At 35.7% G+C, this 72089-nt stretch overlaps 2 non-coding genes across 2 annotated transcripts; both read left to right on the top strand.

Annotated features, from left to right (window-relative positions):
• The first annotated feature begins 29426 nt into the window (after positions 1–29426).
• TRNAN-GUU (transfer RNA asparagine (anticodon GUU)) lies at positions 29427–29499 on the top strand. Its single transcript has one exon. It is a non-coding gene; the product is annotated as a tRNA-Asn (tRNA).
• Positions 29500–30272: 773 nt separating this feature from the next.
• Positions 30273–30345, top strand: TRNAK-UUU (transfer RNA lysine (anticodon UUU)). The gene has a single exon. It is a non-coding gene; the product is annotated as a tRNA-Lys (tRNA).
• The last annotated feature ends 41744 nt before the right edge of the window (positions 30346–72089 follow it).

Genomic DNA, 72089 nt, shown 5'->3' with positions numbered 1-72089 from the left:
GTGAACTCGAGTGACTGAGATAGAAGAACTGTGAACTGAGAACTGGTAGTTCTGATTTGTAAATAGTACTGTGTAAATATTAGTTAAGATTAACAGTTCATTGTTGTGCGTAATAGTCCAAGTAAATTGTCATTGTCGTCGGTGGAGTGCTATAACGAATACGGTGTTGAGTGAAGATCCAATTGTTGACGAGAGCGTTTAAGGTGAATTGTAGAAAGGAATTATTGTTGTGACGAATAAATTACATTGTTGTTACTAATAAAATTCACAATATATATATATATATATATATATATATATATATATATATATATATATATATAAACTCTACAGTCTATGCAGAGTGGATAAAACATAACTAAAAAGTATAATATCGTATTAGTTCCAAATGAACACTTTTCTTAGAAAAAATAATTTACCTCTAAATGTTAACACTGTTTTACTCGATAATTACCATCCACAACATTCTGATTTTTACTCTTATCATTATAGAAAGTTAAGGAATTATTTATTCCTTTGCAGTTTTTGAATAAAATGGACACTTTTCTTGCAATTTAAATAAACCGCTATTTCCTGCCGTTGGGAAGCATTGTACCCTACTACAGTGACTAAGAGACGGAATACTGCTATTCAGATCTGACTTCGTGTGTGCATTTGCAGGTGAGTTGGCGATGCGCTGTTGCCATACTTTGCAGATTTTCAACCTAATTTTGTAATTAATAATAATAATAATAATAATAATTTACTTAATCTGACAGGATTAAGGCCATAAGGCCTTCTCTTCCATCCTACCAGTAATTAGCCATACACTTAATTATAAACCGCATAATAGCTTTCCTTTTACTTATTTTAATGTATTCTATTTCCCTCTTCAATCTACACAGTTATATCTCTTCCACTCTACACAAAGATTCTACACATTTTCAGTTGCCTGCCAAATCGGATAAATCGCAATAAAGAGAACGCCAGTAGGGGAAGTTATCCTCACACACAGGAAATGTGCATTCGACACAACAGTCGCCTATCACGTGTCGTAGAGTGTCTCGTGAGCTAGAAGGGGAAAAGTGGAATGGGTGATGGGCGGAGCTTCTATGTTCTGCTTTTTGCGAATTTCCCAAAGATCGCACTGTATTTTTAACATGTGGAAACTTTTATACAATATGAATCAGAACGGTTTCATATTAATAAGCAAGTTTTCGCCCGCCATTCACTATACACGATGAACCGTAAGCAATGACATTAATTTCAAGGGGTTATTCTTCGAGATATTTCAAACAAAAAAAGTTTAATACAATTTTTCTCGTTTTTTCTTCCTTTTCGAGTAAAAAAATATTTTATATTAAACATTTCATAGCGTATTTCGGAAAGTCATTGCCTGTATTTCCTAATATGTTCAGTCAATTTATGAGAGCAGTGCATTGTGATAATAAATTATTAAAAAAAATTAGTTTTGTCTTTTAAGTATGCAGAAATTTGAGCCGGACAAAATATGTAACTTTTCGTTCTGAAGATAAATTTTAAAATGTTACATTTGTCTGGATCAAATTTGATTTATCTAGAGAAAATCAAAACTCGAGTGGGATTTAATTGATTATTACACGATTAGAAGAAAGTATATAAAGATTATAAGTAACAAAGTACAGCAATACAATTTGACTTACGAAAATACAACTGTCTTCAAATGTATTATTGTACCATCTCAACATTACGCTAGATGGCAGTAGTGTTTTATGATTATTTTTTCTTGTTATCAGTTGTGCCAACTATGGAATCTTCATTGAACTCTGTGGACGGTTACTGGTCAAGAAGGCTTAGTTGCTTCAATTTCAATTTTATTAAAACATTTGCATTCCACTTCAATCATCCGGATCCCAGTAATCAACGTCACTTGACAGATGATTTTCAATAAATCTTAGTATTAAACAATCTCTGTTACGTGACTATCCATAATATCATATAGCAGAAGCTATAACAAACATAACCTAAATAATATAAATAAGTGTTAGAAAAGTTTTAATTAGGGATGATGAAATAAACAAGAAACGTTTTAATTAACGATGATGAAATAAAAAATAAACATGAATAGGCCTAATTTTTTAAATAAACAATTATTGAAAGTACAATTTTAAAATTTGAATGTTTTAGTGGTTGGTGGTTGAGTTGATGTTATATTGGACGTGTGCGTAAAAGAAGTGAACTCGTTGATGTACATGGTGTATCCCTCAACTTATTCAGGATTTCCGAATGGTGCTCTACATATATGACCAGAGATCTTTATTAATTCTTCTTCTTGAATGCCAATGCGAGTCATATTTGAAAGTGCTGTGCATCGACTGGAGTGGTTTGTAATTTTCTGTTTTTTGACGTCCAGACCAGTGCAGTTTGAAATGTTGGCAAACAAAGAAATAAATGCTAGGGTAGTGATAAAAATAAACAAATGCTAGGGGCGCGATAAAATTAAACAAATGCTAGGGACGCGATAAAATTGTGCGATAAGCAGCCACGATTGGTTGAAAGACGTGCTTTCGTACCGTTTTATTGGTCAAAAGTAGTGTGACGTAGTAAAAGTGTAATAGTCATAATAAACTGCTCTCTTAAACTGAGTGAACACATTCGGAATTAAATCAATGGATTTCTCAAAACACGCTATGAAATAATTTCAAGGGAAAAATTGTTCCGGGGCCGGGTATCGATCCCGGGACCTCTGGTTGAACGTACCAGCGCTCTGCCAACTGAGCTACCCGGGAATTCCACCCGACACTGTCTCAACTTTTCCCTTTATATCCACACAACTCGCTTGGGCTGACGAAACGCCAGAGACCCACATCGAGTGCACACAAACTCTGTGTGACTTGAAATTGTGGTCTTCTGTTAACGTAAACAGGAACGTATATATTATGCAAATCTAATCTTTCAGGTAAAGCTTCCTGTAAAGTAGATTTGAATAATTTCAAGGGAAAAATTGTTCCGGGGCCGGGTATTGATCCCGGGACCTCTGGTTGAACGTACCAGCGCTCTGCCAACTGAGCTACCCCGGAACTCCACCCGACACCGTCTCAACTTTTCCCTTTATATCCACACAACTCGCGTGGGCTGACGAAACGCCAGAGACCCACATCGAGTGCACACAAACTCTGTGTGACTTGAAATTGTGGTCTTCTGTTAACGTACACAGGAACGTATATATTATGCAAATCTAATCTTTCAGGTAAAGCTTCCTGAAAAGCAGATTTGAATAATTTCAAGGGAAAAATTGTTCCGGGGCCGGGTATCGATCCCGGGACCTCTGGTTGAACGTACCAGCGCTCTGCCAACTGAGCTACCCGGGAACTCCACCCGACACCGTCTCAACTTTTCCCTTTATAGCCACACAACTCGCGTGGGCTGACGAAAAGCCAGAGACCCACATCGAGTGCACACAAACTCTGTGTGACTTGAAATTGTGGTTTTCTGTTAACGTACACAGGAACGTATATATTATGCAAATCTAATCTCTCAGGTAAAGCTTCCTGTAAAGCAGATTTGAATAATTTCAAGGGAAAAATTGTTCCGGGTCTCTGGCGTTTCGTCAGCCCACGCGAGTTGTGTGGACATAAAGGGAAAAGTTGAGACGGTGTCGGGTGGAGTTCCCGGGTAGCTCAGTTGGCAGAGCGCTGGTAATTTCAACCAGAGGTCCCGGGATCGATACCCGGCCCCGGAACAATTTTTCCCTTGAAATTATTCAAATCTGCTTTACAGGAAGCTTTACCTGAAAGATTAATTTTGCATAACTCTATGAAATGTTTCATATAAAACAATTTTTATCTCGAAAAGGAAGGAAAAACGAGCAAAACTGTAGTAAACTCTTTTGTTTGAAATATCTCAAAGAATAATTCCCTGAAATTAATTACATTCCTTACAGTTCACCCTGTATATGAAATCCAATTGCAAGTTCAGAACAATGTACCCTACAAAGTATCACATCGTGTGTACTGAGCTCTGAGGCTCTCAGCTAATGGGAAAACGACCAGTTATCTCCGACCGGTTGGAAATTGTATTGACTCACTGAACGCTCTGTGAATGAACTATGGATCAGTAGTGACGTTATTCAGTCATGAATACATGCAGTATTAAATAGTTTGCTTTCAGTGTCATCTAATTATGTTGTCATTCGGCTCCTGTATTCAGACTCTTTTTAATTGATTTGGTCTGTTTTTTTTTTTTATTTTTGTGATCTCACTTCTTTCAATATTTTATCATTTGTTTAAAAATAAAATTGAATTGCATGTTCAATATTTCTAAATCAGGATTAAATTATCGTTCGAACTGACGATGTGTCAGCTTATTTTCTTTTTTTACAGAATTGATAGCATAGAGTACAAAATAATAAAAGTAAACTATGTTCGACTGACATTAAATTTGAGATAGACTTAAAACACATTTGATTCGATGGCTATTTAAAAAAAATAACCGGTCGTCCGGTTATTGAGGAAAATAACCGCTTATTAGGTTAAACCGGCAAGCAAAAATAACCGGTATTTAACCGGTTAACCGTAAGGAAATAACCGGTTATTTTTGCCCATCCCTAGTCAATTAATGAAGCAGAACTTCTTAAAGTAATTAACAATTTCTTAAGAAGGTGTCAACAGTGTGTAGCATTTGGTGGGGAACATTTTCAACACCTACTTTGAGCTTGGTAAGTACAAATTCCTATACTAAATGTTTCAGTGCCGGCAGACCAGGTGGACGCTTGGCCGCAGATAAGCTCCTAGCGGCGAGCGACGGAAAAATGAAAACCTCGCGGTTAAACAAAACAGTGTCACTTAGAGATGGCCGATATTCCACAAACCGATATTTTGTCACAGGTATTTTTTGTCACAGATAAACCTGTGACTGATGACGAGAAATATCTGTGACAAAATATCGCCATCGAAATCTGCTCCGTATTCAGTACTCTGTGACTGATATTTTCTCCTCTACGTCGTAGGTTTGCGCGTGCGCATGATACAATAATATCAATCGGGCGGTAGTTTCTCCATCTTATTATAAATTATGTAGTTATTACACGATTTAAATAATAACACCATTGGTTACCAGTACTTAATCTTGTGTAAAATCCTGTCTGAACAACTGTTTTGTTTTGTAATTATTTTCCAATGTTTTTCCGAATATTTATGTTTCATTAATTTTTATTCTCTGACTCAATATTATAATGTTAATGCACGACTTAAAATAATTTATCCATTATATTATATGCAATAAAAAGGATCAATTTTTAAAACGATTAGGATAATCATATAACCTCAGTTTCTCCATACCCAACTACATTTAAAAATGATCAACTGGTTCAATATCTATAATATAACCTCTTGGTACATGAAGTTAATATTTGACATGTTACTGTTCAGTTAGGTAAGTATTTATTTATTAATGGAACATGTACATAATTTCTTTGTTGGATTTTCTCATATAAATCACTGATGAGTGGCGTGTATAGAGAAATCGTATTCATATTTCACTGCTCTTCAATATTTCCTGCTAATTTTGATCGGTGTGACAAAATATCGGTGTAATTCATGCTACGTATCGATATAAAATATCGGTGTGACAAAATCACCGATAAAAGTCACAGATATTTAATTGTCACAGTCACAGTTGTCACAGATACTTGAAAATATCGTTTAAGCTCATCTCTAGTGTCACTGTAATTACAGACGTGGACAAATTATTAGCAAAATTGAAGATTTGTATTGCATATTTTTAGAAAATTTAACTCTTCAATTTGGACTACATTTGATATTTTTGCATATTTCCAAATTATTAGCAAAATTGAAGATTTGTATTGTATATTTTTAGAAAATTTAACTCTTCAATTTGGACTACATTTGATATTTTTGCATATTTCCAAATTATTAGCAAAATTGAAGATTTGTATTGTATATTTTTAGAAAATTTAACTCTTCAATTTGGACTACATTTGATATTTTTGCATATTTCCAAATTATTAGCAAAATTGAAGATTTGTATTGTATATTTTTAGAAAATTTAACTCTTCAATTTGGACTACATTTGATATTTTTGCATATTTACACATTATTAGCAACACTGAAGGTTTTTATTATATATTTTTACAAAATTCGATTCTTCAATTTCGAATACAGTTGGCATTTTGGATATTTCCAAATTATTAGTAAAACTGAAAGTTTTTATTATATATTTTTACAAAATTCGATTCTTCAATTTCGAATACAGTTGGCATTTTGGATATTTCCAAATTATTAGTAAAACTGAAAGTTTTTATTATATATTTTTACAAAATTCGATTCTTCAATTTGGAATAGAGTTGAGATTTCGGATATTTCCAAATTGTTAGCAAAACTGAAGGTTTTTATTATGTATTTTTACAAAATTCTATTCTTCAATTTGGAATACAGTTGACATTTTGGATATTTCCAAATTATTAGCAAAACTGAAGGGTTTTATTATATATTTTTTAAAAATTCGATTCTTCAATTTGGAATACAGTTGATATTTTGGATATTTCCGAATTATTAGCGAAACTGAAGGTTTTTATTATATATTTTTATACAAAATTCGATTCTCCAATTTGGAATACAGTTGACATTTTGGATATTTCCAAATTATTAGCGAAACTGAAGATTTTTATTATATATTTTTATACAAAATTCGATTCTCCAATTTGGAATACAGTTGATATTTTGGATTTTTCCGAATTATTAGCGAAACTGAAGGTTTTTATTATATATTTTTATACAAAATTCGATTCTCCAATTTGGAATACAGTTGATATTTTGGATATTTCCGAATTATTAGCGAAACTGAAGGTTTTTATTATATATTTTTATACAAAATTCGATTCTCCAATTTGGAATACAGTTGACATTTTGGATATTTCCAAATTATTAGCGAAACTGAAGGTTTTTATTATATATTTTTATACAAAATTCGATTCTCCAATTTGGAATACAGTTGATATTTTGGATATTTCCGAATTATTAGCGAAACTGAAGGTTTTTATTATATATTTTTATACAAAATTCGATTCTCCAATTTGGAATACAGTTGACATTTTGGATATTTCCAAATTTTATTTTATAGTTTTACAAAATTCGACTCTTCAATTTAGACTGTAGTTGACATTTTTGCTAATTTACAAATTATTAACAAAATTGAAGATTTTTATTATATATTTTTAGAAAATTTAACTTTTCAATTTAAACTACAGTTGAATTTTTTGCATATTTCTGTCTATTGTAATGATAGAAATATGCAAAATTGTCAACTGTAGTCTAAATTGAAAAATCAAATTTTGTAAACAGAATTATCATAAAAATCGTCAATTTTGTTAATAATTTGTCCACGTCTGTATATGTAATCTTTGTTTTGATGTTCTGTGGCTACAAGACAACTGTCATAAAATAACAATCAGCTGTTAGAGAGGCAGCCATTTGTTTCTCTATATAACAAGTTCAAAGCAATCCCATGTATACATACACGCTGCTTATACACCCATCTATATGCATGGTTTATTAGTTAGCATACGTCTCCTATAAAAATTATAAGCGGTTTATTAGTACAGGGACATAATTTTATTTTTACTTCAATTTTTATTGTAACTGAGTTTTTTAATGTACTTCACTCCCACCCCTTCTACTAATGAAGTTCCAACTGTCCTCCTCACAGACCTAAGGCCGCATGTAGTAAGCAGTACTGAGTTAGTGAGTATAGTACGTTCCAGAAAAATGTTCGCGTTTTCCAGTGACGAAAGAGCTTTCAATATTGAATCATATCTTCGCACAGGTACTGTCGTCCGTTTGCCTTCGTTGCATCCCAATTTTCCCCACCTGCTTCTGCTCGCCCCTCTGTAAAGACTAGTAATATTATACAACTATTACGTACGTAATATTTTACAACTATTTAAAATAATTTAAATAAAAGGGCCTCGTTAAGTAATTAACTGTCACGTGATTTCCCCCCTTTCTACGATCCTGTGACATAACCACTTGGACGAACAGTACGTAGCATGTTTGAGCAATTTTATCTGTGGGGGTCGGGCAGAAATGAAGATTCAATTTACAGTACGTAAGGTACTCTTTTATAGAGTAGGTACAGAATTATTTCAACATAGGTTACTAGTACGAAGGACGAAACTTGTAATTGGAATTAGATGCAATAGTCTGTAGTGCGATAATATGCACAAAAGAACTGTATCGAAATGAACGGTCACCATTAAAAAAAAAATTGTTTAAATATCCATATTATGATTATTTGGCGGCCGGGTAGCTCAGTTGGTAGAGCAGCTGGCTACGGACTGAAAGGTCCGGGGTTCGATCTCAGGTGGTGACAGGATTTTTTCTCGTTGCCAAACTTTCAGAACGCCCCCGAGGTTCACTCAGCCTCCTATAAAATTGAGTACCGGGTCTTTCCCGAGGGTAAAAGGCGGTCAGAGCGTGGTGCCGACCACACCACCTCATTCTAGTGCCGAGGTCATGGAAAGCATGGGGCTCTACCTCCATGCCCCCCAAGTGCCTTCATGGCATGTTACGGGAATACCTTTTATTATGATTATTTTTCAATTCAACTTCATTCTCTATATTGTACGCTAATGTGCTGTAGACAGTATAATATACACTGCTTAATGAAACGTTCGCATGGATAACTCAGTTCGTGAGTAAAAACACTTATTGTTAATACTGTACTGTATTTTGATTAAATAAAAACCTAATGAAAATTATCAAACTCAAAATTGTGATATTTCCTAGTTTACGTAAATGGCTGAACTATTTTTCTTACACCCTACACCTAGTAAAGTGGTTTGTTTGTATTTTACGCCAGTATCATTGAACTCCAGTCGTGGAAGGGGATAGCAAACTTCATTTCCGGTTCTCAAACGTTAATCCAAAGGTATAGCCGGGTTAATATTAAAAATGTTAGTAAAAATAAAATGATGTCCCTGTATATATCATATACAGAATTGGTAATAACGAAATTCTTAAGTCCCTCCGGGGTATATAACTCATAATTTGAGAAAAATTTGTTCCGGCACCGGGAATCGAGCCCGGGACTTCTCAGCTCTGCGCGCTGAGCGCTCTTTTCAACTGAGCTATGCCGGAAGAGCCTGATCGATTGAATTTAAAGTTTACTTTTAGAACATTGTTCACTTTATACTTGTTTAATATCTGTGAGAATTGGTCTATAACAACTGAAGAACAGGCCATTCGTTATCTTGTGAAACCAAATGCATGCCTGCGCCATAGAGCATAGTAAGAACCCTACGGTGGGGTTAGGCGGGTGCACACAGAATCAGACGCGGTGCGACAGTCGCGAGTAGACACGAGAGACACGGAAAGACAACATTGAAGTTCGTCGCGAAGAGACTGATAGCTGCAGTGCACTGCGCATGCGTTAGTAGTGGCTTTGATTGCACGCTTTCCCTATCTACGAATATTATTGTTGCGTAGTGCACATTATTCATAATGGAGCTCGATGCGGATAAATTAGTTATTTAGTACAGGAAAGATACGTTCTGTACAATCTTTAAAACATATCACGACAATAATGTGGTTTCTAAAAAATGTGTGAGAAATTGCAAATGAGATTAAAGCACCACGTGAATAACAATAATAATAATAATAAAATAATAATAATAATAATAATAGCAAATATAATAATAATAATAGTAAATATAATAATAATAATAAATATAATAATAATAAATATATTAATAATAAATATAATAATAATAATAATAATAATAATAATAATAATAATAATAATAATTTGTAATAAGCCTAATTCTCTGCTCTATACTATCACTCATTATTGATTTAATATACTATTTTTCTTTATTGTGAATCCTGAAGTAGTCATAAACATTCAAAATGACGTTTGTGCACTACATTAGTAGTATTTAATTTTAAGAATCTTTCAATCGTGTAGATTTTTAGGCGTATTAAGGGTCCTTACGAAATTATAATCAAATACAATAGAATTTTTCATATAGACAGTCCTCTTTCATTGACGTCATTTTCTAGCCTAGGCCAGTTTTCCGAACCCACGCAGCCAGCAAATCAGTTGTTGCGAGCAGACAGTTTTAAGCTCTCGCTAGACGTTGTAAAGTAAAACGTAGCATCGCGTCGCGTCTGATTCTGTGTGCACCCAGCCTTAGTTTGCTAGCTAGCTACAACTGAAAGATCAAGTTTGGTTTCAGGAGATAACGAATGGCCTGTAGGTAACGTGATTCATACAAGGGAAAGAATGAACACCTCTAACAAACATAATATCAGTAGGCATTATTCATTATAAAGTTAATTTTACTGGGTTATATTTGGTCAAGGATTATGCTAAGAAAGTGGCACTAGTTTTCTGTTTCCATGGTACCTACCACGAGTAACGTGACAATTACGGGAAATCCTTTCATGTCAAATCTTTATAACACTAATGTATGACTATAATAATAATAATAATAATAATAATAATAATAATAATAATAATAATAATAATAATAATAATAATATATTTATTTGTTTATCCTGGCAGAGTTAAGGCCATAGGGCCTTCTCTTACATTCTACCAGGTCACAAAGTATACAAGCAATGAAATTTAACAAAAAGTTAAATAACAGGATACTAATACATTACAAAAAATAATAGCATAACAAAATCGACACTAAACACTATGAAAATACAGTGAAACCTCTCCTTACGGACACCCCCAAGATACGGACACTCCTCACATACGGACCGATTTTTATGTTCCAACTGAAATAATATAGAAATAATGATAAATTTAACTCTCGTTTACGGACACCCTCAGACACGGACACGGACAGCTGTTTCACAGTCCTGAAGCTTGCTTTATCTCCTGACTGCGGACAGAGCTTGGATTTCAAGACATAATGTGATACAAAAATGTAAAATTTAGTTTTGGAAACTGTACAGAAATTCCTTAACATGAAAGAAGACAGTAAGGATCTCATAGGCTACTCCTTGTTAGCTGGAAGCAGGTGGATAAACAGAGTCTTAAAATTTAACCTGTCTGATGGTTCCAAGGTTTCCGCGGTCGTGAAATTGTATTCGACACATGATGGGGTTAGTAGGATTATTCTCTTCACTTCAATCAGTTGTACTTTATCGAGAGACATGGCACCTGAACATAAAGGTTAATTTGAAAACTGTAAATTACAGTACTGCATAACTGTAGACGTAGAATAAAATTACCTTGCACAGTACCGTATTTTCCTTTTTCGGTCTTATCTACTGTAGTTCAAAGTTGCAAAAAATTTACTGTAGTACAGTAGACTGTATTTAGAATTAAGCTACAGTAATACATTTCATTTAAAGCGTGAAGGGATACATAACGCATATTATAAATTTACTGTTAGATTGGGGAGCCTCCCTCCTAATTAAGGACACCTCCCAGATGCGGGCAGATTGTTACGTCCCTTCGATGTCCGTAAATGAGAGGTTTCACTGTAATATCATAATAGAAAAAAATAAAATACAGATCTAAAGATTTGAATACAATAAAAACAACTCTGTTAGTACAAATAGTTAACGGGGAAAACGTATCGTAGAATAAAACAAATGCTATGTAATAAAAATTTTTCTCCCCTTGTAAGTCAAGTATAGATGATTCACATCAAAATCTAGAGTTATATGGAGATATGTGATCACGTGCAAGGAATAAGCTATATTTCTCACCAGATGTCTCAGCGATACATTTGCTGTGCGCAAATTGCATGTCTAAACGAGTTTGCATGACCGTGTAAACGGTACTTTAAAGCGAAATAATGAACTAACAAATTTAAATTTCTCTCTCTTCCACTTCCCATATGGAGAAGTCATTAAAACTCTTGTTACACGATCATAGATTTATCGGTAGATTTTTAATTCGCATACTACATTTCGAAATATTTCTGCATGTTTGTATTTTGTGTAAGTGTGAAAGAAAACATAGAAGGGGAGAAGGGAAAGAAAGAACGACAGAAAGACAGGCAGAGAGATGGGGGGGGGGGAACGTGGTAAAGAACAGCCCTAAGTCGCAGAACTTTGGCACGACATAACATTTCCCTACCTCCATATTCAACTATTTACTACAACACACATTCACTCATGCAGTTTTCACATTAAGTTCGCTTCGTGGGTGATAATTTTTACGATCAAGATTTTATCTCTGGACATGCAGTCAGATTAGAGAGAATAAAAGAAAAACAATCTCACCTCACGAATGCCCCAGTCACATAACCGCAGCGGTCCACGTCGGTGCAAAGAATCGATTGCTGTCTAATAAATATGCAAATCTAAACTGTGTGATCCAGTTTTACCAGCACACGTCTGATAGAAAGAGTACAATGAAATTAACACCCAAGCTATATCTAATAAGAGTACATCCAACAGAATTGGCTTCATTAATCAAATATTCTCTTTTCAAAAATAGTTTCTGCCATTGCAACAAAAATTGAAACGAAAAAAAAAAAAAACAGTGCTTGTAAATAGCACACTGCAGCTGAACTAGCAGAGTTCACACCTGAAATTCAGAGGAATTGAGATTGATTTCCTGCAGAAGAGTGAAATTTGAGACATTTGAAAATGAACAATTTCTCAAATTCTATAAAAAAAAAAAAAGAAAATAGGACAGTCCCATTGCTCACATATGTATGTATGTATTTATTCACACTGCAATGGGTATATACCCGGTGGCAGTGGTAACTAATTACACTCAATAATGACAATAATAAACTTATTAATTAAAAATACAATTAATGATAATACTAATAATTAATAATAATAATAATAATAACAACAACAGGGAATATACTAAATTAAATGAAACGATCACTTAAAATAACATTTGAAATTTTCTAATTTGTATCTTAAAACTAAGATCGAACTAAAACCCACGAGTATATGTTCATATCTGCACAAGTACCTTTCAACATTACACTCATTTCGCTGTCAACTCACTCACTGCACTGGAACTACGACACATTTCATAGATTCTATCCTGATTTCACTAACACTTCAAAAACATTTCACTGTTCAAATTCTTTGCACTGCCACTATAAACTATAAAGCTTCACTGACAGGAACACGTTTCACTTACACAGCACACTTCACTGACACGACATACTTCTTCACTGATACAACACACTTCACTGACACAACATACTTCTTCACTGATACAACACTTCAATAACAACATATCATTTACACCCTTTAAGTACTGTGTATAATTACCGTCTATTAGTAAGGTCCTTAAGCCTATTTTTAAATACATTTTTGGTTGTTGGTAAAGCAGTTCAGAAATATAGAAAATGACTATACTTCGTTCCGTAATGTTTTACATGAGATGTAAACATTGCCGGCAGAAGGGGACAACACACAAAACTATACTAAATTTCTAGGACTTTTTATAGACTCCAGTTTAACATGGGAAAAACATATCGAATATATATGCACAAAATTATCAAGAATTGTATATTTATTAAATAAATTATTGACTTGCGTTTCTCAAAATTATTTAAGATGTGCCTACTTTTCGTTCTTTCAGTCGATAATTTTTTATTTATTTTATTTATTTATTTATTTATTTATTTATTTATTTATTTAACCTGGTAGAGATAAAGCCATCAGGCCTTCTCTTCCCCTCTATCAGGGGATTACAACTACAATATTAAGAATACAATTACAATTAATATTAAATTTACAGATAGAATAAAAATCAAAGTACTAAAAGATTAACTGATTAATAAAAGCTAGACAGTTTATTGTAAAACTTAAGAGGAGAGAAGCATTTCTTTTATTTATTAAGTACAAATTAAACCTACTCTACGCAGTAAGAAAATGCTTAATAAGTTTGCTTTTGAACGCTACTAAATTACGACAGTCTCTGATGTCACTGGGTAGGGTATTCCACAAGCGCGAGAGCGAGATTGTGTATGATGATGAATACGATGATGTCTTATGTGTTGGTATGGCTAGTATGCGGCTATTTTGCGTGCGTGTGAAAAGATTATGATACGATGACAGGTAACTGAAACGGGAGGCAAGGTAGGTAGGTATAGAAGTGTGAAGGACTTGGAAAAGGAGAACAAGAGAATGAAAATTTCTACGTTCGTTAAGCCGTAGCCAGTTTAGAGTTTGGAAGGATGGGGTAATGTGGTCAGCGCGACGGACATCGCAGACGAAGCGAACACAAGAATTATGAACACGTTGTAATTTTTGCGACTGGTTGACATTGAGGTCAGTCAGTAGAAAATCACAATAATTAGGTATGCCTTAATTTTTTGGGGAAATGGTAGCAAAATTGGGAGTGTCTTGATTTTGCAAAAGAAAGCCATGTCAATCAAACTATCTTTAACATTGTCGACCTCTTTTCAAACAAATGACAGATATTGACTGTCATAAATTTATATAATACGACCTAGTCCTTTACACTCGACAAAATATAGACAATTACTCATTAATAGCCAATATACGTGATCATGAAATTATAAATAGTGAACAAATTAATATTCTATACTGTAGATTACATAAAACTAGTACAAACTTTTCTGTCATGGGGATGAAATTATACAATAAGCTTCCCAGTCAATATTATAAGTCACCAATCAATAGTATCAAAGCTACATTTTGTAATTGGCTTTTAATTAATTCTTTCTACTCTGTAGATGAGTTTCTTAACATAAATTCATACGAAATTGTTTTTAATAAATAAAGTTATTTACATTAGTTACAAATATTACATTGAGAGTGAAGTCTTTTCATCAATTTTAGAGTTTCAAAATGTTTTGTGTTTTCATTCTAATTAAACTTTACTGTTTTCAATTATATGTGTATTTCCAAATGTATGTTTTTTTCTTCCCTTCTGTATTATGACGAAACCTATCACTGTATGTTTAATGGCTTAATAAATTGAATTGAATTGCATTGCTATTCAACCAATGGCAGAAGTCTTATTCCACGCACAATGGGCCCAACCATGCCTAAGTGTAAAAACGCAAACTAAGATAATAACTAGGAATGCGCACAAATGTGCAGATTGTATAGTTATTGTGCGGTTATTCTTTGCTGTAGTCTTTCAGAGACCTTGTACTGTTGGAACATACAGAGAAATGATAGCGGTTACAATGCTTCTCACATAGATAAGATAGAGAACCTATTAAAGTTGCTGATGCTCGTCTGAGAACCTGGTAATGTTCATGGTTGTCATATTTTCGCTGACTGTACTACTAAACAAACACCATCTAACTTATTATGTAATTCGTGTCATTATGATAATAACAATATACAATAACCAGACCAATGTTTGCAGTCATAGTAGTTCAATAATTTATAACACAAATAATGTCACGTTTTGTTGAACTTAGAGAGTTAACTCCACACAGTGCAATCGACGATGGCTATAGAATATTTGAATTGAATCAAAAGGTTCGTAATAATTTTATTGGTTATTATTCTTACTTACTTACTGGCTTTTGAGGAACCCGGAGGTTCATTGCCGCCCTCACACAAGCCCACCATCGGTCCCTATCCTGAGCAAGATTAATCCAGCCTCTACCATCATATCCCACCTCCCTCAAATCCATTTTAATATTATCCTCCCATCTACGTCTCGGTCTCCCTAAAGGTCTTTTTTCCTCCGGCCTCCCAACTAACACTCTATTGCATTTCTGGATTCTCTCATACGTGCTACATGCCCTGCCCATCTCAAACGTCTGGATTTAATGTTCCTAATTATGTCAGGTGAAGAATACAATGCGTGCAGTTCTGTGTTGTGCAACTTTCTCCATTCTCCTGTAACTTCATCCCTCTTTTTTTTATTTTTTTTTGTTGGTTATTTAACGACGCTGTATCAACTACTAGGTTATTTAGCGTCGATGAGATTGGTGATAGCGAGATGATATTTGGCGAGATGAGGCCGAGGATTCGCCAGAGATTACCTTGTATTCACATTACGGTTGGGGAAAACCTCGGAAAAAACCCAACCAGGTAATCAGCCCAAGCGGGGATCGAACCCGCGTCCGAACTCAACTTCAGACCGGCAGGCAAGCGCCTTAACCGACTGAGCCACGCCGGTGGCTTTCATCCCTCTTAGCCCCAAATATTTTCCTAAGCACCTTGTTCTCAAACACCCTTAACCTATGTTCCTCTCTCAAAGTGAGAGTCCAAGTTTCACTACTATAAAGAACAACCGGTAATATAACTGTTTTATAAATTCTAACTTTCAGATTTTTTGACAGCAGACTGGATGATAAAAGCTTCTCAACCGAATAATAACAGGCATTTCCCCATTCCTAGGCTTATTTGAAGGATTCGTAACAAGCTGCTTTTTACGGTGATGGGTTGTTAGCCCTTTGCCCAACACCCAAGCTGGAGGACCACCCCTCATCGGCTGTCCGCGACTGCTTATTCAATATATTCACAGCTACCCTCCATATCTGGAGGCCGTCTCAGTTTAGATAATAGGATCCTGACAATTTTCTGCTGACAATGAGGGCATTCTTTCGACACGAGAGGTTCTTTCTTTCTTTCTTTCTTTCTTTCTTTCTTTCTTTCTTTCTTTCTTTCTTCCTTCCTCTCTCTGTCTCCACGTAGTTTCTACAGTTTATTTACCTTTCTTCGTTTTTCTTCTGTCTTCTTAATATCTACCTATTCGTCCATTATGTATTCGATTTTAATTTATTTCTTCTTTGTCTTCTTTTTTTCTTGCTATCCTTTTCCCTTTCCTCAAATTTTCTGTTCTGCTTTGGGTCTCTTCATTGTTAATTAATATTTGAGGTTAAAAATTCGCTCCGGCGCCGGGGATCGAACCCGGGTCCTTGGTTCTACGTACCAAGCGCTCTGACCACTGAGCTAATTCAATCCACAGCACCGGACCGAAATCTCCTCCTTCAGTGTTTCGCTTAGTGGCCTGACTCCGAGTTAGGCATATATGTTGACGTTTCTCCTCAAATATTAATTGTCAATATAACAGATGTTATTCTGTAGGACAAATTAATAAAACATATATTTAATACTCTTCACTGTTGCTCAGTAATTTGCTCACTCTCCTCATTTAAATATTATATTCCTTGTATTCTTTACTACCTTCTTTCTTGTTTTTTAAACTAGCCTTTCTTTCGCTCTTATTCTTTTCCTTTCGTCTCTTCTTAACCACCTCGTTTCTTTTTACTCTTCGTGCCTCAACCTTTCATTATTCTTCTCAAGAGGTACGTGGGACTGCCTGTATATCGGACCTTAGCGCAGACGGCCGCTATGGTTGGTACTAGGCAGACATCCATGCGAGAGCAGAAGATTCATCTCCATATTAGAAATAAAAAATCTACATGTGAATAGTTTTGCTACGCTACATATCTTTACGTATTAGTTCCCTTATTCTCCTCGTATTCCCCTTCTTCTCATTGTATTTCCCTTATTCCCCATGTGTTTCCCTTATTCTTCTTGTATTTCTCTTATTCACTTTCTACTCCCCTTGCTCTCCACCTACTCCCATTCATCTCCTTGTTTTCCCGTTGTTCCCATTGTATTTCACTTGTTCCCCTTGTACTCGTCTTATTCTTCTGGTATTTCTCTTAGTCTCCCGTTGCTCTCCTTGTATTCCCGTCATTATTCTTTATTCCTTTTCACTCCCCTTCTATTTCCATTGTTCCTCTATAATATTGTCCCTATTTGTCTTATAATTCTTTCCTTTACCTTGTATTTCCCTCATTCTCCTTATCTCTTCCTTGCTCCCCTTATACTCTTTTTGTTTTCATCGTATTGCCCTTGTTCTCCTTGCATTCCCATTCTTCTCCTTATCTTCCTCTTATTCATTTTGTGTTTCACTTATTCTCCTTGAATTCGCATTGTTTTTATTCTGTTCTCCTCGATATTCTTTCATTTTCCTCGTTCTCCTTGTTTCCCTTCTTCTTGAATTCCTCTGTTCTCCTTGTATTCCCTTCATTCTCCTTGTCTTCCTTTCTTTCTACTTTTCTTTCGATCATTCTACTTGTCTTCCTCTTGTTCCCCTTACCTTTTCCTTGTTTTCCTTTGTTCTACTTTACTATGTTGTTCTTCTTGTCTTCCCCTTGTTCTCCTTATCTTCCCTTCTTTCTATTTGTTTTCCTCTCGTTCTTTGTCTTCCCCTCGTTCTCCTTATCTTCCCCTCATTCTCTTTGTCTTCCCCTCGTTCTTTGTCTTCCCCTCACTCTCTTTGTCTTCCCCTCGTTCTCCTTATCTTCCCTTCTTTCTATTTGTCTTCCCCTCGTTCGCTTTGTCTCCCCCTCGTTCTCCTTATCTTCCCTTCTTTCTATTTGTCTCCCCCTCGTTTTCCTTATCTTCCCTTCTTTCTAATTGTCTTCCCCTCGTTCGCTTTGTCTTCCCCTAGTTCTCCTTATCTTCCCTTCTTTCTATTTGCCTTCCCCTCGTTCGCTTTGTCTTCCCCTAGTTCTCCTTATCTTCCCTTCTTTCTATTTGCCTTCCCCTCGTTCGCTTTGTCTCCTCCTCATTCTCCTTATCTTCCCTTCTTTCTATTTGCCTTCCCCTCGTTCTCTTTGACTTCCCCTCATTCTCTTTGTCTTCCCCTCATTCTCTTTGTTTTCCTCTCGTTCTTTGTCTTCCCCTCGTTCTCCTCATCTTTCCTTTGTTCTACTTGTATTCCCTTGTTTTCCTTGTACTCCCATTGTTCTCCTTGTCTTCCTTTTGTCCTCCTTGACTTTTCCTTTTCTTCTTCCCTTTCCATTGTTCTCTTTTTATTTTCTTGTTCTCCTTTATTCTCCGTTTTCCTCCTTGCAACCCCCTTGTTCTCCATGTCTTCATCTTGTTCTCCTTGCATTACCTGTACCCTTTTTCTCAAATTATTGCCCTTCCTCTCCTTGTATTTTCCTTTCTGCTTGTAGTGCTACTCTTCATCTTGTATGTTCATTCGCTAAAATTAGTGGCTAGAAAAGCTTGCATTTTTGTATAACTCTCAATTCCCTAGTTACTCCGACTCCACTTACTGAGGAGATAGACGCAGTTCTAAGCCAAAAAAAATCCCTTATTTAGGCTTCAAGAACCCAGCATTATGCAGTCTCACGCTCGATTTCTCGTAACGTGGCAGCAACACGTCTTCCGACAATCACCTAATAGAATACGGCGCATCTGACAACGAATATATATTCATGACCCGAGCTGGCCTGCAATTTTCCTTCCTTCGGCAATCTGAAACATTAACTACATGGTGTGACTGTGTGGCCGTACGAATATTTACATGGTCCAACTGAATTACATTTGAACGCATTGGCGTGCAAAATTTCGGTTCACAGCAACGGGATACTCGACAGATGCAGGCGTTGCAAGTTACAATATGTGTATGTGCACATAATAGTTTGGCGAAGGCCCCCTCTGCCCTCCGGGCCTCTTGCCGTTACGTAACTTGTTTCAAAATTAGCTGCTGAATCCGCCTTTTGCAGCTGCTCTCACGTCAAATTAATGTTATCACGCCGCCATTTCAAAACAAGCTCGCAACGCTTTTGGCATTGCATTCTTTTTCCTTTTTTTACAACAATACTAGATAAACAAGTGACGGGCTACGAAACGCAATACGAAGTTTCATTAGACATTCTGTACATTTCCTGGCCGGTCGTAAAAACTCGTGAAGCAATAAACCAGTGGAAAAGTAAATCACTTTTTCTTTGCATAAATATTCAGAAAGAAAATAAATGTTATGTATTGAAGGAGTTTTGTGTAGGACTCATAAAAGCGATGGCTTTTGAGGAAAAAGGATATGGACGAGCCAATAAAATTATAAATGACGTAACCATTGAAAAAGTTGGTATTTTCCGTTATCTGAGCTACAATACATCTTACCACAATACTGCAGATGCGTCACGGAAAGTACGCAAATTCTAATACAGTATATTACAATAGACGACACCATAGAAAGGACTTTTAAAACATTAGGCCGATAAGTAATGCGGCATTACCTCGGATTTTTAGGCTCGAATAGGATAGACTGCAATAATTTTATGTAAAAATCCCAAAATGTATGCAACACGAGTAACTCTCGAGCGATAATATTGCCTAAAACGAGGTGCATTAAAGAACGTATGTTTCAGCCTATGCTGAACGAGCCTAAAAGTCCGAAGTCTAAATTTATTTATAATTTTGACAGTTTATATCGTTTACATTCTACTAGTGGCTTGTGCAGCAAATGCTACAAACTAAGTTCATTAGACGTTGAAATACAAATTTTTCAGATTTATTTTCAATGAAGAATACCAGATATTTTGAAAGTTATTTGCTTCTATAATAATGAAACATACTCCCTTTGAATGTTTTTATGCCAAATACTTTTTCTTGAACTTATCCACCTACGTTTTTGAGTTTCAACACGAAAACGCAAGTAACAATGTCAGGATGATCAGTGGGTTTTTAATGTGGGAGTAAAGCAACAGTTATTTCAGGTCATTGTGGATTGTAGGTAAAAGTTAAAAAAATAGCCAGGTTTGCTATGCTTTCGAACAATAGGCATAGCATCTTGGTATCGCTTGAAATGTAGAGGGTAAAATCATTTTATCCTGGTAAGAGATCTTGCTGAAATGACCGGAAGACTAAAAAATTTTGTAGGCCTCTTATTTTATCAGTAAGTAATACCTTTTGATCTTTCCTTAGGAACTGTATTTTTGCGCTCTCTCGAGCCAATACTGAAGAGAATGATGCATATAAATATCTACATCATACCACCATTAAGTATATGAAAAAGACCCAACCCCACTTGATTAATAACTATGAAAATTTTCATTTTTAATAACAATATTATTTTACGTAAGTTTTGTAGTTATATACTACGTAGCCGTCACTCAGTGAATTATAAAAATTAAGATCTAATTTCATATATTCTCTACATCTACTTATATAACCCACAACGTTTCACTTTCATATCATCAATATAGCATTAATATGTATAATTAATGAAAAATAGTCGCATCATGGCATTAACTATAACAATATTTCATTTCTGATGGTAATAATGTCATCAAACCACCTCAAGTTTTGTAGATTTTAATATCCAATACACGGCTATACTCAGAAAATTACACACCGCAGAATCAAACTTGTAAATTATTTTTTAGCAAGTCTTGAAGATTTTAATAACCAATTGAATTTAAACTCTAATATGTCATCAATCGTGCAGGCCATGGCCTTCGTGTAATAGTCTATTGTTTATTGTAGTGTGTGTTTTGTTTTACTCTGAAATGCAATTAATTAGTTCTCAAAACTGACGAAAGATGGATTTTGGAAAATAGGAAAATGATGTAGGAAAATTGACATTTCACTGAAAACTACAGTACTATTTTTCTGAAAAACTTTGGGTTCCAAGTTTCAAAATGAGAGGTCATTCATTAAAATCCATTCAGCCGTTTTCTCGTAATTCCCATTACCAGTTAAAATTATATATATAGATGTATGTAGCCTATGTAATTAAAACGATTTTACTCGTTCCATAATATCATCTATGGTTACAATTTAGTTCTTGTATGATATTTTTTCTCTAAGGAAAGTGTATTACAAAACAAAATCTCGAGACTCTGCAATGCTAGACGAAGTCGAGTTCGAGATAGGGGTACATAACCTTATGACTCAGAAATTGTGCTCAGGATCTCTGTATTGCTGCTGGACCACATGTTGGCACCTGTTGCCAAGGTTACCGTGCGCTATATGGTTTAATTGTGTGGACAGCAAGGGTCATTATGCGGTGCTTATTGGTGTTACAGTGGTATAGGATTTATCTAGCGTAAGGACAACCCACAGAGAAGCTTATTTAGGAGATTGGGGGTTTGACTCCTGAGGAAAGCTAACCCAACCTAGCACGTTGGTAAAATAACGACTTTACAACAATAGGAACCGCGGTTCGATCACGAGGAATCTAAGGATCGCAGATGTTTTTGTTATGACAGTTCAGTTCTGCACACCATCAGTAGACTATGTTTTTTTAGTAGATTATTCTACGACGCTGTATCAACATCTCGCGTTATTTCGCGTCTGAATGAAAGGAAGGTGATAATGCCGCTGAAATGAATCCGGGGTCCAGCACCGATAGTTACCCAGCATTTGTTCATATTGAGTTGAGGAAAACCCCGGAAAAAACCTCAACGAGGTAACTTGCCCCGACCGGGAATCGAACCCTGGTTTTGCGGCCAGACGCGCTAGCCGTTACTCCACAGGTGTGGACACTAGACTATGTTTCGCAAGACTTAAATAATAAAGCTACGAATTATGACATATATATATATATATATAAGGATTAAATTTCAACAAGACGAAGACCATGCTCATAGGAAGAAGAGTAAAGAAGGTAAACACGCGAATTCTAAGCTTCAAATACTTGGGGTGTATTGTAAGCACATGAGCTGCTGCCAGGAATTCAAAAGACGGACAGCAATGCCCAACGAAGCTTTTAATAGAAAAAAGAGCATCTTCTGCGGACCTCTGGAAAAAGATTAAGGAAGAGACTAGTAAAGTGCTTTGCGTGGAGTGTAGAGAAGTGAAGAATTTATTTTAGTAGCTTGTTTTACGACGCTTTATCAACATCTCAGGTTATTTAGCGTCTGAATGAGATGAAGGTGATAATGCCGGTGAAATGAGTCCGGGGTCCAGCACCGAAAGTTGCCCAGCATAGAAGTGAAGAAAGGCGACTAGAAGCATTTGAAATGTGGATATGGAGAAGAATGGAGTGTATGAAATGGACAAACAGATTAAGAAATGAAGCTGTGTTGGAAAGAGTAGGGTGAATGGAATGGAATGGAATTTAACTGAGGTGGGCACGGATGCCCAGCACTGCGACATATTGAGATCTATTGCACTAACCCTCGATATGGAATGAGTTTGCATGCCACAGATCCCCTACGCGCACCGCCCTAACCACATGACTCCCTTAACGACCGGTCCTTACAGCCGACAGAATCCATATACCATTCCTGCTTCGGCAACGTCCACCAAGACCTCCCCTGTCGGTCCGAGGCAAAACTCCTCCCCCGAGTAGGTGCCATTGCAGAAGCCATCCAACATCTCTGAACTACATTCCACGGAGGCTGGTCGAGAGAGTCAGCAGCTTCGGGAGGCCGCCGGTAGAGTGATCTGAAAAACCAGAAACTGAATGATACGGAAAGGATGATGAGGGAGGAAAGGAAGTGGCGAAGATGAGTGGGGTTCCAATCTCCTGAGAAAGTTACCTGATATTCATCCATAGGAAAAACCCCGAAAAAACCTCACCCAGGCAACTCGTCCTGACCGGGAATCGAACCCGGGAAAGAGTAGGGTGAAGAAAGAATAATGTTGAAACTGATCAGGAAGAGAAAAAGGAATTGACTGGGTCACTGCCTACTGAAAGATGCACTGGAAGAAATGATGAACGGGAGAAGAGTTCGAGGCAGAAGAAGATATCAGATGATAGACTACATTAAGATATACCTATGGATCATACGCGGAGACTAAGAGGAAGGCAGAAAATAGGAAAGACTGGAGAATGCTGTGTTTGCAGTGAAAGACCTGCCCTTCGGCGGAACACTATGAATGAATGAGTATAGACTATCATATAAGGATAATTTTCAAGCTTACCACCATATGTCGGAAGCTTTTGGTGTAAAAGGTCTTATATATCGGAGTCAGATTTCCGCATTACTCACCGTCCGTGGTGTCAGATTTGTTTTTTCACATTGCTCCGCTCCTAATTCGACTATAGCAGTGAATAATATATACAGAGTGATTTATATAGAACTGACACATTTCTTTCATTAATTGTTTCAAAACGAATTGTGCTAGAGACAACTTATTATACCTAAAATGAAGAGGAATTTTGGGAGATTATTTACCTCTATAGCAAATGTTGAAAATGTCCTCCATCCTGCATAAGGCACAAGTCAACACGTCGTTCCATGTTACTGGCCACTCGTTGGAGGACTCTGTTGTTAGCTTGAATCTCCTGTGTGATGTTGTGCTTCAGATCGTCCAATGTCTGGAGACGTGTGACGTAAACCCTGTCTTTTAAGTAACCCCATAGAAAGAAGTCCGGCGTTGTCAAATCCGGAGATCTCGGTGGCCACAGGTTCCTGGAAATTATTCGGTCGTCACATAACCGGATAAATGGAACCATGCTTCATCTGTGAACCATGTGATGGATAATATGGCAGGATTTTGCACAATGAACGGCTGAAACCAACGACAATAATTCAATCTTTTTTCCTTATCTGGTTTCTGTAGCTGATGAACAACCGTAACCCTATATATGGCTTTAGGCTCTCTGACACATTGAGTAGGTGTACCCTGTCTCCTGCGACAAACGTCTTAATGATTTTTTGGGTGACTGCTCCAGTCGTGCTCTTACGTCAACAACAACCGTAGGAAGCCTAGATGAACGATGCTTGCCCTTTTCACTCACCAGAGATCCAGTTGTTTCCAATTTGTTTACCAGTCCCAGTATTGTGTTTCTTTTGGGAGGATTGCGAACACCAAATTCTCTCTGGTATGCCCTTTGAGTAGCTGTGGCCACCGAAATCTCCGGATTTGACAACGCCGGACTTCTTTCTATGGGGTTACTTAAAAGACAGGGTTTACGTCACACGTCCCCAGACATTGGACGATCTGAAGCACAACATCACACAGGAGATTCAAGCTAACAACAGAGTCCTCCAACGAGTGGCCAGTAACATGGAACGACTTGTTGAGTTGTGCCTTATGCAGGATGGAGGACATTTTCAACATTTGCTATAGAGGTAAATAATCTCCCAAAATTCCTCTTCATTTTAGGTATAATAAGTTGTCGCTAGCACAATTCTTTTTGAAACAATTAATGAAAGAAATGTGTCAGTTCTATATAAATCACTCTGTATTTTGAGAGGTAAGAGTATTCGTACATGCTAGAAAACAATCGTTCAAAAATCTTGAAGATTGCCAAAATGGCAATCATATCAAAATCATCTATGATTTTCGCACTGTCATCATCTAAAACATTTAATACCTCGTAAACTACTCAACATACGTTTACGAACAAGTACTTTTGAAGAAGCTCTAACGATGTCTAACAACATTCAAAAATGAAATTTATTAAGCTATAAAAACAGTAATTAAAAAATTCATAAAAGATTGTCTCATGGTTTTACAATGACGAGTCCACACCTGTGGAGTAACGGTCAGCGCGTCTGGCTGCGAAACCAGGTGGCCCGGGTTCGAATCCCGGTCGGGGCAAGTTATCTGGTTGAGGTTTTTTCCGGGGTTTTCCCTCAACCCAATACCAGCAAATGCTGGGTAACTTTCGGTGCTGGACCCCGGACTCATTTCACCGGCATTATCACCTTCATATCATTCAGACGCTAAATAACCTAGATGTTGATACAGCGTCGTAAAATAACCCAATGAAAAAAAAAATACAATGACGAGACTAAATGCCACACAAAAAGTAAGAAAACTACCGAAAACAGAATATGGAGGCATAGACCGAATACCGTACATTATGTGCTGAAAGGAACGAAGATTAAAATAAAAAAAATATTTTGACCTCACTGAAAAATTCCCCCTAAACAACGGTCGTATTAGTTCTCCTTTCTTTAAAGAAAATTTTCCTCTTTGTGGCCAACCGCAACGACGTCAAGATGAATACAGATAATAGAGGCACGGCCCAGGATGAGCACACGTGGTCAATTTCACGGTTCGGTCAACTTACTTATAGGTAGGGGGATCCCAGAGATCGTTATACACGAGATTATGTGGCCAGAAGGCTTGTTAAAATCCTGGTGAGATCTTTAACCGCAAAATAGCTTAATAATTAGTTTTAATGCAGCAAAACCCTCTGGTGTGACGGTTGTCAATAAACCAGACAGTCTTGCAGAGCAGCTAAGAAATTATTTACGCCCGATTGTATAAACCATTTAATCTTAGATCAGAGGTTAAATTGATCCTTGTTTCAGCTGAACTTGGAATTTTGTGTTGTAAAAAGTCTAATCTGAGATTAATTTGTCTCAAACTAAAGTCAACTTTGACTGAAGAAATTTCTCCGATTAAGTTAGATGATCCAAGTTCAGTTATTTCTTTTCTGTTTGAAATATACGAGTGACAGATTGTGCAAATAAAATATATTATTATTAATATTAATAGATATGTTAGGTACATTTACATATATTTCTTTCAATTTCTTGCCTTAATACACAAACATTCTTATATTTTATAAGGCTCTATCTGTTCAGCAGTATCAAATAACATAACCTATAATTATATTATGTTTATAACAACCATTAATAATTAATGGATATGATAGGTACATTCATAAATGTTCAATTAACTGTATTACTAAATGAAAATTGTCGTTTTATACAGCTTTATTATGTTTAGCAGTATCAAACACCATAACATGATAACAACTTGGAGAACAGTCAACCTTCTTCTTATTGTCCGCCATTATTTACATCGCACAAAAAAAAAACCAATGTCTCCAACAGAGTGTAATACGGAAAGTCGCCAAAAAGTAGTTGTAAAGTCGCTAGATTTCTCATTATCAACAAAGAAAGATTAAATTTTGTCACTATGGGGTGCTAAAAAGGTCACTAAATCCCTATTTAAGCAATATAAAAGTTAAAAGAAATTGTTGTTGAAAAAGAGTTAAAATCGCTAGATTGGCAACACTGAACAAACCTGTAGAACATGGTCCGCGCATCACGTATTTCACCTGTTTATGCGATGTTGCCATATCCTTTTCACGTGAACTTAGATTGCATTTGAACCAAGGTAATTTGATCGCAGAAAAGTTTTATACAATAGAAAAAGTGTCTGAACTCGGTTTACTTTTCGATCTTCGATCAAAGTTGATCTTTAGTCAGGGAGTTTTATACAATTGGGCCTTAATCTCCCAGTCAGTTAACTATGGTCTGTCCCGGGCATCTGTGAAGTAGAAAGTGGTATGTGGGAGGACTAGGGCCAATGACTGCTCTGGGGGGAGGTATTGCTTGAACGAAGCGACCAATCGCTTGCAGGGAGGGGATAATTTCTGAATTCTACTCTATAGTCCCGTCGCTCTAATTTCCCGCAGCCAATCACGTTGTAGGTCAGCTACATTTAAACGTGTGCGTCTTGTGATTCGCTGATGAAGATGTCATGCATTTCCTAATGCTGGATAAATACTTAATATAATCACCCGCTATTTTGGCTCTTTCGTTGGCGATCGCAGAAAGCACACGAGGACGTTATTTGCCGATCAATTATTTGCTGAATTACAGTGCGTTTGATTTATTATCATAGGAGCTACGACATGATAATGTTTAACGGTGTGGCAAATAGATTCCTCGTCTGGTAGCTCGGCAACGAAAGAACAAAAATGGCGAACGATACTACCTACCTAGACTTTATAGAGCCTTCACTTCCTAAGACGTAATCAAAGAGGAGGAGTCACGCCGGGAATAACAGCGTCGCGACTACTGTGTTCCAACCACGAGAAAGCCTTTCCGGACTGAAACACAGGGAGGTGATGCTGTGAATGAATCTTGATGTCATAAGATGTCATAAGGTCACACACGTGGGTACTCGTTTCTCTATTGGCTAGCTCTCACAGCACAAACAATAACATTGACACACACATATTGATACTACCCTAGTTACAAAATTAGATCACTGTTAATCTCCTGGTCTTTTAATCTCTCCATACATATGCAGGAGAGCGCATGGTTTTTAAACTGACATAACGATAATATTGTCTATCTACTTCGCTCCAATAGATGACGCAATAGTAAGCACATTCCTTTCACGGTTGATCTCCTGGTTGGAGAACAGCAGGCTATACCTTCTACCATGAGCATCTTACTCCTTAGAGGATTCAAGCTGATGCTGCCCGCAATACACAGATAGACTCTGCCCCCATAGGCCTATATGGGTGAAGTTACTCTACAGATGCCTGGGACGGACAATCAATCATCCAGTTAGCCAGTCAGTCTCTATTTACTTGAGGTAAAGTCAACGCCATTGCAGGCAAAATAGGTCCAGAGGACAGGAGGAGATTAAAATCCCTACTTTTATATACAATCGACATTAATTGCAGTAAGCATGTAAGCTTAAGTTCTTCGTGCTCACCGCCTTAGCCCCCAAGGAAATTCCCCGAATACTAGATGATTGGATGACTGCTCACTGACTGTTTGGCTGAGCTAGATACCTTAGTCAGTGATCAGTCATCCAATCATCAAGTTTCCAAGTCAATGAGACATACTCCCTCTCTTCCAAAATATGGTATAGAAAGATGTCCTTTATTCGTTCCAAAATATGGTATAGATACATTTTAAAGTCCTCAATAATATAATGTAACTTTAATACATCTTCTAGATACTTATTTGTTTGATAAATTAACAAAAGAAAAACTAATAAATAAGACATATTTCATTCTGTGTGATGTCAAATTAATAAAAGAAAAAAAATCATTGTTTTGAGAGAGGCAAATTAATATAAAACTGCAATAAATTAGAACCCGTTTTTATATTATTCTTGTGCCTTAGATGTTCTATTCAACATTGACTGGGTTGGTGTTACATTTTCTGCAACACCACAGAAGGTGCCCATTTGATTTCTGTTCATAATGAACTATTTAAATTTTTATAGTTTGATGCACTACAGAAGACTAGAAACATTCACAACTGCACTGTCTGATAGCCCCTTCACTACTGAACAGAATAACACACCGCGAAACATTTCTTGCGCTCATACGCAATAATCAAACTTGTTTTGTTTGTTACTGTACCATATTTTGGAACGGAGGGAGTATAATATGTAAAGAAGACCAACTACTCATCACTCGAAATACTTGAGTGGTTACTGGACTTGAATAATGAATAAAAAGAAATTATTCTTTGCTCTGATATAAGCCATTCGTTATTTTGCGAAACCTACCTGCGCTTGAGGGGAAGCAGAAAGGGGACTGAGAAGCTTCCCTTCCTCCCTACGCTTCAGCTTGCAGCTAGCTCTCATATCCTCACCATAAGGTTCTTACTTTAAGCTACAGCGTACACATGCATTTCGTTTCATGAGATAACAAATGACCTATAAAAGCAAATTCTCAACAAGAGAATAGTTGAATAATTTCGAGGGAAAAATTGTTCTGGGGCCAGGTATCGAACCCGGGACCTTTGGTTTAACGTACCAACGCTCTACCAACTGAGCTACCCGGGAACTCTACCCGACACCGATCCAATTTTTCCCTCTATATCCACAGACCTCAAAGTAGGCTGACAACCGTCAAGCAATCAACTTCGAGTGCACACTAACTCCGTGTGACTTAAATTGTGGTTTTCTGTTAACGAACAGTGACGTGTATTATGCAAATCAAGATTTCAGGTATAACTCCCTGTAAAGTTGATTTGAATAATTTCGAGGGAAAAATTGTTCCGGGCCGGGTATCGAACCCGGATCCAATGGATCGGTGTCGGGTAGAGTTCCCGGGTAGCTCAGTTGGTAGAGCGTTGGTACGTTAAACCAAAGGTCCCGGGTTCGATACCCGGCCCCGGAACAATTTTTCCCTCGAAATTATTCAAATCAACTTTACAGGGAGTTATACCTGAAATCTTGATTTGCAAGAGAATAGTTATTCTCGTTGGAGAAGTTACTTAAAATTTCTTATGTATAACGAGTCAAGTAATTACTCCATAATTTTTAAGTAATCTTAGTAGATGATTGATATCTGAAGATTAAAATGACAGATTTTGTCGGAGCATTACGACGTATGAAAGTATTTCAATCAAGGCGGTACTCCTTCAGATGTTACTGTACATTGCTGTAACGTAAAGAACGAAACTGCAGACATAGAAAAGTAGTCTATATAAAGCAAGGTGGGAATCCTTCACATCTGTAATTCATCAGCCAATCAATAAGTGAGTCAGTGAGATGAGTCAGCTGATAAGTTAATTATCTAATTAATCAGTCAATCTGTTTTCATTCAACCAGTCAGGCAATTATGATGGTAGTCATTCAGACAGTCAATTTAACCAGTAGAGCAGTCAGTTAATATGCATATCAGTTAATTAATCACAAAATCAGGCAATCAAACGGAAAGTCAAAACATCGTAATTAGTCAATTTCCTATTCAGTGAGTTGTCAGGAACTCTAGTGTTTTTCTTTCTTTCTTTCTTTCTTAACAGACTTTAAATTGGATAGCCACAACAAGCATAAATTTCTCCTGCAGTATCGACATAGTTCACTCAAATGTTGGTTGCTTGACGGTTGTCAGCCCACTTTGAGGTCTGTGGATATAGAGGGAAAAATTGGATCAGTGTCGGGTAGAGTTCCCGGGTAGCTCAGTTGGGAGAGCGTTTGTACGTTTAATCAAAGGTCCCGGGTTCGATACCCGGCCCCGGAACAATTTTTCCCTCGAAATTATTAAAATTATCTTTACAGGGAGTTATTTCTGAAAGCTTGATTTGCATAATACACGTCACTGTACGTAACAGAAAACCACAATTTAAAGTCACACAGAGTTAGTGTGCACTCAAATGTTGGTTGCTTGACGGTTGTCAGCCCACTTTGAGGTCTGTGGATATAGAGGGAAAAATTGGATCAGTGTCGGGTAGAGTTCCCGGGTAGCTCAGTTGGGAGAGCGTTGGTACGTTTAACCAAAGGTCCCGGGTTCGATACCCGGCCCCGGAACAATTTTTCCCTCGAAATTATTCAAATTAACTTTAAAGGGAGTTATACCTGAAAGCTTAATTTGCATAATACACGTCACTGTACGTAACAGAAAACCACAATTTAAAGTCACACAGAGTTAGTGTGCACTCAAATGTTGGTTGCTTGACGGTTGTCAGCCCACTTTGAGGTCTGTGGATATAGAGGGAAAATTGGATCAGTGTCGGGTAGAGTTCCCGGGTAGCTCAGTTGGGAGAGCGTTGGTACGTTTAACCATAGGTCCCGGGTTCGATACCCGGCCCCGGAACAATTTTTCCCTCGAAATTATTCAAATTATTCATAGTTCACTCATTTAGATCAAGGTCACCATCTGGTTATACTCTTGAGCGGGTTTTGATAAAGCTTCTGGAGATTCCCTCTGTGAGTGTGTAAGTCAGAAGTATGTATAATAAAATCTTTCAGAGATATATAACTATTTATTTTGAATAACTTATGTTTTCATCCGGACAACACTGTAATGCTACATAAGAAGCCGTGAGGCAGGATTCGTTCCAGTGCGTCGCTTCCCCTGCCATTCTCACCCCATCACCCCTTCGCAATGTCGTCTCGTCAACACTGTAACTTCAAAGGTTCGTTAAATAATGAATTAGCACTACCGTCAGGTTACTCTGAAAGCGGACACACCTTGAAAAGAGTCGAGAAGGTCTGTGGAGGGACGTGAAACTGTATCGTAATCTATCAGGCCACTCAGCCGTGCAAATGTTCTGTTCAACTTTTGCCGATACTTTGAATATTTAACATAAAGCAAACATGGATTCACCATCGCTCCTTTCTTTGAGAATTATCGCCTACAAATGATCGCCATTACCTCGTTAGGCAAACAAAGATCACTAAGAAAAAACTTCATATTCTGAGAAGCAAATTTAAAATATCATGTGTTTGATCAACAGTAGAGCATTAAAGAAAAGCTCAGTTTTTCGGAAAAAAAATGGAGCCATGATGAATGTACGCTACATTTTTTTATCTTTTTAATAGATTTATGATCCTGAATTATCCCGCGCCTTAGCTACGTGGTCTAAGGAGTTGGGTTTGTTTTCTTCTTCTTTTTTTCTTCTTCTTCTATTTCTAGATCGTGTCTTCTTTCAAGGGTCTAGTTTTTATTATAAGGTCTCCGATTTTCTCTGTTCTTGCAAGTTGAGTTCCAACTGTTTCATACCATTCTTCTCCTCTTCTTTCGACGTCCATTTTAACCTGGTCTAGCCATTTGCGTCTTGGTTTTCATCTTGGTCACTTTCCTCTTTCTATCGATTCCAGCGCTTTTCTGGATAATCTGTCATCTCAGTCGTGTTCTTCTAATCATATCTGTAAATTTTCAACACTACTTCTCTATTTTTTCTTTCATTTTATACTTCATCAATTCTTGTCTTAAACACGATTCGTTTTTGTTTATGTTTCATGTCTCAGTAGGAACTTCTTTCTTCTTTGTTATTTAGTCAACTGTCCGAAGACAGGTTTGAATCTCATAAGTAACACCAATAAGGTATCACTCATGAGGCAACTAGGCCAGGAGATAATGGGGTACGGTGGCCAATTCCTTATCTTTCATTAGGAGAAAAATTACACAGATTTTCAAATATCTCCTTGTTGCTCAAAACAATTAATTTTAATTCTTATTTGTATGAGGTAATTGAAGATATACAGGGTGTTTAAAAAATACGGGGCATAATTTCAGGTATGTATTTCCCACATGTAGACAATCAAAATAGTTCATTACAACATGTGTCCGGAAATGCTTTGTTTCCGAGTTATGGCCTTCACAACATTTAAATTCACCGGAACGTTTTTCTTTCCGCAGGTCGTTGCCGTCAAAGGAGACATTAAGAGGGCACTCTGACAGTTCATTCCGAGGCGAAGGTTACATTCAGTGTTGTGTAGGCGTTAGACTGTGCGACACGTATTCAAATCAAGAGCTGGCAGAGATACACTTCATGTACGGTAAGGCGGACGGCAATGCTGCGCTGGCTCGTCGTTTGTACCAGGAGAGGTACCCACAGCGACAAAGTCCAGATAGGAAGACATTTGTACGTCTCCATTACCGTCTGTGCGATTATGGAAAATTTAATTTATGGTTTGGGAAGGGGACGACCAAGATCTACAACTCCAGAAGTACAGGAGGAGATTCTGGAGGCTGTGAACATGACTCCTTCTATCAGCACACAAAGGGTAGCGTTGCAAGTCAATGTTCCTCATACGACTGTCTGGAGACTGTTGAAAGAGTATCAATTGTATCCTTATCATTTGCAACGTGTACAGGCCCTGTCACCAGCAGATTACCCTGCACGAGTTAGGTTCTGTCAGTGGTTCTTGCAGCAGTGTGGTGTAAATCCGAACTTTCCTGCCTTAGTATTATTTACAGATAAAGCACAGTTCACACGAGATGGCATAACAAAATTCCACAATCAGCATGTATGGGCGTATGAAAACCCACGTGCAACTGTTCCATCTCATCACCAGGTGCGGTTCTCCCTCAACATGTGGGCCGGTATCATTGGTGATCGATTAGTTGGACTCCATGTACTTGTAAACAGACTTACGGGGCAGGCGTACACAAACGTCCTGGAAAACACCATACCTCATGTTTTAGAAGACCCTCCACTGATCAATCGTCAACACATTCACTTCTTGCATGATGGCGCTCCTGCACACTTCAGTCGTACGGCTCGCCGGTACATGGATCGAAGGTTTCCTGATCGATCGATGGATAGGTAGAGGTGGCCCAATTGCTTGGCCTCCACGCTCACCTAATCTGAACCCTCTCGATTTCTATTTGTGGGGCCATTTAAAATCATTGGTCTATTCGTCTCGGTGCCTGATTTGGAATCCCTTCGGAATCGAATTGTGGCATGTTCTGAGGACATGCGCAATACTCCTGGAGTTTGGGATCGTGTTCGCAGGTCAATGAGACATCGATGTGAGGTCTGTATTCAAGCAGGAGGTGGACATTTTGAACATCTTGTGTAATGACAACGACCTGCGGAAAGAAAAACGTTCCGGTGAATTTCAATATTGTGAAGGTCATAACTCGGAAATGAAGCATTTCCGGACACATGTTGTAATGAACTATTTTGATTGTCTACATACCTGAAATTATGCCCCATATTTTTAAACACCCTGTATATATGCACTCATATTTGCGATAATATTCAATAAAGATAATCGTACTTGGCGCCATTTTCAGTTTAAAATGTGCACCATCACCAAACAAAAGAATTGTCAGTTTTTTCACGGTCGCCTAAAACATCAGCTGCTAGCTACATGCTACTGTTGAACGAAACACACACAAGATACCCACTGGCGATGGGTAGCTTTCAATAGTCGTATGCACTCTCATTTTTAGTAAAAAAAAAGCATGTACAATTGAATGTACTTCGTTCACTCTTGCATGCATTGCTTGAATGCTTAAACTTGAAAGGAAAGTTGAACCGTATAGATGCATTTTATGCATAGTCTTGATTTCAGCAGCATTGCCACCTACAATTCTTTCGTATCGATGCCGCAAAAACATAGGTCTTAAATAAGTTTTGCCATGTTTTACGAAGCCGAGATATTTATGAAATAAAGAGAGATAGACCCCGAGAAAATCACTTACAACCTTGAGTTTGTCCATCACAAATAAGACTCCACCTTCGCCGAGATTTCAACTCTGGTCCACAGTCGTACTAAGTCAGAGCTCTTGCATCTCAGCTATAAAGGCGATAAGTATTTCGACTTATTGTACATATACAGAGAGTACCAATAAAATATGAACGATTTTAATATTTAATAAACTTGAACTAATTTTATATAGTTCAATAAATTACTGCACATGTTCACGCACGATGAATAACATTTTCAAAATGGCCACCGCGAATGGCAATACAATGACTTAAACTTTCTTTAAAATTGTCAACTCCCTGGCATATGTCGTCAGCTATAGACTCAATGAAGTTCTCCACGTTTCTCTTCAGCTCACAGACGGTTCTAGAATTGTTAAAACCATTTCAATATAAACTCTCAAGTTCACATTTTGTTCTCCAACAATACCATGAACAAAAGAGTAATAGCTTCTTCATATTAACAAAATAAAATCGTTCATATTTTATTGACGCTCTCTGTATATTAGCCAATAAGGGAAGAGTCAGTAAGTTACAAATAGAAGTAACGACCTCCATTTTAATGAGGCTCCTGAAGCTATCACTGCTAGACGGCAATGTTATCAATGTTAGCACAAGCGAAGCAAAGAAGCAGCAGTTTGAAAAAGGCGGCACCTCTGCACGAATGTATCACTGACGAATTGATTCGAGCATTGACGCACGCTTTGTCTTAGGCTGGTACCCAAGACTATCTGAACTGTGACTATCCGGGCTAGCAAATCGTCCCCTTCATCCTGCCTGTTCAGATCAAGTCGCTAAACGATTGTATCATGACAATCTCTACTGGCCGACCGACTCGGTGTTCGATACTTGCCCAACTTTCAGAGAACTTCTGCACCCAATTATAGACTGCTTGGCATGACAGGCAATGCTAGCACGGGCAGCATTTTTTTTCTTTTATGAATATCCTTTACTTGCAGACCTTCTTCCAGAAAAATCGCACAACAAAGCGCTGCTAGACAATGGTGTACATGTGCAGAAATGCCTTCATCTTGCAAAACGTTCTGCTTTGTTTCGCTTCTGTGCAAATCGATCACCTTGAAATCTTGATAGCATTTCCATCTAGCGGTGATGGCTTCAGACGACTCATTCAAATTATGTAGATCGCTATTTAGATTTATAATTTAGTGCCTCGTCTTGTACAATAGTGGCAAAAAAAACCGGACCGACCCTTGTAGCTGATTTCAGAGCCTTGTTCACTCCAGAGCCACGATGGATTGGTAACTAAGACTTTCGTGGTTCGAATCCTGCCTGGGAAGAAAACTATTTTTTGTTCCTTATTCAAACTTATTCCCAATACATTTCGATTACAGCGAATTTTGCTACTTAATTAACTTACAGTATTATTCCAAGAACATGAATTTTACCAGCTTATTTTCTAATGGCTTTCGAAATGAGCTACGTCAGCAGTCGAAACTACAATTTCAATAGATTACTCGCTATCTTGTGAATGTGGGCGTGGCATACGCAGTGGCTCATTTCGGGGACTTTGATTATTCCGTCGATCCGTTTTTTTTTTTGCCACTACTGTACATTATTTCTTTGTCTGCTAGACGCCTATAGTGTCTCGGGATACTTTTCTTACAGACGTATCTACAGTCTTATGAAGACGTCTTCCTATAGAATCATCTCTCCTTACAATCTTGAACTTGATAAGCTGGTAATATTTTCTGAGCCTTCTCAGTCGGTGACTCCACATTTTAAAAATCAGGTGAGTTTCAACGCCCGAACTTCAGATCCCATGGCAATCGCGGTAAGCACCAGACCATAGAGGACGGCGTAATACGATAAGGCAAGCTTTATTTTCACAAATCTGGTAGCAGCACCTAAGTAAAATGTGTCTGTCTTTCCCATTTCACAGCAGTATCTGAGTTCAGATACAATTTGCGTTGACAAACATTGCAGCTGGCAGATGCATCAGTCAAATCTGCCCCGCTCCGGTGACAGCCACTGGTTAAAGACTATCACCGCGTTGTGACCGGGCATTGAAGAGGCTGTTCCGATGCATGCAGCCTTCCTGGTCGGCATAAGGCAGACCACAATGTAAGTAGTACCACCCTTTCTCTCTCCACCTCTCCCCCAGTTTGTTTTTTGTTTGATATCAATAATTATTGATTCTATATTTTGTATCATCTTTTTATAATTCACTGCCTGAATCTTTCCGTTTTATTTCTTTTTCTACACTGTCTAACCTATTTGTTCCTCTTTTTTCTCTGGTATTACTTTCTTCGCCTTCAGGCGTACTTTCTTCGTTCCTTCCATTTTACTGACTTTTAACACTATTGTTGCACTTTTCTTTTTTTTTTCCTCCTTTTCTCCTACTCTTTGTCATTAATTTGTGTTGTTTTTCTCTTTTTTGTTCTTTCTGTATTTGTCTGAATTCTTTTTATGTTTCTTTTCAATTCATTCACTCATTCATTCATTCTTTAAATCCACTTATTAATTCACTCTTCAATTCAATCATTCACGCATCCACTTATTCATTCACTCTTCAATTAATTAATCCATTCTTACTCACATCTATTCATTCATCCATCCATTTGCTCATTTTCTCTTCAATTCGATCATCTAACCATTAATTTCTTCACTTACATTTCAATTCCATCGTTAGTCTATTCAATTATTCATTGACTCTTCAATTAATTAATTGATTAATTCTTTCGTGTATCCATTTGTTCATTCACTCATCAATTAAAATGATTAATCAATTAATTCACTCAGGTATTCATTCACTCGATCTATAATTTATTCATTCATTCATTCACTGAATCTCCAATTTATTCATTAATTCATTCACTCACTCTACAATTTATTTACTTATGCCTTAATTCATTATTCTCCAATTTATTCACTCAGCCATTCATTCACTCACCCTAAAATCATTCATTCATCCATTCATTTACTATACAATTTATTCATTCATTCACTCACTTTCCAATTTATTCATTAATCCATTCATTCACTCACTGTACAATTTATTATTTAATCCATTCATTATTTGCTATATAATTTATTCACTCATCTATTAATTCAGTCACTCTCGAATTTATTCATTTATCCAGTCATTCACTCATTCTTCAATTTATTCACTCAACCATTCATTCGATCACTTCACAATTACTCATTCATCCATTCATTCACTCACTCTCCTATTCATTCATTCACCCATTTAATCATTCACCCTTCAATTCAATCATTATATCATCCCTTTTACCATTCATTCTTGAATTCATTAATCTTTTCATCTATTTTTTCATTCGTTCTTCAATTCGCTCATTCATTCATCCACTTACTCATTTACTCTTCAGTGTCTGTATGCATATATGTATGATGACCGAGAGTGATAAATGTCGAGGATATATGCGTGAAACTTCCATAGAAGTTAATGCTGTAGCGGTTTCTAACGTGTGCGGTCCCCCTTGAAGTGTGACGGAGGCCGCCGTCAGGAACGTTAGTATTAGCAGGAAGAAAACTTGCCTCTCTGGCACATCCCATTCAAGGGATTGAATTGCAAAAGTCCTGTCTCGTCTTCTCCTCACATTACTGGCATCGGAGATTCTTTCTGGAATGTCAATCCTCCATAAATTTTTGGCAGCTTAAGTAGCACTTATGATGAGTCGTGTCCATTCGTCATTTCTCAAAGTTTATTTCTAAATTTTTCACGAATGCATAATAAACGTGTAATAATAATAATAATAATAATAATAATAATAATAATAATAATAGTAATAATAATAGCCATTGGCACCAAATCATAATTTGTCTTTCACAAATCCAAGTTGCTTATTCTCTGATCTCATGCAATAAAACGGGATTTCTTCCGCTACCTAGTGCAGGGTTACAGAACTGGCGAGAGAGGGGTGGAAAGCATGGGGAAAGCGCGTTGGTTCCCCGTCCACAGTCCACCGGAGTTGAATGACGTATCTGTGGCCCGTACGCAATCACAGAAGACATACACTGAATACAAATCCCCTCCTCTACCAAGTCAATGACGCAGAAGGAAGGGATGCGTGACGTTTCCGATGAGTGACGCAACGCCACAATTGTCGCCCTGTTCTGCAAGCCTGACATAGTATCACGATGCTGAACTACGCTATTTCCCACACAGTGTCGGAGTGATTAGCCTCTGCCTTTCACCGTGGCGATCCGGGTTCGATCTTCGTCTAAGACTAAGTCATAAAGGAATTTGTAGTGGACAAACGGGCGTTTTTCTCACCAATATCATCGTCATTCCATCGTACTTCACAATCACTCTCATTTTGCGAGGTCTTGATTCAGGTCTCCACAATAAATAAAAAATGGCTGAAATTTGTACATATTTGATTAAATTTAATAATAGTACATTATGCAACGAGCCTATAATGGTAGTAATTAAGACGCGAGTATGTTTGTTTATGAAACGAGCGCAAGCGAGTTTCATAATTTCCATACGAGCGTCTTAATTACCATTATAGGCAAGTTCCATACGACTTTTTATGCTCGACCATATTTCTAACTTGAAATTATTCAGAAGTATACATGTTATGGTTATGTAAGTGAGGAGTGGAACTGACCTGAATTGTGAGATGTGCGCAGACGCGAAAGTATTGATTTTTTCCGAAACACGAATGTCATTGATCTTGATATAATCTAGAGAATAACATGAAGATTAGGCTTGATATAACCTGGAAATTGGCGTAGAAAAACGAGATGACAAATTGAATTTATTTGAATATTATTTACAATTAACGCTAATTATTATAGTAACATAACATAACCTTCTGCGACAGTATTGGATTTCCAGCCTCCGTGACTTTTCGCTAATTGTCTTTCGATTGCATATCCGAGAATAATCGATACTTGCGGTTTTATAATGGTACAATCAGTACAAAGGTGATTTCTCATTGGCTTAACAACTGAATTATAATGAATAGGTGTACTTTAATGAGGTGCATTAAAGGGCTACTACCAGGTGTATAATTACTACATTTCGACATGGTCGAGCATAAAGACTATTATATCATTGCTTCCCATAGACTTATTCGTGATTATAATTCCACGCCTTGCTCAATAACTACAGATTGTGATTTTTTTTGCATTAATATATACGCGAAATGTGTTAAAAACTTAATGAAAAATTCAAATCCCTTAATAAAGGTCCAAAATTAAGTGAAATATACCGCGAATTTTTGCGAAATTTATTTAAAAATGTACGAAATTGCTTCATAATCACGATGTTTTCAACAAAAAACAGGTTTTATGGAGAATTCGCACGAAAAATGACTCCTTCTTCTAAACAAAACGTGAAAATGTTGTTCATTATAAAATATACGTGAACACTTCTACATTGTTGATCGTTCAGCGTTACATGCTTCTGACAATGATGTAGACATAGTTTCAGGGAATACGAGTATTTCCAAGGAGTAGCTCTAGCAGACAATGCTTATTTTTCTTTCCCGCAACAACTGTCATCTTCACCTTCTCACAGTCGAATGCAATTGAATTATGAATTTAATTAATGATCCAAACAATTTTCTGTTATTTTCAAAGGAATTGTTTCAATAATTATATTAAAAATATTACTTCATTATTTTTTAATTTCTTCAGAGTGCGAAATATGCGCGAAATTGCTTAATTTTTACTAAATATTCACCGAAATTAAAACATTTTTATCACCGAAACCAGGATAAAATAATCACCATAAAATCACACCCATATCAATAACGTAGACAGAGCTCCTAACATAGTCAGAAATGTTCCATTGTCACCAAACTCGTACTACCATATTGCTATAGAATCAAGTGCTACCAACTTTGCAGACTACTCAGATATCGACGGTTGGACAAAGTTTCGAGTTTCAGGATCAGGAGGACGCTATTGTTGACACAGTTGCCATGTTGGAACAGTTTAAAGGCTAGGTAATGATACTTGTCGACAGTTTCAGATAATCTGCTTGCATAATGCCTCTCCCATGAAGATTAACTGTCTGATATGCCGGGAATAGTTATTACACAATCAGAGCCGGAAAATTAACGTCTCTTACCCTCAGTTTGGTCTTTAACGTCCCTGTACACAATTATAAGGAACAACAATCTTGTTCACAAGTTCGAAATAAACTTCGGACACCTTTCGTCTTTGCCTTCATCCGTGTACATTTTCTCCAGTGTTGCCAACTCGATTCTTAAAAACCCAGTATGAAACCGTGCAGAAACAGCTAAATTGCTATATTATCAACAGTAATCTCACTAGACGTTTTGATTTATCTAGAGAAAATCAAAACTCGAGTGGGATTTAATTGACTATTACACTATTAGAAGAAAGTATATAAAGATTAGAAGTAACGAAGTACTCCAATACAATAAAATATTAATTGACTTACGAAAATACAACTGTCTTCAAATGTATTATTGTACCATCTCAACATTACAAATATTATGCTAGATGCATGCTAGATGGCAGTAGTGTTTGTATACAGACACTGCAATGATTACTATTCAATAAATCTTAATATTAAACAATCTCTGATACGTGACTATCCATAATATCATATAGCAGAAGTTCTTTTTATCCTCTCAGAGCAGAAGCTATAACATAACCTAACTAATATACACAAGTGTTAGAAAAGTTTTAATTAACGACGATGACATAAAAAATAAACATGAATAATTTTAAAAGGAATAATTATTGAATGTACAATTTTCAAATTTGAATGTGGTTGGTGGTTCAATTGATGTTATATTGGACGTGTGCGTAATAGAAGTGGAACTCGTTCATTTAGGCCTACATGGTGTATTCACTTATTCAGAATTTCCGAATGAATAATGTTAAAAGGAATAATTATTGAATGTACAATTTTCAAATTTGAATGTGGTTGGTGGTTCAATTGATGTTATATTGGATGTGTGCGTAATAGAAGTGGAACTCGTTGATTTAGGCCTACATGGTGTATTCAACTTATTCAGGATTTCCGAATGGTGCTCTTCATTTATTTGTAAATCGGATTTCAGAAGATGCATAGGTATGATAAGTGATTTTTATTAATTCTTGTTCTTGAATGCCAATGCGAGTCATATTTGAAACTGCTGTGCATCGACTGGAGTGGTTTGTAATTTTATATATATTTTTGACGTCCAGACCAGCGCAGTTTCAAATGTTGGCAAACAAAGAAACAAATGCTAGGGACGCGATAAAATTAAACAAATGCTACGGACGCGATAAAATTGTGCGATAAGCAGCCATGATTGGTTGAAATACGTCCTTTCGTACCGTTTTATTGATCAAAAGTAGTATGACGTAGTAAGAGTGTAATAGTCAATGTAAACTTATATCATTTTGCCGCTGTGAGTGCTAAAAATGCCCGCTAAATCCCTACATCAGCAATATAAATTTTACCAGCTAAACTAACACTGAAAAACGCTAGATCTAGCGGAAAAATCGCTGAATTGGCAACACTGATTTTCTCTGTAATCAGACAGTGTTGCCAGACGTTGTCCTTAATGCAACGTGCCACAAAATACCATAATTTTCAGATATTCGGAATAATTAATTAAAAATAGCCGTTCTTTGAAAATCGAGCAGCATTACGTATAAATAGTTGAAATAGTTTTATTCGAATTATTCTAACTGCAGCTGATTTTTTACATTCATGAAAAATCCCAAAACTTGGCGTCAAAGCTAATGCAACACCAGGTCGGCTAAATCAAATTAGATTTCTAATTAACCGCCAGTTTTCAACATTAAGCTTCCTCATCCTACCTACTGGACCTTACACAGGACTTTGCTCTACAGTATACTTCAACTCATCATCTTTCAGCATAGGCTATCTATTCCACGCCTCTGGAACTCTCTCCCTGACCACGTCAGAGACTGTCGGACAATATCAAAATTCAAATTTAAAATAAAAAAATCACATTCTAGTTCATGGAATTGCTTGTTGAACACCTGTCAGGTTGCGCAACTTCGGCTTAACATATGACATACAGTAAATATTGTAAAGGCCCATTTACAATGAAAATTAAACATATACATAATGTAAGCATAAAATCTTGTGTCCATGTTATTTAATGAAAGCATTCACAATGAATTACATAAGCATAAACTTAATCTTAATCATAAGACGTTAACATGAAAGTTTGCAAACTCCAAACTTTCCTGCTTATGTTTATGCGATTTGGAAACAGTACACAAGCGGAAAGCGTGTTTTCACTTTTTGTTTAACATCTCATGGGCTTTGCCTACAGGCAATATTTTGATCTATTGGCCGTGATGATAGCTAGGCGCGCAACATGGAATCATATGACGAAAAGTTGATTATTTTACATCTCCGTTTCTTTGATTTCAAGTATTGAAAGCCATATACTGATGCCATTGTAGTTATTAGAAACATAAATTGAATAGCTACATCGTCAGTCATTGTGCAATTCTCCATTTTTATGTAATAGATTCTGTAGTTTTGTTGATTCGGTATGTTTGTTTCCACACACGTGTTATGTTTACGTTATGTTTAATTTTCATTGTGAATGGGCTTTGGCTACTTAAGTTTGTGGCATATGTTTATGTGCTTATGTTAATGTTTACGTTATGTTTAATTTTCATTGTGAATGAGCCTTAACTATGCTGTTGTAAAATTGACAATTAATATGTAATGTATTTATTATTATTATTATTATTATTATTATTGTTGTTGTTGTTGTTGTTGTTGTTGTTGTTGTTGTTGTTGTTGTTGTTGTTATTGTTGTTGTTGTTGTTGTTATTATTATTATTATTATTATTATTATTATTATTATCAGTTATCAGTTATTACTATCATCATTAATATTTCTGTTTTCTTTCTTTTTCCTTGTATTAGCTCGATGAGAGCTCTATAGCGTTCTTTTGACTCTGTTGACCCTCTATAGAGCTTTAATTTAATATGTATTACTTTCATCAGTGTTTGTATTTCTTTTTTGTATTTATATGTGCATCTGGTAGGATGGAAGAGAAGGCCTTATGGCCTTAATCCTGTCAGATTAAATAAATAAAATAAATTAAAAAATAAATTAATTTAAAATATTCATTTCAAAACACAAGAAAGAAAATGAAATTAATATCTCAAAAACAGAATTCTGAATCTAGTCAGGATGAATTTACTACCTAAATTATAATTAACAGATAATTCTGAAGAAGTCTATAGGGCTTAAATTATTAATGAATAGAACAAATATGACCGCTTTAATTACAAAATAAGTGCAGTCATTTATAAAATAATAATTATTACTAAAGATGGCTATAGTTCATTCCCTAAAGCTATAATCATCAGTGGTTACATCATCTCTGAGGGAAGAAGGCGTTAAATCACAAAACATATTTTGTCGAAATTATGATATTGAACGTACTTATGGTGAATCTTCTCCACTATCAGAAGAATCTTCAGTGTAATTTTGGATCATTAACACTACTATCGGTGTCAAAATCATTTCCTGTATCACTAGAACACTACATTTCGTCTTTACCATCCACCATTTTAACATGAATTAATATCATTTTCGTTCAGAATAAAAAGCTGCCGATATAGCGGAATTATTTTTACTGCTACAAATATCATATGATGGGAGACGGTAAAACTACTAATATGGAGTATGATATACAGGATTAGTTAAAAGTCCCGCACCACCTAAATAACTCTTGAAGCATACGGTTCAGTGACATGAAACTTGGTATGTGAGGATAACCATATACTAAGAACTCAATAATGGTATTACCGAGCTTTTTCTACTTCCGGTTTAACCGGAAGTAACTTAAACTCTCTTATTTTAAATGGAACACCCAATATATTTTTTTTTATTTTTGAATAGTGCTCATTAAGAGCTTTTCAAAAAGTACCCACACTCGATACTTCTGTACAAATTCAGTGTTGCTAAGTCAAGAAAACAGAAAAGTGTATCGAATGTTAAAATAATAAAATACTCCTTCCTTAACAAAAACAAAACAAAGCTAGCTCACCTTCTAAATTATGTGTTCAAATTGGTAGCCCTCAGCTGCTTTACAATGTGTCACTCGATCATAGAAACCATTTAAGGAATGATATAACAGGGTTTAGGAATATCTTACACCATTTCCATTTTTATTTAGCAACAATGAATTTGTACAGAAGTATCAAGTGTGGGTACTTTTTGAAAAGCTCTTAATGAACTTTATTCAAAAATAAAAAATATATTGGATGTTCCATTCAAAATAAGAGAGTTGGAGTTACTTCCGATTAAATCGGAAGTAGAAAAAACTCGGTAATACCATTATTGAGTTCTTATCATATGGTTATCCTCACATACCAAGTTTCATATCACTGAACCGTATGCTTCCAAAGTTATTTAGGTGGTGCTTTTATTATTTTAATATTCGATGCACTTTTCTGTTTTCTTGACTTAGCAACACTGAATTTGTACAGAAGTATCGAGTGTGGGTACTTTTTGAAAAGCTCTTAATGAGCATTATTCGAAAATAAAAAAATATGTTGGGTATTCCATTTAAAATAAGAGAGTTGGAGTTACTTCCGGTTTAACCGGAAGTAGAAAAAACTCAGTAATACCATTATTGAGTTCCTAGCATATGGTTATCCTCACATACCAAGTTTCATATCACTGAACCGTATGCTTCCAAAGTTATTTAGGTGGTGCTTTTATTATTTTAATATTCGATGCACTTTTCTGTTTTCTTGACTTAGCAACACTGAATTTGTACAGAAGTATCGAGTGTGGGTACTTTTTGAAAAGCTCTTAATGAGCATTATTCGAAAATAAAAAAATATGTTGGGTATTCCATTTAAAATAAGAGAGTTGGAGTTACTTCCGGTTAAACCGGAAGTAGAAAAAATTCGGTAATACCATTATTGAGTTCTTAGCATATGGTTATCCTCACATAGCAAGTTTCATATCACTGAACCGTATGCTTCAAAAGTTATTTAGGTGGTGCTTTTATTATTTTAATATTCGATGCACTTTTCTGTTTTCTTGACTTAGTAACACTGAATTTGTACAGAAGTATCGAGTGTGGGCACTTTTTGAAAAGCTCTTAATGAGCATTATTCGAAAATAAAAAAATATGTTGGGTATTCCATTTAAAATAAGAGAGTTGGAGTTACTTCCGGTTAAACCGGAAGTAGAAAAAATTCGGTAATACCATTATTGAGTTCTTAGTATATGGTTATCCCCACATACCAAGTTTCATGTCACTGAACCGTATGCTTCAAAAGTTATTTAGGTGGTGCGGGACTTTTAACTAACCCTGTATACATTTTCTCAGTTTTCATAAAAGTGTGGGTTAGCTCATTTTTCCCCGAGCCCTTCATTTGTCAACATTCAACGAACTTCACCGTAACGAAACGTAACGCAAACGATCGCTGATTGTAATCCCGGCCTTAAGATCTGCATTAATAAATTAGTAGAGGCACAAAATTTTTTTCGGGCCCATGGGCGTAACACTATCTAAATAGGGGACTGTTCAGCATGTTTTTCATTAGATCTATGCAAAATATAGTAAATATCAATACCTTAAAAACAATATACCTCGCAGACTTCAACTCGGTAATGAGTTTTGGAATAATATTCTGGGGAAATTCCACAGATAGTAACAGTATATTCCCGCTACAAAAAAGAGTAATTAGAATAATAGTAGGTGCCAAATCTAGGGAATCGTGTAGGACTATTTAAAAAAAAACTACAAATAATGCCCATGGCTTGTCAGTATATCTTTTCATTAATAATAATCTTCCTCGTATGTAATCGTGAAAACTTTGTAACTAATCCAACAGTTCATAGCATAAATATGCGTAAAAAAGTGACTTTCATACTCCATCGGCAAGTCTATCGTGCTATCAAAAGGAGTGCGTTATATGGCAGTAAAATTTTTTAATAACCTCCCTATCGATATAAAAAATGAAACTCAAAACATAAGATTATTTAGGGCCAAATTAAATTTCTCACGCCTTCTATTCTGTAGGTGAATTCATGACATTCAAACAACACTTCATGAAATTGATACTAAAACTTTGTGTTGTACTAGTAGACTATATTGTAAATCTCTTCTGTATATATTTCAACCAGACCGTGACTATAAATCAAGACTTTATAGTAGTATTAAGTTTTCCGATTTGTTCCATATTCTAGCTGTGAAGCTATGTATGAATACCATGAAATGTTAATAAATGCAATACAATACAATAAAATATTGCCCCTAATGAAAATGTTTACAATAATGTATGTCCTAATATTTCCATTGTACATTAGTTGCACCAAACCTTATAGGGGAGAGTCGGGTAGTATCGGACATCGGGTAGTATCGGACAGTGCGTTTTTTTCATCTACCACCATATGGTAGTACCTGAATGACATGGTTACGTTTCTCTATGCGACATGACTGAAACATAACCATGTCAGTCAGGTACTATCATCGTGTGGTAGATGAAAGAAAGTCACTGTCCGATATTACCCGATGTCCGATACTACCCGACTCTCCCCTAAGCTCTCTATTGGTATGTTACATTCTATAAACGACAGCTCATTTAAATTCTTGTTTTCATTAAACATAATATTAACTATCTTTCCGACAAAAAAGTTGGAATAAATATGTTAGAAATAAAATCACTTTTACTGTATGAAAAAGCTAACTTATCTTCACATTAAAAATAGACAAATTTACTTCAGAGGTGGAGGTAATACACAAATTTACTTCAGGGGTGGAGGTAAATGTTTTAATGCAAAATCCAGTTTTACAAGCTCAAAAGCCCATATACTAGGTTCAACTAAACGGATCTTGGACTCTCATCTGGACAGGAAGAGCATAATTTTAAATTTGCGGATCGGGTAACGCATTTGGAAACATCGGCGTCGCATGACGAGGGCTGGTGCCATCAAAGTTGTGCGTTATCTTTCTGCTAGATAGAGAATCCGCGGCGACACTAATGTTTACATTAATTTCGCCGCGAAATAAATTCCGGATTATCTGCTACTACCTTGTTGATAACACGGTCGCAGCGCCCATTTAATTTACAGCATTGTGTTTCGGAGCTTAGTGGCTCAACTGCTGCTAGGGATCTCTATAAAATGATTACAACCGCGCGTGATACGGGATCATCAAGATTATCAGATTCCGCTGCTGCTACCGCCGTCAGTTCCTGCCGGAATGTTGAAGCCACCCCTGGCTTCTGGGTCGATGGTCTGCAGACAATGTGGCTCAACTCTGTCATACATTAAAGAAGCAATGTTATGCATACGTAAATACTGTTAAGGGTTTATAAAGTAAAAGTCGCTTAGGTGCTGACTTATGGTAAAGAAATGCGTGCTTTAGACCAGTGGGTCTCAAACTTAGCACTGCGGACCCTCTTCCCATAGATCGGTGACTTCACGGACCCCTTCAAAATCGTCAATGGAATGATGGGTAGATTAGATTTTGAGGTTATATTAAGTGAATATTACTGATGATATTTCTGTTCAATATTTTCCAAAATTGAATCAACATTGACTGTAGATTTGAATTAGACGAAACGTAAATAATAATAATAATAATAATAATAATAATAATAATAATAATAATAATAATAATAATCGTCGTCTTCCTAACAAGTATTAGGCCAAGTGGCCTGTTACGGTCTCAAACTAGAATTTTCAGTCCATCTCTTCTTTGGACGGCCTAGAGATCTTTTGCCATACGGATGGTAATGAAACAGTGCTTTTGGAATTCTGCATAGATTCATTCGTTCGTCGACCTGGTTGGCGAGTTGGTATAGCGCTGGCTTTCTATGCCCAAGATTGCGGGTTCGATCCCGGGTCAGGTCGATGGCATTTAAGTGTGCTTAAATGCGACAGGCTCATGTCAGTAGATTTACTGGCATGTAAAAGAACTCCTGCGGGACAAAATTCCGGCACATCCGGCGACGCTGATATAACCTCTGCAGTTGCGAGCGTCGTTAAATAAATCATAACAATTAACAATTCATTCGTTCGAGATGACCCTTCCACTGAAGTTGATATTTGCTGATGAACTGCATAATGGGTTCTATTTGAAGTTCTTGCATTATGTCCTCATTTTTTTATGATCCCAGCGAGTATATCCAGCTGTTGCTCCCATGAACCTCATCTCACTTGCTGTTATACTCGTAATAATAATAATAATAATAATAATAATAATAATAATAATAATAATAGTAACAATAATAATAATAATAACATAAACACAGGAAGGGTGTCAACAACAATTGAACGAATTTATAAGTTGTACCAATGGACTCCAGGCTTCCCATTCCCATAGAGATGAGAATCTTTTGAATTCAAGATGCAGATACCATGTTAAATAACAACTAAGGGGAAGGGCCCAGAGATCGATACTGTATACCAGAGTGCTGCATTGGAGTTAAATCGCTCGCTTGAACTCGGTCGAATGTCGCACCCTCGAGTGAGATACGATCGGTCGTGATGCGCTCGTAATAAATAGAAGCACAGTACATGGTCATCTCACCGACATGTCTTATCTTGTATGGAAGGCGACAGATAAGATACACATATGTTTTGCTCACACGGTAAAAATAAGGCTTTATTTTCTGCGTTTATGACAAACGTCAAATGGAACGTACCAAAACAGGAACATAAAGTTATAAATGAAACAGTATGAAAAACTTCGATATACAGTTATTATTCCTAATTAATAATTATTCAATATTTGATTTACCACATATATAATATGATAGGTCCATACATAGTGCTCCGCCTATATACTGCGACAATGTAGAAACGTTTTACAAAATATTATTATATAGCAGTAAATTAATAACAATATTAGTACAGAGATAACGTCACAGAAAATATAATAAAATGAATTATCATGCTGCACAACTGTTACAGACGCAAAGATTGATACACTAATTATTAAAGATTATTATTATTATTATTATTATTATTATTATTATTATTATTATTATTATTATTATTACTAGAAAACTTGATACATTTCTTGCATTATCGTGATTGTGTTCTCCGTTTATAATAATTACATTTACATCCAATAACATCTATCAGATGTGGCAAAAACAAAATCACTCCTGTGTGGAAAAAAAAAAAAAAAAAAAAAACATTTACCTACAACATTTATATTACATTTTAAAGCAAGTTTTGTAGTTGTACTATGGAGAGGTTAGTTAAACACGCCAAAGTTTTGAAATGATAAACATCTATAATGTTACTACACAGTTCATCACTGTAACAAGAACGAATGTCTAACGCTCGGCTTATACCGTTCGAGGATTTATCGCTCGCGACAATTTTACCCATCATGCATGTGCGCTACCTATCGGATTATGCTATGAAGCACTTGGCGCTCGAGCGAAAAATCCGATGCAGACCTCTGCTGTAATACAAAAGAAGAAGAATACCAGGTGGATATGATGAGCTGATGAAGTAAATGGATAGTTAAATGAACAAAACTAACTGCCGCTCTCGCTCGCTGTGTTCGTTGCACTTGTCTTTCGAGTCTCGTCTCGTAACTCTCGCGCGCTTAGAGTCTCGCTCATCATTCTCGAAATAGCATTTGGTCGGCGTGGAAAGATTTCGTAACTTTGAATAACATACATAATTGAAACAAATAACATTAGAGATGTTTCATTGATACAAACAGAAAAAACAAAACAGTATCTTAGTTATCAAAATATTCTTTTTTAGTGGATTATTTTACGACGCTGTATCAACATCTCAGGTTATTTAGCGTCTGAATGGAATGAAGGTGATAATGCCGGTGAAATGAGTCCGGGGTCTAGCACCGATAGTTACCCAGCATTTGCTCATATTCGGTTGAGGGAAAACCCTGGAAAAGAAACTCCCAACCAGATAACTTGACCCGATCGGGATTCGAACCCGGGTCACCTGGTTTCGCCATCAGAAGCGCTAACTGCTACTCCACAGATGTGAACTCAAAATGTCCTGGTTCTATTATATGATGTTACCTATGGTTATATAAATATTTAAAAAATCTGAAATAAATTTGCATTTCTAAGAAACATAAAACATAACGTTAAATATAGCGTACATATATATATATATATATTTTTTTTTTTTTTTTTTTTTTTTTGCTTACTTGAGATTGTATACTTACTCTCAAACATACAAAAACAAAATTCTAGCCTTTTAATAAGGGCCTAGTAATTAAATAAAGATTGAGGAACGGATTATTATACACTGAAAGGTAGAGACGATGTTTCAAATAGGCTAATTGATTGTTTATACATATACAGGGACATCATTTTATTTTTACTAACATTTCTAATATTAACCTGGCTATACCTTTGGATCAACACCGTTTGCTACCGCCTTCCACGACTGGAGTTCGATGATACTGGCGTAATATACAAACAAATCACTTTACTAGGTATAGGAGGGAAGAAAAGTAGTTCATCTATTTACTTAAACTAGGAAATATCGCGCTTTTGAGTTTGATCATTTTCATTAGGTTTTCGTTTAATCAAAATACAGTACAGTATTAACAATGAGTGTTTTTACTCACGAACTGAGCTGTCCATGTGGACGTATTCATTATGCAGTGTATATTATACCGTCTACAGCACATTAGCGTAGGATATAGAGAATGAAGTTAAATTGAAAAATAATCATAATATGGATATTTAAACACATTTTTTTAAAATGGTGGCCGTTCGTTTCAATACAGGCTTCAGTATTAATGTGCATATTATCGCACTATAGACTCTTGTACCTAATCTCAATTATCAGTTTCGTCCTTCGTACTAGTAACTCACGTTGAAATAATTCTGTACCTATTATATGAAAGATTACCTTACGTATTGTAAATTCAATCTTCACTTCTGCCCGACCCGAAAAGATAAAATTATTCAGATATTCTATCTACTGTCCGTGCAAGTGGTTATGTCGTAGGGTCGTAGAAAGGGAGGAAATCACGTGACAGTTAATTACTTAACGACGCCCTTAAATTTAAGTTATTTTAAACAGTTGTATAATATTACGTAGATGTCCAATTCCTAACAGAAATTAAAGTTCTCAGAAAAGAGCTAAGACAGCCCAGCCACTAGCTGGCGAATAACAGCTGTTCGGGGAAACCGGGATACGACGTAGGCAAATGGACGACAGTACCTGTGCGAAAATGATTGAGTATTGAAAGCTCTTTCGTCACTGAAAAACGCGAACATATTTTTGGAACTTACTGTTTACTATGACCGTAAGGCTACTATGTATGTATATGCGGTCTTGGATCTGTGTGGATGAAGGTTGAACTTCATCAGTAGAAGGGGTGGGAGTAAAGTACATTCAAAAACTCAGGTACAATAAAAATTGAAGTAAAAATAAAATGATGTCCCTGTACAACAGTTGCCAAAACAGATAAAAGTTCAGTCTGGTTTGTGAGTATAAACAACTGTGACGGTTCAAAGCTACTTGAAATTCGAGAGTTGATCATTCCCGAAGTCTTGAGACACTCACAAGCAGTCTTTACGTCAACGACGCGACGTAGGAAATATTGTCGTGCTGGTTTTCGGCTTTGCGGGCGCTTTTAATCTTGCTTTCTCGATCGTTGTTCAACTCTATTACCAATGTTGGGAAACAATACACCTTCTTTGACGTTAATTTAGAACAGTGATATATAAAATAGAGAAAGACATCACCAATTAACGAATTTCCTTCGCATCTGACACAATGTAACGAGCCGTAAACTGAAGTCAGATTTTAAAGGCCAAATAGACTAGCGACTGCAGCAGCTCTAAAGTGAAAACAGGGTATCAGGTCCTATGTTTATACCTACGGTAACACAACTGTTGTTACCATAGCAACATGCCTCCAGCGCTATGTGATATTCAGTTGTTTATCCGACCGCAGGGCTTGTGCTGTCCTAACTCTCGAAAATATTATTGTAACGTACATTTTTCTCCTCAACATCCCGTCAACTCTCGGCAGACATAACAGATAGATCCCCAGTTCAAGAGCCATTTCCTGTCCATTTTGCTATGTTAAACTACCCTTCCGATTATCGTTGTAACTAATATAAGTAGGCCTCACATAAGAGCTCTTAAATTTATCAATAACATTCAATACTATTTTTTTTTCAAACTTTATAACAGGAAGTGATATTTCAGAAAAATGACTTAACATTCAATGTGCCTCTTCATAGGGCACTGGGAGTTCGATCTACCATTTCCCATGGAATGATGCAGTAATTACATTGCTCTACAAAGAAAATCCATCAAGATTAGTAATATGCGTTACAAGAGCGGTATGTTGAAGTTTTCATGTTCGAGGAAAAGTTTGAAAAAACGAAACGTAGTTGAGCTTTTTTAATTTCCGAGAATTGAAAGAAAACATACCGCTCGTGTATCGTACATTATTTTGTGCGAAGATCGTTTATTACATACCTGAAAGACGAATTTCTAATTAGTTGCAATGAAATCTCCATCTTGGTTTCTGTTCAATGACGGCAATTTTGGAAAACAAAAATATCTATCTTCAACATTGTTGCTTTACAGTGTTTTCTGTGTTTACTATACTCCAGCAGGCCGTGATAAACGTCTGTCTTTTTTTCCCCCAGTCTATAAATGCGAACTTAAAACAAACGGCTTCCTTAATGTTACATGCATCACGAAATGCAGTAACTTTAGCGGAGTTGTAGAGTTTACTTAATTTTTGCAAATATTTAAAAACAATAATTAACAGTGCAATTTAGGTGAAATTGCAGTGGTAAGTTTCCAATTTATAATTATTACTATATTGAACGTCTCTAAAAATAATATTTTAAAAGCCTAAAGCAGTAAAATGAATATCTCACTTAAGTGGTAAGAAGAGGGAAATTGTTATGTGTGTTCGGTTGGGAATACTGAATGTGGAATTTTAGACTTACCGCGGGTTGATTTTGTGCGGAAACCAAGCAAATACGCACGATCTCGCACAAAAGTAATTTGCGCATTTGGCTAAGTTTGGACTGCTGATTCCAAATCAGTAATTAGTTTTTTTTTTCTAGCACGTACAGCTTTTGAGATAATTAGAGGAAAAGATAGACTATCATCTATGTGAAAATGGTATAAATAACTTCAGAAAATTCTTTTTTTTAAGCCGATAGAAAGCTTTATGTGCACAATTGTTAAAAAAAATATATATATTGTTTCATTCTCATAAAATCTGCAGCTAGTTTGCCGTGTTACTTGCTTATATTAAATTGATACAAAAAAAAAGGCAAAGGTACTGACGTTTTAATATTTATTTATAATTTCTTTGATACTCGAAGAGATGTAATGTGATGATGGTTGCATCAAATACCTTACTAGTTACTATAATAATACCGGACAGCTTTATACTAGCGGCATTGACGTGAGTGCGAAATATCGCGGACCTGACATCTAGCGAAGCGGCGTGGAATTACGTCCACTAATACAAATATTAACATAGCGAGATTCGGACTTCTGTTTAAAACGTGATTTACTAATGTGGAATAATACATGAAACATTTAAGAAATGTTGAATAGTGCTTAATGTAAAATTATTATCTTATATCAAAGCTGCATATTATGGGAATAAGGCATACTTCATACTGTATTACTTTTCGTAATTAATTTTTACCTATTTTTTCTTTCCTTTAGTGAGAAAAAATCAGTTTTGACATTAGGAATGAATTTACAAAAATGCTTTATATACCCATTGCTGACAACTGCAAAGATAAAATTGATAGTAATCTGATACTTGTAATAATTAGTAAAGGAGTGTGGACAACAATAAAACTTAATTTGATAAAACCTTAAAACTTCAAATTATTTTAACTTCTATTCATTCATTAGGCATAAATAAAAAGCTAATTTTGATTGTTCTATCAACACAGAGACGAAGGAATTAGGCCTACTAAGGAATGTTGTTGACTCACGTTTTATGATCACTTGGAAATCGAAAGTACGATTTGGAGTAGTTTGTAATGCTGTAATTGTAGCAATTATAAACAGCACACATACACCCTGACATTTTAACACAGCACTAATTAATAAAACTATTAAAACCAGTCCAGCAACAATATACATTGCAGTTGATTAGAGTTTGTTTCGCGGGTTTCACCACACCGGTCGCCTAGGTAGCAGCACCAGCATCGTTCGCGCGCAGAATTGTCCCGTATTACTATAGTAAGGTATTTGGTTACATACTTGATCAGAGTTTAGAATTTAGATGATGATGAATATCTATCAGGGAAAAATTCAGAGCCGAAACCTTTTAATCAGCAAGAGCTGAATGATTTAATTATTAGAGATCTTTCTTTACAGAAATACAAAGCAGAACTTCTTGCTTCTAGACTGAAGGAAAGGAACATGTTAAAGGATGATGTCAGAGTTTGCCATTTCCTTATAAGGAATCAGAATTTAAATCAATTTTTTGTGCTTGATGGTCCAATGGTTTATTGTCATAACATTAATGCCCTATTCAAAGAACAGCATCAAGAGCATATCGTCGCTTTGGTAGTGAATGGTTCTATTCAACAGTGAGCAAGTTTCGAGATAAAGTGATTTGAAATTTTTGTGCAATCAGAAAAACTGCATTATTTAACATTGTGAGAGTAAATTGGAAATTGAAATGAAGTTTATATTCTCATACATTTAAGGGAAATACTATACTGTGTTTCATGTAATTAAAATATATTAATTTCAAACATATTTTATAATGTGGCTTAGAACCTTTCACCATATTTAGGAATGAGGAATTAACTAACTTAAAATGATGAAAGGACATAACCCAAATCTGATAATATGACACAAAAGTTTTGTAGATGATGCTAAACAATGTATTTTATTTAAAAATTACCAATTACGGAAAAATCAGTGTATTAATCCTTTGTGGCCTCAATTTTTATTTGCAGCACAAGACAAAAAACCGTTGTAAGTTAGGTTCTGTTATCTTCTGTCCATCAGAGTGTCCTGGTGATTCTAAATTATCTCCAGAAGTTGTCTCTTTATCCTCCGATCATCATCACTAATATCCCCAAATAATTGTTTTCAAAGTCTGGATTTATGTCAGTTTTACTAGAAGTTGATTTTGATAGCTCAATACACAAAAATTAATCAAACAGTGCTGCCACAAGTCAAAATTCCTGAGCTACCAGAAATTAAAAATTAAATAATTTAAACATTTTATGTGGTTTAAGTCTCTTTACAATTCACAACCTTTCGAGCATTTCTGTTCAAATGAAATTATGAATGGATGTAAGACAATTACAGGTGGATTAAGACCCTTCACAATCGTACAAACATTCCAGCATTTTTCCTTCCAATGCAACTGTGAATGGATGTAAGACACTTAAGTCTATTCACAACTCAGGAATTGTGGTATAGGGCTTTTCACAAAATTCAAATATTTCTTTATTTTTTTTAATTAATGGCATATTATCTTTAACTAATGTAAAATTTAAACTTCTTAGACTCCATAAATGGTTTTAAGTCAAAAATCAAAATTTTGTGGGTTGGGACCCTTCACCACCAAAGCGACGATATACCCTCAGATTGGAGACTATTCATTGACTCCTCACAGAGAAGTCTGAAGGCTGTACTTCTCCATAATAACAATTTGAAACCTTCCATTCCAATTGCCCATTCTGTGCACCTCAAGAAAATCTATGACAGCATGAAACTGTACTAGAGACACTTTTTTACGATCGTTACCAGTGGAATATCTTTGGAGATCTCAAGGTTTTTTGGCATGTTGACGGGCATGCAAGCTGACTTCACAAAGTTTTGCTTTTTCTTATGCCTTTGGGATAGCCGCAATACAGATCAGCATTATATTAATTATCACTGGGAACTAAGGAATATGTATGAACCAGGAGATCATTCTGTTAAATACCAACCACTTGTGAATCCCAAGAAGGAATTTCTAAAAATAAAATTGGGATTGATAAAGTGCATAGTAGAGACAATTGCGAAGACAGAGTCACAAGGATTTCAATATCTGAGAGACAAATTTCCTCGACTTAGCGAAGAAAAATTAAAGGAAGGTATCTTTGTTGGACCTCAAATCCGAGAAATTCTTAAAGATGAAGCTTTCTTTACTATTCTGACAGACAAAGAACATGCAGCGTTGTTAAATAAAACATAACATTTTCACAGAAGGTATGTTTATTATTATTATTTCGTCATATTTTAGGTCTTAGATTTACGAATATCAATATAACCTGCCGCAATAGGTACTGTATTGTAAAAACTGTACGTGCTACAAAAAATTAAAAAGTATTTTCGTAATCAGTCTAGAGAAGCACATTTTCATTTCTGATGATTAAAAAAGTTTGATTTTATAGACTAGTGTTATTATTGTTATTATTATTATTATTATTATTATTATTATTATTATTATTATTATTTACGTCTAAAGCAGGCCTGCACAAACAGCGCTCAACGAGCGCGCGCTCTCCTTCGGAGCGGGAGAGCCGAGTTTACCGCTCGCCGAAACGGAGAGGAAGATACATCAGAATGACATAGACTTCTTATAGGTAGAGGAGAGGGAAACGACCACTCAGTTATCTAGTGGAGTGCAATGTGTAGGCCTATTCTTAGTAACTGTTTCACGTTGCTTACCTACTGCTACAGTAAAGTATGGAGGAATCTAAAAGACGGAACATAACATTTAACGATTTACAGCTCGAACTTATTGATCTTCAATGTGACCTAAGGGCTAAAGATCGTTCGAATAATACTACTAGCCTAGTTGAGTTTTACAAGACTAAACATTAGCAATAATATCCACGACTACACAAGCTGGCTGTGAAAATGATTGCTATGTTTGGCTCAACATTTATATTTGTGAGCAACTGTTTTCTATAATCAACTTTAATAAAAGCAGACATCGAATATCTTTAACTGATGTTTCATTACGATCAGTAGGCTACTGTTCCTTTGAGCTGCCAACAGCATGAAACCTCGTTTTGATGTACTGATAAATAAAAATATAATAAAATGATATTGTACATTTAAGTAGCTATAGAATTTATATTATTTCTGTAAAATAAATATTTCTTTATTAATTAATAATAGTCCAAGATAGTTTTGCAAACACTGAACGGGAATTCATTTCATAAGCACTCGTAAGAGTACTTGCTTCTGTGTATATTTTGTACGAGATCACCCCTTCTTTCAGTCCACCCTTATACAGAGCGCAGCTAATATCTGCATTCCGCTCCTGAGCTGTGAGCCGGCTCGGAGAGCGCAAACCTTGTGCAGGCCTGGTCTAAAGTCTATATTTGAGCAACAATAATTAAAAAATAAAAGGATATTGTGGAAAGTAAATTCGACTTCCGTTGCTATGGAAATGCATAACGCAACAATGTTAATTACTCCATTCCTATACAGGGTGAACAGTAGGTAATGTCATTAATTTCAGGGCATTATTCTTCGTGATATTTCAAACTGAAAGTTTAATAAAATTTTGCTCGTTTTTCCTTCGTTTTAAGACAAAAATTGTATATGAAACATTTCACAGTGTGTTTTGGGAAAGCCATTAATTTAATCCCCAATGTGATCAGTCATTTTAAGAGAGCAGTGTATTATGATAATAGAATATGTCTGAAAAAAAAAATTAGTTCCCCCTCCCCTTTAAATGTGCAGAAATTTATCCCGAACAAATGTAAGTTTTCGTTCTGTAAAGAAATTTTAAAATGTTACATTTGTTCGGATCAAAGTTCTTCACATTTAAAAGACAAAACTAAATTTCTTTCAATCATTTATTATCATAATAGACTGCTCTCTTAAATTGACTGAGCACATTTTCAAATAAACCGAAGACTTTCTCAAAACACGCTACGAAATGTTTAATATAAAACAAATGGGAAAAAATTGTATTAAACATTTATTTTATCTCAAATGGAGTTCACATCTGTGGAGTAACGGTTAGCGCGTCTGGCCGCGAAACCAGATGGCCCGGGTTCGAATCCCGGTCGGGGCAAGTTACCTGGTTGAAGTTTTTCCGGGGTTTTCCCTCAATCCAATATGAGAAAATGCTGGGTAATTATCGGTGCTGAACACCGGGCTTATTTCACCGGCATTATCACCTTCATTCCATTCAGACGCTAAATAACCTAGATGTCGTAAAATAGCCTAGTAAGAAGAATTTCAAACGGAGGTAAACGCTTCAGATCGTCTAACTCCAAGACAAGCCTGGAACGTGACCTCTGCAATTGATTGAATAACAATTATCCCTCTCCCTTCTTCTTCTGGCAATGTATACGTTGCCTGCCAGAAATTATGGAACAAAGTATAGACGCACTTTCTGCTTCCTTGCACATTCTTGGGCGTATAACAGCTGTTATCCTAAGTCTGATTAGTGTAACATGTAGCTAATCGGCGATGTATGCAATGGAGGGGGAATGGAACTTGTCACTCTACCCCATTATCTCTCTCATTATTGGTACCACTTATGAGGTTCAGACCTTTCTTCGGACAGTTGACTAAAGAAACAACAACCTAAATTGTATTAAGGGGTTATGTACAGCTTACAGCAGTAAAATTTTGGAAATATTCAACATTTTTTCCCCCATTACTGTATCTTGTACAATAATAAAAATTAGTATATTAAAACACTGTCTTTCTGCTATATGAAAAAAGTATTTTTACGATTAAAAAATTATTTACATTTTTTTAATTCATTCTACTGTGCACTGATGAAGCGTTTCCCACATAACTCAAAAACTATCCAACATTCTGTGGTGAAATTTTTTGTGTGTATTTATGCATGTAATATCTACAATATGATGCAAGATCACTTCTCTATCTTTGATAGATTGTCTGGTAAAATATAAATTCATTTTAGAGAATGGTCAAATATGAGTATTTTCTTCTAACAAAAAATAAAAAAAGAAATATTATTTATTGAGGAATGTAGTTGAAAGAGCATGATATTGTAAACATGACTTTCAGCAATAAAATAAAAGAGAGAGAACATGAAAAAGTCAACAATTTTATGAGTTATGAGGGAAATGCTTCAACACTGCACAGTATACTGCCACCATTTTGAATTTTGAAAAAAATATATAAATAATTTTTTTTAATCTTAAAAATAATTTTTTCATATAGCAGAAGGACAGTGTTTTACACGTACCAATTTTCATTATTGTACAAGATACAGTAATGGAGAAAAAAAAAAGAATGTTGAACATTTCCAAAAATTTTACTGCTGCAAGCTGTACGTATCCCCTTGAATGTGACCAACACTGGGATTTATGCACTACGAAGTAATTTTACTATTTTTATAAACGGGAATAATGGACCTACTAGGTAAAAAAAGGTAAAGGTATCCCCGTAACATGCCATGAAGGCACTTGGGGGGCATGGAGGTAGAGCCCCATGCTTTCCATGACCTCGGCACTAGAAGGAGGTGGTGTGGTCGGCACCACGCTCTGACCGCCTTTTACCCCCGGGAAAGACCCGGTACTCAATTTTATAGGAGGCTGAGTGAACCTCGGGGCCGTTCTGAAAGTTTGGCAACGAGAAAAAAATCCTGTCACCACCTGGGATCGAACCCCGGACCTTCCAGTCCGTAGCCAGCTGCTCTACCAATAATGGACCTACTGCAGAATAAAAATGCCAGGGGTAACTAAAGCACACCAAGAAACCCTATTTATAATCACTATGTCCACCAGAATTCTCATTGCATGTGTCCGGCATCGAATACCGGTCCTTTTCATTGAACAGCGGGCAGTTGACTAAGTTACCTACCGCTGCACTATCGATGTTACATTATTCAAGTCCAGAAGCCTATCGTCCACAAGAGAAGACGCTCATCTTCATTTATTATGTCGTTGCCTAGCAAGGAACATAATCTACCTGACGTCACGCCCCCTCCTGATCCTGCCGGACCTGATGAAGAGACGATTACAAGGATGAAGAGCAAATCCTGGCCGCGGTAATGGATGCAGCGTGCTGTGACCCTGTGACCCCATTGGAGTTAAATCTAAGAAGTTCTCCGATAACAGTTACCAGACCCTCGCAATGCAAAGAGGGTCATCGAGAAGAGTGGCTCCAGGAAGCCACTAATAATAATCCTTTTAGAGCTCAGTCTGCGCTTAGTGGCAGTGTGCAGGGTTACCAATCACGCTAGTACAGGTTCGAATACCGAAGAGGAAAGACGAAATTTATGTTCTTATCATGGTGAAACGGAATTGTCTGTAGAAGCGATAGTATTACAGTCCGCGTCACCGTTTTTGGCGTGTGAAATAAGTAATGGGAACGTTTTTTTTATTTTATTGGGTTATTTTACGACGCTGTATCAACATCTAGGTTATTTAGCGTCTGAATGAAATGAAGGTGATAATGCCGGTGAAATGAGTCCGGGGTCCAGCACCGAAAGTTACCCAGCATTTGCTCGTATTGGGTTGAGGGAAACCCCCGGAAAAAACCTAAACCAGGTAACTTGCCCCGACCGGGATTCGAACCCGGGCCACCTGGTTTCGCACCCAGACGCGCTGACCGTTTTTCCACAGGTGTGGACGATGGGAACGTTAAATGCTCTTTGTTATTACCTTTAGCGTAGTCAGTCTGACAACTATGTTTGACAGTGCTCACAAACTGGGCACTATGCTCTATGACACAAGCCAAAAACGCTGGCGCCAGCTGTAAGAAAATTTTTATTTTGGGTCTTCTATTCTGTTAGCCCACTTTGGGGCTACCAAAATGGAATTACTGCATGTCCTAAGGTGCGCCACGCTACGGATTCCCCTACGAGCCGTCTCCGAACTCCTCTTATAGCTTACAGAATCCTTTATACCTTTCCGCGTACACATTATTCTCGACCCTCAACTCAGGTTCCACCACGAGCACTATGAGCCCCAAGGGAGAGCCCACGGTACATACTGTCATCCTCTGAGGAGTTTAGTGCTGAGAGGAATGCGGTTCCGACTATAGTCTAACGCGGTACTGGAGTGGGCGGGAACAGTGACAGCGGCAGTCTAGAAAGAAGTACAATCATACTGAAAACATTCGCCCAATTTACGAGAGGATTATGCCTATTAGTTTTCTAACGTATTTTTGGCGAGATAGAGATACAACCATTCCTACTTACGTGTTCAGAGAAGGAAAGTATTGTAGAAAATTTTGTTTATTTATTTATTTATTTATTTATTTATTTATTTATTTATTTATTTATTTATTTATTTATTTATTTATTTATTTATTTATTTATTTATTTATTTATTCTGGTGAAGTTAAGGCCATCACACCACCAGAAATACAAATACAATAAAATAAATAAAAAAATCATAATACAACTACAATGATATAAATGAAAAGAAGAATCATACTATAAAATGTAGTGATTAGTAGAATTGAATTAAATTTGTAAAGTAATCAATTTAAATATACTGTAGGCTACTGCTGAATTCACTTGAGAAGTAAAACTGCTTGACTTGTATTTTAAGATATCACCAACAAATGATTTCGCATGACATTATAGGAATCTGTTTTTCACGATACCAATCACACATATTCTAAAATTCCAATAGAATAAAACCAAAAACTTTTCTACAGCATGTTTCCTTAAAATTGGCTTGTAACAGTGAAATATTTAATATGAGTAATTCATATAATATTAACATAGCTGACATCAGGGAGATGTTTGAGCAAAAATTGCAAAAATATATTTAATATATTAATAACAAAACCATATAGGCCTAGGTAAACAATATGTATGTGACATATTCACATACTACTACAAACTGAAGACTGCATATTTTTGGACGATTAATACTTCCCACTCCGCTCGGCTCGGCTTGGCTGTAGCAACAAAAGAATCTACCTGCAACCCCCCAACACCGATGGCAAGAATACCTCAGGTCCCAGCGCTAAACTCGTCGGAGGAAGACAGTAGAATTTTGTAATAGAATAGAATGAATAGAATTTTTTTTTTTCGCTGGCAGAGTTAAGGCCATAAGGTCTTCTCTTCCACTCAACAGCCTTAATCAATACAATAGCTTCATACATATTTAAATTATGAATATTTACAATACATTAAAGATTCTCCAGCAATATTCTTCAGTCAAGTTTTGACGACTAGTACATGTTTATTTAAACTGAGATAAAACCTATAATAAAAAGCAATAACTTAATTTATGAGCTAATGTAATTCAATTCAGTCTATATTCAATATGTAACGAATTATAATTAAGTTGAGATAGCCAGTTGGTTAAAATGATGAGAATTAATTTAATAGAAGTTTACTAGAGCTATTTTATAGGGAGCAAGATATAAATCTAAAATATATTGATATAATGAGAATAATATTAATGTGATGAGATTTTGCCATTAAAGGTTTTGTACATAGTACTACCACCAGCAACTAATGACCACATACCACGGGGTTGAATGTTGTGACGCTTTACTTACGCTAGTCTGGGTTTAGACCCGTTCAGGAACATACCTCGCGAGACCACTGTTTACGATCATTAATCTAAGACATTGATTATCAGCTGTAATTTTTTCCATAATCTCTATTAGCCTATATCAATGCTCTCTGTAATTGTTGAGCCCAGGTACCTGAGACAGGAAACTAAGGGAAATTAAACACACAGAAAGTGGATATATTGAACATTGTGTGTGTGTCTGTGTCTGTGTGTGTGTAAAATGGAAGTGGGTGAGTGGGTGGATAGATAGACGGATAAGAAATTTCGGGCACGTAACACTGCGCAACTAATTTTTTTCTCATTTTCTGTTGCATGAGATTTTTCAACTGTTTCTATGTATTTTTTTATCGCTGATTTCAAATCTAAAATCAGTTTTCCTGTGTATCCTATAATTACCATCCAATTTTAAACTTTGTAATTGTGCAGAAAAGGACAGCCATTGTTATTTACACTGGGGATGGGTGGACAACGACGCTTAAATCTAACCTAAACAAACAATAATTATGTTTTAGAAACACAATTTTCTTTATCTTTAGAATTTTTATGTGGAAAATGTACTGATTAACGAAACGTGCATTTTAAAGTAAGATCATGGCTTCTTCAATGAGATATAAATTTGTAAATAAGCATGATGTCTTTTGTTGTGTGACTGCTTCACATTTCCTCGTAAAAGGCGTAATGTAACATCGCTTGTGAGGCATACCTGTAAAATCTATTCTGAAGTTCCATTTAGCGACCAAGACAAGAAATTGGCTCTGCAGATGTATTCTATAGAATTCAAATTCGTGTCTTTGTACGTGACGAAGAATTTGCCAGGAAAATGAATAACAAGGAGACTGCAATACGGGTGTCTTTCGTGGCAGATATAGAAAAATTCTTGGTATCGAACATTAGGCCGGACAACTATGTGGTTGTGGTTGAAAAAATGTTGTTGGCTTTCCACGATCGTGGGTGCAACATAAAGATCCATTTCCTGAACAGTCACCTTGACCAATCTCCCAAGGACATCGGGTTGTTAGTGGTAAACAGGGACAGCTCTTCCATTAAGACCTAAAGACGATGGAAGAGCGTTTCAAGGACGATAGAAAAAGAATATGGTGGTAGAACACTGCTGGAACATCAAACGTGATTGCTCTGAGCAAGCTCACAGATGCAAGAGCTACAAGCGGAAATTCTTGCATAAATAAAACCTTATTTGGAACTTGTCACGAAATATATATCAATTTTTTTAGCATTACCTGTCGGGCACGTAACACTGCGCAACTAATTATACGTAGACATACTGTACATGCGATTAGCAAGGAAAATACTTGAAATTTATAGTAATATTCTACTGTATTAAACATATGTTTAATATACCAGATGAGTTATTTTATTTTGCACATTTTCAAATTGCAATGCATATCGAGATTTATCTATACATTTTTATGAATACATGAAGAATATCTTCGCCAAGATGATGATGATGATGATGATGATGATGATGATAATAATAATAATAATAATAATAATAATAATAATAATAATAATAATAATAATGATTTATTTAACCTGCCAGAGATAACCAAGTTGGCACCTAACTTTAAATTATTGAATTGCATTTTTAAGAACTAAAATTAGTATCAAAAATAAAAAAATGATGAATTGCAAAAATCTATAGCTTGCAGAGAAAAACTAACTTCGGATGTGAAATCAGCACACTCAAATTAGGTTAGAACAGGTGCTGCTAACAATGCAACAAACATTTTATTATCCGTGTAATTAATGGCCTTTATTGAATTACATTTTGAAGAACTAACATTAGGATAAAAAATTTGAAAATGTTGAATTGCAAAAAAAAATCTATGTGTTTATAGAGAAAAACTAACTTCCGATTTGAAATCAGCACACTCAAATTAAGTTAGAACAAGTGTTGCTATCAATGCAACAAACATTTTGTTACTTGTGTAATTAATGACCTTTATTGAATTTTATTTTGAAGAACTAACACTAGGATCAAAATTTAAATATGTTGAATTGCAAAAAAAAAAAAAAAAAAAAAAAAAAAATCCATGTCTTACAGAGAAAAACTAACTTTCGATTTTGAAATCAGCACACTCAAACTAGGTTAGAGCAAGTGTTGCTATTAATGCAACAAACATGGTATTATCCGTGTAACTAATGGCCTTTATTGAATTTCATTTTGAAGAACTAACACTAGGATCAAAAATTAAAAAAATGCTGAATTGCAAAAAAAAATCTATGGCTTACAGAGAAAAACTAATTTCCGATTTGAAATGAGCACACTCAAATTAGGTTAGGGCAAGTGTTGCTATCAATGTAACAAACATTGTATTATCCATGTAATTAATGGCCTTTATTGAATTGCATTTTGAAGAACTAACATTAGGATCAAAAATAAAAAAAAAATGATGAATTGCAAAAATCTATAGCTTGCAGAAAAAAATTAACTTCTGACTTGAAATCAGCACACTCAAATTAGCTTAAAACAAGTGTTGTTAACAATGCAACAAACATTGTATTATCCGTGTAATTAATGGCCTTTATTGAATTTCATTTTGAAGAACTAACATTAGGATCAAAAATTTAAAATGTTGAATTGCAAAAAAAATCCATGTCTTACAGAGAAAAACTAACTTCCATCTGAAATCAGCACACTCAAATTAGGTTAGAACAAGTGTTGCTATCAATGCAACAAACATTTTGTTACCCGTGTCATTAATGGCCATTGTGTTGCGATATGATACAAAGATAAATGAACCTTCCGCACAATACATACAGCGATAATTGCAGAATCTATCGAGATTAGAAACCCTGAAGCTTATAGTTAGAAATTATCGACTGACAACTGAGCCACGAACTACCTTTAGGCGAACTTACATTCGTGGTCACGTGGATACCTTGTTAAAGTTCAGAGCGTTCGGTTGCTAAATTTGAGGTCATTCTGAGAGACGGGTTGGAGGGTGTGCGGACAGTATCGATTATCGAAGTGTACTCAATACGAATCTTGTGTTACTTGCAGGCAGTGCAGCATCGTTCGACCATTTCTGTAATTGTTATCGCAGAATAATCCCCTCATTGAACACGCTCCGCGATGACTGCAACACTAAACGCTATCTGATACAGAACATGCAGTTTATACGCACTTGCCGTTAATTTAATTATCCTAACGATTTTAACACAATTATTTGAAAACGGGGGGAAAAAAGGTCCCATAGTAATTGAGGTCTTGTATAAACTTGTTAAGTGCTGGTACAATGTGGAGTAGCAAATGTAAATACCACACCGAAGTGAATACATGAGGGATAAAAGTTATTAAATTTACTTTGTTACGGTTTTAAAGAGATGAAGCAGAAATGGGAATAGTTACGAACTACGCTGCTACTTCGATTTAGCAGAAAGTCAATGTTCATCTGCTTAGATATAACACGCGGAGCAAGTCCCCTGTAATAGAAAAGCATCATCTTTTGGTAGAGCAGTGGTATTCAATCTATGGTACGCGTAGGGATACACGGAGTTGCCTCAAGGGGTGTGCATCCCACTGATTACGTGTGTAAAAATGCTCACATATTAATTTTATTATCCTTGTTGATAATTATTGCATTGTATTATAATTTATTTTGTAATATCAACTCTTGTTTTTCTTGGCATGATTAACATTTTACGTATAGCATTACTATTTTTATTGCATCAATATCTACTGTATAATAATAATAATAATAATAATAATAATAATAATAATAATAATAATAATACAGACTTGGACAAATTATTAACAAAATTGACAGATTTTTATGATAATTCTGTTTACAAAATTTGACTTTTCAATTTAGACTACAGTTCACAATTTTGCATATTTCTATCATTGCAATAGACAGAAATATGCAAAAATGTCAACTGTATTCCAAATTGAAGAATCGAATTTTGTGAAAATATATAATAAAAATCTTCAATTTTGTTAATAATTTGTAAATTAGCAAAAATGTCTACTACAGTCTAAATTGAAGAGTCAAATTTTGTAAAACTATAAAATAAAAATCTTCAGTTTTGCTAATAATTTGGAAATATCCAAAATGTCAACTGTATTCCAAATTGAAGAATCGAATTTTGTAAAAATATATAATAAAAATCTTCAGTTTTGCTAATAATTTGGACATATCCAAAATGTCAACTGTATTACAAATTGAAGAATCGAATTTGTAAAAATATATAATAAAAATCTTCAGTTTTGCTAATAATTTGGACATATCCAAGATGTCAACTCTATTCCAAATTGAAGAATCGAATTTTGTAAAAATATATAATAAAAATCTTCAATTTTGTTAATAATTTGTAAATATCCAAAATGTCAACTGTATTCCAAATTGAAGAATCGAATTTTGTAAAAATATATAATAAAAATCTTCAATTTTGTTAATAATTTGTAAATTAGCAAAAATGTCAACTACAGTCTAAATTGAAGAGTCAAATTTTGTAAAACTATAAAATAAAAATCTCCAGTTTTGCTAATAATTTGGAAATACGCAAAAATGTCAACTGTAGTGTAAATTGAAGAATCACATTTTGTAAAAATATATAATAAAAATCTTCAATTTTGCTAATAATTTGTCCACGTCTGTAATAATAATAATAAAGTATTTTGTGCGAGATCGTGCGTATTTGCTTGTTTTCCGCACAGAACCAATACGCGGTAAGTGTGAAATACCACATTCAGTATTCCCAACGTAACACACATAACAATTTCCCTCTTCTTACCGCTTAAGCGCCATATTCATTTTACTGCTTTAGGCTTTTAACATATTATTTTTAGAGACGTTTAACATAGTAATAATTATAAATTGGAAACTTACCACTGCAATTTCACCTAAATTGCAATGTTAATTATTGCTTTTAAATATTTGCAAAAATTAAGTAAACCCTACTACTCCACTAAAGTTATTGCATTCGTGATGCAAGTAACATTAAGGAAGCCGTGAAAAAATCAACGAGATTCCAGATGCCGATGTTATTACTGCAATATGTTATATAAATAATATTGTTAAAATATTAAAATGAAAAATAAATCATTACATAACCTTACCGTTTGTTTTAAGTTCGCATTTATAGACTGGGGGGGAAAAAGACACACGTATATCACGACCTGCTGGAGTATAGTAATCACAGAAAACATTTTACAGCAACAATGTTGAAGAAAGATATTTTGGTGTTCCGAAGTTGGCGTCATTAAACAGAAACCAACATGGAGATTTCATTGCAACAAATTAGAAATTCGTCTTTCAGGTATGTAATAAACGATCTTCGCACAAAATAATGTACGATACACGAGCGGTATGTTTGTTTTCATGTTCTCGGAAATTAAAAAAGCTCAACTACGTTTCGCTTTTTCAATCTTTTCCTCGAACATGAAAACGTCAACATACCGCTCTTGTAACGTATATTACTATTTTGTACAACATCAATCATAGTCTTTTGTTAATTACTATATAATTGCAATGCAGTTTGGGGGTACAAATATTATATTTTAGGGGTACGCTAGAAAAAAACACTGAATAGGCCTACCTTTGAAGTAAAACAACATGTCAGTTTTAGATGGCAGTGGTTTTAGAAACGGGATGAAAGTGACATAGGAAGAAGAGAAACAGTGTATAGTTTACTTAATCAGGGGACTTGGAGCGCTGCGATGAGAAACGTCGTCTTGTTATTGGATAACTTGGCGGCCATCTTAGAATTGTCATGTAGCTGGCCACGTGTAATAAATCAGTAAATCCTGTAGAAAAGAAATCTAAGAATATTATGGACAGTAAAAAAATCGATCATACGGGAATGGGTATTTAAGAGTTATAAAGGCGGTGCTAAAATTGATGATATGTTGTAAAAGGATAATGTATGATAAGTTGGCAATAATGAGAAAATAGTTTTGAGTAAGTAAAAAAAAAAACCTTTATTCTATACTTCGGCAGCTAGACTTAAATTAAGAGTATTTTGAGACATTTTATCTCGCATAATATCTGAAATCGACTGCAGTCTTCAACTCTGATTTGATTAGATGTGTCGTGCCCATGTTTCTAGCATCTGTCCAATTATTATTCATGAGATAAAACACCCTCTTTTATGAGCATTACTACTTGGTATGTTTAGAACAAACTAGCCGGTTTTTCCAAATTTATAACATTAATATTGTTTGATTTTAAACAGGTGAGCACTAAAACCCATTTCTGGCAAGCATTAACGTCTATAAAGACTGCACATTTCAATGCATCTCTTGAACAACAAAATTCATCATATAAACAATCATCATTCACGGCAAAATCAAAATTTTATATTCTAAATATCTGATGATTTTTACAGCATGCAAAAATTAGGGAGAAAAATGCTGGAAGAGAAGAAAAGTACGGGAATCGGTAGTCTGTAAAAAATTAGGGCCAAATACGGGAGTTTGGCGAATTCCCTATGTAGTCTACTATAGATTGAAATACACATGGTAGTGAGTGAGTGTATGTATCTATATATTTAGTAGTATTTATTTATTTAACCTGGTAGAGACAAGGCCGTCAGGCCTTCTCTGCCCCTCTACCAGGAGATTCCAATTATAATATGAAGAATAAAATTAAATTAGTATTAAATTTAGAATTGCAATTGCAAATAAAATTACAATATTAAATTTACAATTACAATTAAAATAAAAATCAAAGTACGAAAAGATTACCTCACTAATGAAAGCTAGATAATTTATCATAGAAAAACAAAGAATATTTTATATTTACTGAATTACAAATTAAACCTTACTTACTTACTTACAAATGGCTTTTAAGGAACCCGAAGGTTCATTGCCGCCCTCACATAAGCCCGCCAGCGGTCCCTATCCTGTGCAAGATTAATCCAGTCTCTATCATCATACCCCACCTCCCTCAAATCCATTTTAATATTATCCTCCCATCTACGTCTCGGCCTCCCTAAAGGTCTTTTTCCCTCTGGTCTCCCAACTAACACTCTATATGCATTTCTGGATTCTACAAATTAAACCTAGAATAACAAAATTGTATAGTGATGAAATTACTGGATATTGAAATATTTCGTGATAGATTAAGGAAACTATTTACAAGAAATCAATTACTGACCAAGTGCCTAGTAAGTTTGCGTTTGAATTCAATTTTATTTCGACAGTCCCTGATGCTAGCAGGTAGTGAATTCCAGAGTCTTGGCAAGGCTATTGTGAAAGAGGATGAGTATGAGGACGTGCGATGGGATGGTATTGTTAGTATTGTTTCATGACGAGAACGTGTGTTCAGATTGTGGTGGGAAGAAAGGTAAGTGAAGCGAGACGACAGGTATGAAGGAATAGAAGAGTTCAAGATTTCGAAGAGAAAGAGAATTGAATGTAAATTTCTTTTCTTATCTAGTTTAAGCCAACCTATTGTTTCCAGGGATGGGGTGATATGATCATATTCACGAACATTGCTTACAAAACGTACACACAAGTTATGAGCACGTTGAAGTTTCGTTTTGTTGTCGCTGGAGAGGTCAGTCAGTAAAATGTCAGCATAGTCAAAATAGAGAAATACAAGTGTCTGCACAAGGGACTTTTTTAAGCAGGAGGGGAGATGAACATTTATCCTTTTTAGCACATGGATAATAGAATATACTTTTCTGCAGGTTTCTGTGATTTGCATTGTATGTATGTATATTATGGCATGTACGCACGTATGTGTTCACGTACAAGTGTATCTATTCTTATGTACTTCTGTATTAGGTCTATGTGTGCCAGCATTTTGTGTATATCCTCATATGTAAGATATCGTCGCGGGTTGTCAGGATGGAATTCAGAATATCTCTGTGCTGAGTGGCCACTTCTGTCTAGATCTACTCTCAAGTGGGGCAGTAGCACTCCTTGAAATTCGTCGGATTGCTTATGACGATTCGCTCAGACACGTGAGCTATGGGCGTCAAGTTGCACGTGTCGAGTTGCCTTCCGAAACAGATTTCGGTCATTCTAAGAGAACCAGTTCAACGAATGTGGAGCCCCTCTTTCAAGCACAATATCGACAAGAGGGTGAAGTATCCTGATCAGCTTTCCTTGCTATTGAAAAGCAATAACAGAATTCCTTAGCCCATGCTCCAGCCTGTAAAACGTTTCGCACATTCGCTGAGCTACTGTGAGGAAATGTAGAAATGCATCAGTGACTTATTGTATCATCTCTACTTCCATTCCCGACCGTACTTCAAAGTGTCGCCTTAAAGGGAGACTTATTTTAAAATCGTGAACAATTTTCAAAACTTTTTATTGGATATTTTCCTTTTTTAGAATGCAAATTTTCTTACCCCAAATGGATTTAGTTCAATTCTGTTTAGAAATACGTTCAAATTTATTTTTAAATAAAGTCTGTAAGAGGGAGTGGCATTTAAAGAGCTGTCGAAATCATTTTTTTATCCAAGACTTTTTTTTTTTTCAAATTTCTCATTACAAATCTAGTAACTTTTTTTATAAAGTTGGCTCGCTGAAGTAGCGGAAGAGAATTTTAATAGGTATGTGTTACATAAATATTCATTTTACTTTCAAATTCATTTTTTCGCAAGTTTATTTTTCTTCATTCAACACCATCTTTTTTATGCCAAATATTAATAAATGTGTATGAAATTTTTACTGCAAGCATTTATGAAATAGCTGTATGTTTCTATGCTTATTTTATTGTGTAAGAAATGCTGCTAATTCATTTATTAAAATTTTTGCTTGAATTATGGAAAAAATAACATTTTGAAGATTAAAAAAAATTGAAAATGAATAAATGATATATTTAATAAAATGAATGCATAGAAATGTTTCACTGTGTCTTGTGAATGTAACCAAAGAAAAAGGAAGCTTAAAAATTGAGATCTTCTATTAAAAACTTAGGTTTGGAAATATTAAAAAAAATAGAAAATAATCAAAAATAAAAAGCCAAAAACATCTGAGAGTTAAAAATTTGGATTCTGTTAGTCCTTGACATAGAAAATATACTCTCAAAATTTGGTTGAAAAAGAAATTACAATTTAGTGTTAAATAAGACAATTTTTATCAAAGAAATGATATGTCATAATGAAGGATAATTGATATAGCCTACAGTATTCAAAATAAAAATTATATTCCATATGTTATATCTGCAGTGCTCGGGAAATGTGACATAAGTCAGTTTCCACAAACCTTTTTGATAATTTATTGACAACTTACACTGGTTTATGTCGATTTGATTTTTTTTTTTTGTATGAATTATTGTAATGGGAGAAATATTTATGTATTTTTTTCCAAGCGAGCAGACGTTCCGTAAGTTGTCAATAAATTATCAAAAAAGGTTTGTGGAAACTGACTTGTGTCAGTTTTCCCAAGCACTGCAGATATTTGAAGAAAGATCATATTCTAGAGACGAAAAGCAATCTTTTTGACAAT

This window comes from Periplaneta americana, chromosome 8, assembly GCF_040183065.1.
Source record: "Periplaneta americana isolate PAMFEO1 chromosome 8, P.americana_PAMFEO1_priV1, whole genome shotgun sequence".
Classification (NCBI taxonomy): Eukaryota; Metazoa; Arthropoda; class Insecta; order Blattodea; family Blattidae; genus Periplaneta; species Periplaneta americana.
The sequence above is the reverse complement of the archived record's forward strand: the minus strand, read 5'-3'. Positions and strand labels throughout refer to the sequence as shown.